Source organism: Hippocampus zosterae, chromosome 2 (assembly GCF_025434085.1).
Source record: "Hippocampus zosterae strain Florida chromosome 2, ASM2543408v3, whole genome shotgun sequence".
NCBI classification, from domain to species: domain Eukaryota; kingdom Metazoa; phylum Chordata; class Actinopteri; order Syngnathiformes; family Syngnathidae; genus Hippocampus; species Hippocampus zosterae.
The window spans coordinates 19283300-19351736 of NC_067452.1; the positions used below are offsets into that span (position 1 = coordinate 19283300).

General features: G+C 44.3%; 6 protein-coding genes and 1 non-coding gene across 25 annotated transcripts in view; 4 read left to right on the forward strand and 3 right to left on the reverse strand.

Moving 5' to 3' along the window:
• Nucleotides 1-344: 344 nt before the first annotated feature.
• Nucleotides 345-5595, forward strand: LOC127595728 (zinc finger protein 513-like). The gene is made up of 6 exons (XM_052057457.1): nt 345-908; nt 2110-2232; nt 2309-2443; nt 2700-3206; nt 3330-3520; nt 3761-5595. Exons 1-6 carry the CDS (start codon nt 869-871, stop codon nt 4355-4357), a joined length of 1593 nt encoding a protein of 530 aa, XP_051913417.1. The 5' UTR covers nt 345-868; the 3' UTR covers nt 4358-5595.
• A 1929-nt stretch (nt 5596-7524) lies between these two features.
• Nucleotides 7525-9242, forward strand: plaat1l (phospholipase A and acyltransferase 1-like). The gene is made up of 5 exons (XM_052057500.1): nt 7525-7719; nt 7788-7926; nt 8668-8756; nt 8824-8988; nt 9111-9242. Exons 1-5 carry the CDS (start codon nt 7711-7713, stop codon nt 9174-9176), a joined length of 468 nt encoding a protein of 155 aa, XP_051913460.1. The 5' UTR covers nt 7525-7710; the 3' UTR covers nt 9177-9242.
• A 2128-nt stretch (nt 9243-11370) lies between these two features.
• On the forward strand, nt 11371-21110 carry clcn4 (chloride channel, voltage-sensitive 4). 2 transcript variants are annotated; one of them, XM_052057440.1, is made up of 12 exons: nt 11393-11576; nt 14447-14601; nt 14693-14792; nt 15509-15696; nt 15866-15988; nt 16057-16263; nt 16345-16425; nt 17148-17693; nt 17997-18183; nt 18405-18803; nt 19409-19625; nt 19711-21110. In XM_052057440.1, the coding sequence occupies exons 1-12, from the start codon at nt 11561-11563 to the stop codon at nt 19799-19801; spliced, it is 2310 nt and encodes a 769-aa protein (XP_051913400.1). In that variant the 5' UTR covers nt 11393-11560; the 3' UTR covers nt 19802-21110. The 2 variants fall into 2 exon arrangements, with proteins under 2 accessions (XP_051913401.1, XP_051913400.1); XM_052057441.1 differs by lacking the exon at nt 18405-18803 and having other exon boundaries at nt 11371-11576.
• Nucleotides 20357-26706, reverse strand: LOC127595727 (high affinity cGMP-specific 3',5'-cyclic phosphodiesterase 9A-like). 7 transcript variants are annotated; one of them, XM_052057453.1, is made up of 14 exons: nt 26303-26669; nt 25757-25906; nt 25089-25128; nt 24905-25007; nt 24693-24835; nt 23831-23890; nt 23582-23759; nt 22751-22873; nt 22584-22676; nt 22444-22511; nt 22270-22372; nt 21982-22086; nt 21363-21509; nt 20357-21280 (listed from the first exon to the last, which is right to left on the reverse strand). In XM_052057453.1, the coding sequence occupies exons 1-14, from the start codon at nt 26451-26453 to the stop codon at nt 21188-21190; spliced, it is 1557 nt and encodes a 518-aa protein (XP_051913413.1). In that variant the 5' UTR covers nt 26454-26669; the 3' UTR covers nt 20357-21187. The 7 variants fall into 7 exon arrangements, with proteins under 7 accessions (XP_051913413.1, XP_051913412.1, XP_051913411.1 ...); XM_052057452.1 differs by having other exon boundaries at nt 23648-23759; nt 24905-25128; nt 26303-26695; XM_052057451.1 differs by having other exon boundaries at nt 24693-25007; nt 26303-26687.
• Nucleotides 26707-26856: 150 nt separating this feature from the next.
• On the forward strand, nt 26857-51393 carry LOC127595718 (CLIP-associating protein 1-B-like). Of its 12 annotated transcripts, none has more exons than XM_052057413.1 (40): nt 26857-27458; nt 28167-28581; nt 31997-32075; nt 32171-32274; nt 32362-32453; nt 32768-32843; nt 33105-33202; nt 33291-33361; nt 36364-36495; nt 36572-36648; nt 36728-36820; nt 36907-37052; nt 37177-37312; nt 37400-37470; nt 37632-37691; nt 38599-38676; nt 38756-38923; nt 39013-39059; nt 40466-40663; nt 41210-41308; nt 41378-41557; nt 41884-41988; nt 42713-42810; nt 42906-42929; nt 43200-43432; nt 43951-44014; nt 44144-44146; nt 44241-44404; nt 44486-44708; nt 44846-44962; nt 46006-46149; nt 46229-46335; nt 46657-46804; nt 46881-47064; nt 47494-47547; nt 47618-47826; nt 48838-48966; nt 49045-49251; nt 49331-49447; nt 49894-51393. In XM_052057413.1, the coding sequence occupies exons 2-40, from the start codon at nt 28372-28374 to the stop codon at nt 49975-49977; spliced, it is 4629 nt and encodes a 1542-aa protein (XP_051913373.1). In that variant the 5' UTR covers nt 26857-27458; nt 28167-28371; the 3' UTR covers nt 49978-51393. The 12 variants fall into 12 exon arrangements, with proteins under 12 accessions (XP_051913373.1, XP_051913383.1, XP_051913384.1 ...); XM_052057422.1 differs by having other exon boundaries at nt 26859-27458; nt 44873-44962; XM_052057423.1 differs by lacking the exons at nt 44144-44146; nt 44846-44962 and having other exon boundaries at nt 26858-27458.
• On the reverse strand, nt 30921-31048 carry LOC127596902 (U4atac minor spliceosomal RNA). Its single transcript, XR_007961591.1, has one exon. It is a non-coding gene; the product is annotated as a U4atac minor spliceosomal RNA (small nuclear RNA).
• Nucleotides 51394-60949: 9556 nt separating the features above from the next.
• LOC127595753 (zinc finger protein GLI2-like) overlaps nt 60950-68437 on the reverse strand; it is a 20667-nt gene continuing 13179 nt past the window's right edge. Inside the window, 12 exon segments of the mRNA XM_052057502.1 lie at nt 60950-61391; nt 61466-61650; nt 61653-61781; nt 63037-63288; nt 63514-63678; nt 63808-63957; nt 64717-64887; nt 65664-65759; nt 66483-66654; nt 66863-67049; nt 67661-67849; nt 68261-68437. The exon segment at nt 68261-68437 is cut by the window's right edge and continues 26 nt beyond it. Coding sequence (XP_051913462.1) covers nt 61307-61391; nt 61466-61650; nt 61653-61781; nt 63037-63288; nt 63514-63678; nt 63808-63957; nt 64717-64887; nt 65664-65759; nt 66483-66654; nt 66863-67049; nt 67661-67849; nt 68261-68437 — 1958 coding nt within the window. The 3' untranslated portion in view covers nt 60950-61306.

Sequence of the window (68437 nt, forward strand, 5' to 3'; positions counted from 1 at the left end):
AGTGTTCACTGTTCAAATAATTTTTTTTGTCTCTGTGTGCCCTGTGATTGGCTGGCAACCGGTTCAGGGTGTCCCCTGCCTACCGCCCGAAGACAGATGGGATGGGCTTAAGGATGGACCCCTCCCCCCCGCGAAAATGAATGGACTTACTGACGAGAAGAAGTACAAGTGTTTTCCAAACATTTCTCGGGGGCTGCAACAGATTCATGGCATTTCAATTCATTTAAGAGAGAAGAATATTTAGATTTGCGAGCGTGTTCACTGGACGATTTTAACTAGTATCTCGAGGTACTACTGCATTTGTTCACAGAACCACAATCCACTACGCAATTCTTCACTGACGTCATCTCAAGCGCACCCACTTAGCGGTCAGTCCGCCAACTGTGCGGCATGTGTGTGCGTATTTGGCAACTGAAGTGCTCTGACAGCAAAGGGTAGCTTTGTCTGTGACAACATGTCGCGGGAATAAAGTTCCAAGTGCGTACTCTGCTACAAACGCAATTTTCCACTCAGCGTTCACGTGTTGTGTCGAACTTGTGGTGCGTTTAGCAAGATGGCTCCGTGTGTGTTGGAGCAAGTGTCAGAGAACACGCCAAAGTGCGCTCAGTGATATTAAGGACCTTGTGTTAAGTGACAAGAAGATAGGTACGCCTGTGACGCTTCGTCGTTTCGTATTGATAATGACTTCTTGGTCGCTGCTTTGGAGGAAAAGGAAGTGGGTGACGACAACGATGACGATGTTGATGATGATGATGGCACGCAGTTAGCGGCAGCCAGGCAGGCGAACTGACGGTGCGACCCGACGGAGCCGGGACCGCTTACCGTGGGAGCTGTCAAGCCGAATTTACCGCACAGGATCCCCGCAAGAATGCCGCGGAGGAAACAGTCCAACCCGCAGCCCGTCAAATGTGAGTTTTTGTCCAGTTTTGTCATTTTTTTCTGTCAAGCAAGGCAACATTTGTATAACATTTTGGGGTACTTGTGTCATATTTTATTTTATTTTGTTGTTGTTCTGAAATGTGTGGTTTAGGAAAGAGGAATTGATCCGAGTGGTCCAAATGTATTTGTTGATTTTGCTCCCTCTTCCTCTTCTTTGTGTCTTATCGCATCCTGACCTGAACGTTGTCTGTCCTTCACAGTTCTTCCTGTTTCCACTTCCGTACCTGACCCCCTCCGGTCCCCTCCTCTTTATTTTTCTTCTTCACTTCCTACATGACTGTGGCTCATTCTGCTCACATGCCGTATGTAATGTTCCAACTTTTTCAGCAGCTTGGAAAAGAAGCATTTGTTGAATGTTTCTCTACAATGGAAAAGCAGCAATGTCTTTGATGCGCTTCACAGGCTCATTTAAGCGTTTCCTTGTTTGACATGTCTTTCGCTCCACTTATCTTATCCAGACTGGTTTCCTCTGTTGCCTTCTGTCATACTTCCTGTGCCATTTATATTCTCAAGTCAGGTCAATTTTATTTACATAGCACCAATTCACAACAGAACCTCTCTCAAGGCACTAAATATATTGAGCAGGTCAAGAAGCATACTACTCATACATTGAAGAAAATCATCCCAGCGCCGCATGTGTAAAAGATGCCGATTACCGTAAACCTGACACACACACACACACACACACACACACACACACACACACACACACACTTACTGTGAAATGGCTGAACCAGACCGAACTGTGACACAGTGTGGGCAGTTCAGGAGTGGCCGATGGCCGGCTCTCTGATTTGCTGCGATTCAAGCTGTGACAACATCCCAACATCGCAGATCCAACAGCCAATCAAAACACACCCTTGAGCTTTTACACACACGTAACAAATTCATTTAAATACATTTTCGGGTTATAAGATTAAAGTAAGACCAGCCGGCTGCTACCTCCCGACAAAGCTGAACAAACACAACATATCTAGATAAGTATACAAATATTGTGTTTTACAACAATACTCAACTTTAATATACCTATGAATTAAAGAGTGAAGTGTACAGGGCATAGTGGATGGACTTCTTGAGACTAGAGAGAGAGAGGTAGAGAGGAAAACACTACATGCTCCTTGGTTGCTTTCTTGACTCTTTCAAATGCGATTCACGTGTTTTTATTCACAGTGGAGTTGGAAGATGGTGGTTTGGCAGGCAACACGGGCTGTCTGGTTGTGGACGGTGACATGCTGCATCGGGGAGAGTTGGGCTTCGGCAATGCTGAAATAATGGGTTTCCACGCAGATTGTGGTCAGTATATGCACGCGCACACAAATACACATTGGTAAGGCCAAAATAGTAAAGCGTTCTTTCTGTTTACAATCAGATATGACTGTGTTTTCTCTCCGTGTGGAGGAGGATCCTTCAGGGCTAACAGACACTTCATTCCCACCATTCCTCTCATGTAAAGGTTGTGATCAAGTTCTCTGTGACATGCCACTGGGCGCAAGATTTGATCTTGGTAACATCACTTCCTGCCATGTTGCATTTCATAATCTTTTAAGACATTACACTACCTTTAGGTGGAAGCAGTCGTGCGCTGTTTTTTTAAACACATTTATGACATCCATACATTTTCCCTAGTTGAAGTAAATTGAAAAGAAAAAAAAAACTACAGGTAAACTTTTTTGTTACCTGTTGTATCCCGGTGCCTATTGTTGACAAACTTTCTGTTCACAAATGGTCTTTTTTCATCACAATTTTCTACCCCCCTGCAGGAGTGGGCCAAGATCTGAAGTCAAAGCTTTACTGTCTCACCTGTGAAGGGGGTAGCCAGAGTGCCGCCTCCATCGAGTGCAGGCAGGTGGCAGATGCCAAGAATGCTGACGGATCCCTCGGTAATGCATTGGACAGAAAGAAAAGCATCCAAAGTAAAATGGGTGCATGTGGCGACCTTCCTCATAAAATCTACTGCTGCTTACTGTGCACCTTCACTTCCCGTTACTCCAATCACCTGAAACGGCACATGCACATCCATGACGGACAGAAACCGTACCGCTGCCCCGCATGCCCCTACGCTTCCACCCAGCTTGTTAACCTGCAGCGCCACACGCGCACACACACGGGTGAAAAGCCATACCGCTGCCATCAGTGCAGTTACGCCTGCAGTTCACTTGGGAATCTGCACCGGCATCAGCGCATGCACACACTGGATTATCGGCCAAGGAGGGACAAGGACGGTAGAAGAGCCACGAGAAGAAAAGTGAACGACAAAAGCGAAAAAGGTAGAAAACTGTCAAATCAAATTCGCTTTGGATTCCCAATTAAAATGTGCAATGGGCACAATTAACATTAGTACAAAAAGTTGTTGAAATCCTCATCTCGTCTTTGTTCCCCTACTGTTCTAGCTGTCTCCAACCTGACACTGCAAGTTTCTCAGGACTCGGCTTACCTGCAGGCGCAGAGCAGTCTGAGCTCCACTGCTGGCCCGCTGCCTGTCCTGCTCTTTCCGCTGTGCTGCCAGCTGTGTGGCCTCACGCTGCAGGAGGGTGACCCGGATCCCATCAAGATGGAGGACAGTGACGATGCCGATAGACAGGTGTGTTCGCGTAAAAATACATTTTTGCTTCATGTGGAAAAAGAAATGTCTCCCACTCCAGCAACAGAGATGGCAAAAGTATTCACACTCTATAGAAATACTTGTGTTAAAAAAAAAAAAAAACACTGGTGAAAGTACTGCTTCAACCTCTTAAATGGGGACATGGCAATTAAAAACGTTTTTTTGTAATTTCATCAAAATCCTCCAATCCTTGTTTTTTTTTTGTTTGTTTGTTTTTAGTTGTGCCGCCGTTGCTCGTTGGACCTGTTTGTCAAAGATCGCCTTGATTGTTCAAGAAGTCAATTGGGGCCTCTGGAGTCCCACCAGCATGGCAACCAGCTGTACCGCTGCCCCCTGTGTCCCTTTCTGACCTCCTACCCCCACCACCTAGCCCGCCATGCCCACATCCACTCTGAGGATAAACCTCACCACTGTCCACAGTGCTCCTACACTACCTCCCACCTGGACAACCTCAAACGGCACCTGCGCGTGCACACGGGCGAGAAGCCATACCAGTGCCCATTATGTAGCTACGCCTGTGGTAACCTGGCCAACCTGCGGCGCCACGAGCGCATCCATTCGGGCGCCAAGCCATTCCACTGTGACATTTGCGGCTACTCGTGCAACCAAAGCATGAACTTGAAGAGACACATGCTGCGACACACTGGTGAGAAGCCATACGCCTGTGGCGAGTGTGACTACACCACGGGACACTTGGACAACTACAAACGCCACCAGAGGAAACACCGACATGGCGTGGACAACTGGGACCGGCCGGTGGCCCAACATGGCCTCGACTGGGCCAAACAGCATCATGAGAACCAGGGACACAGTTAGTCTGCCTTTGCGTGTGTGTGCTTTGACTGAGTGCTTGACTGACTTTGGATTTTTTGTGATTTGACAAAAACACTTCACACTCACCTTGGACTTGTGAGTGAAAAGACTTGTGACATGAGACATGAAAATGTGTTATACATAAAGTTGTATTCAACATAATAACTGGATAAATCCCTGTTTTAGTCAGAATTATATCACCGTGTTGTAATATCACCAATCACCACCAGATGGTGGACACAGATATCTCAGTTGTGCTTTACACTGGGCCTTATACTGCCCTACAATACAAATGAGAACGGCTAATATTTTTTTAAGAATTTGAAATGAAATGCAGGACAAACATAGTACCTCTTTAACAGTGGTGTCAAACATACCACGCGCGGGTACCAAGGAGGTTCAATCAGGCCCGCAGGATCATTTAAAAGTGGGGAAAAAATGCATAAAAGACATGGAATGGATATTTTTAAAAATGTGCAATTCATGGAGTATCCGCTAGGAGCACACTGTTTTGGTCAGAGTAGAAGACAACAGCATTCTCAGTCTGTCACTGTGCCAGACCCAACACAACAGATGCTATCAGGGACATGTGAATACTTTATTCTTTACACATTTAATAGCACACTTCTTAGTCTCTAAGGTGTAGGCAGAGATTACATTTTGATTTTATATGCACATGTGGAAATGGTTTAAAAATTCCTTTCTTTATAAATCTCGTTCAATCTTGAAGTGCATTACTATATTTTTCAATACCAATTACTTGTTCATGTTTTGTGCCTTTTACAATCAGTGGGATGAGTTGCAACGCATATATGTGAATGATAAAAATAAATTGCACATTTGTCTAAGGAAATATAAGGTGCTTCATGAAATGTTTTGTAGAAGACATGTTCATTCAATTTCAACATTTACCTAATGTTCTTGTGCTTCTTTAGACCAAAACAAAGGAAATACATATTATTTTGATTATTTATAGCCGAGTATGGTATAATTTTAATGGCCCGGCCCACTTGACATTGCTGGCTGTATGTGGCCCACATTGTGAAATGAGTTTGACAACCCTGCTCTACAATATTAACATTTTCTAGTGAGTTGATTTTTTTTTTTGTGGAAATATGTACAAAATAACCTTTTGCATTCAATGTTGGTTTCTTCTTTTGCAGTTTTGTGCTGTCCTTGAAAGGTAATTTTTATGCACAGCCCTTTAGACTGGGAAAAATACAGTAGGTGTTTGCCTCAAACACTTATATTAGTCCTGTCGACTTTTTATACATAGATTGAAAATGTGTTATCTAAAATGAAATTATATGAAGAGCTCATATTTTGCATGTGCGCACATTGTCCATATTTAAAAGTATTTTTGTCATACATCAGGTCATATTTCGAGCCCCTTCTCATTTTCCTCCAGATGGGGTTTTTGGAGTTTTTTCTTGCCCTCATGGGGGTGTAGATCAGGGGACGCTGTTAATATTTGTCAGCTGTGCACAGGGAATGCGAAGCCCTTTGAAACGTTTTGTGACTAAGGGCTATATAATTTGATTAGAAGTGTGTGGCCCTATGTCCCTCCCTAGTCACATGATGAAAAATGTTCTCCCCTCCAACTCATCCCTGCAATGGACCCAACATTCATGACCGACAAGTTGGTTATTTGTTTGCCGTTAAGACGTGAATAACATTTCAGGAAGTGTTTATCCAACTAAAAATTAGTTGTAGTCATTCACAATACTTCTAAATCCTGGAGACGTTCCAGTTCATACAGTAAATATTCAGGTTGTAAATTTTTTTTCTCCCATTTTTAAACAGCCCAATATTAGGTTTTCTTTATTTCCGGTAAAAAAATAGATCAATTTTTTTTCTACATTTTGATTTAGAATATAATGGTTCAGTGTTCCCAATGCATTGCCACAAAACAAAGGTTTTGAGCTGTGCTCACATTTGCAAACACAGCTATTATTTTGAACAAAAACTCAAATAATGTAATTATTTGACGTAATTCCTCTTCTATCTCCCTGAACACCAAAAACCATAAAGGCGACTTATCACATGACTTGACTTGCATACAGGTTTGAAAGTTGACTTATACGAACCTTGACCTCAACTCTGAGTTTTTTGCCTCCATCTCAGGTAACAGCTTTCTTGTAAACTCTGGTGCCTTCATACGGACCGACTGTAAAGCTGATGTGTCAATTTCATGTGATCATCACTGCTTATCAATTCAGTGTTTTTGGTGGGTCACGGTCAGCTTTGATTGTTCCTGGTGTGGAATTTTGCAGCATTGGTGTTGGAATCATTGTTCCCCTTTATTACATTTTGATGTCATTTCCCAACTAAAACGTGTTGCTTTTTTTTGGTGAGTAAAATAATTCAAACTTTCGGGGTCGCCGTGAGTGTGAATGGTGGTTTGTTTGTTTGCCCTGCAATGGTCAGGCAAAGCGGGTTGTACCCTGCCCACGGCCCAAAGTCAGCTGCGATTGGCTCAAGCATGCCTGAGACTCGTGAGCATAAAGCAGTTCAGATAATGGATGGGTAGATGAATAAAGATACTAAATTGGACTCTGTGTTGCGCTTTTAGTGCACATACTGCAGCCTGGATCATCACCTTTCCTTTCACGGCATCACTCCTGTCCTCCCAACAGCTCCGCTGGCTCCATGTCAAACTCAATAATATCAACTTCAAAATCATGTTTAAGGTCGTCCATAACCTCACCCCCCCCCCCCCACACCCCAAATCTGTCTGATCATCTTTGAATTTCCATTCCCTCTCGCTCCCTCAGATCCGTCTCCTTTCTTCACCTCTCCTTACCTTCTACCCGTCTCACTACGATGGGGGTACAGAGCTTTCAGCCGCTCTGCTCCCAAACTCTAGAACTCACTTCCACCCGACATCCGTAACATTGATTGTCTCCCTACATTCAAATCCCGTCTTAAAACCTACCTATTCCAGATTGCCTACTCCATTTGAATTCCATCTCTTCTTTTTTACTCCATATAGTTTTATCTGTGGTCTTATTGTTTTGTTATTGGTTTTACAGTGTCGTTGAGTGTTTTGAAAGGCTTGTAGATCAAATGTATTATTATTATTACTATTACAGACGTGTGTACTATGATTGAAAAAAAAAGTGACTTCCTCTTTCACCCTGTTTTCAGGAAACATCTGGTTTACAGGCTGTATGCAGTGAAGAAGACTCAGCCATGGATGTCCCCTACAAACGCCCACAACACGTCGGCTAAGATGCCATAAACAAATGCTGTCCCATGGCTTGGGTGGTGTTGCCATGTTGTGATTGACACAGCCTCACATTTCCACTTTAACCTGAAAGAGAACACGTGCAGAGTGACGCTGACGGCTTGAAATCATGGGCCAGGTGAGCAGTGAATTTGATGCTTTTTCTTCAGTGCATACAACAGCTTTTTGTGTCTCTTGTCCGTGCAGTCTTTACAGAAACGTGACCCAGCCAATCTGTTCCCTGGAGACATCGTAGAGTATCGGAGGAACAAATACTTCTCCCACTTTGCCATCTATTACGGGGAGAGGGATGGTGTTCGCTACGTGGCTCACCTGACATCTCGAGGTGCAGTATAGTACATATAAAAAGGCTGCACACCCACTGTTTCAATGCCAGAATGAACTGATCGCATACAAACTCTGATTAAAAGCAATAAGCTGCTGATGGGATTTTGTCACCCACGAAAAGTGAGCGAACACTGTGTTTCAATTTGCCAATGCAGAAAATTTAAAGCCACAAGTTTGCAAATGTGTTATTTGGACCCAACACAAAGCTAATCAGCCTGCTCTTGCAGAGGACTACAGAAATTGAATATTTACTGTTGAGAGGCTGAAATTTGTGAATTTGTACAATTTTAAGTCAAGCATGGTCTAAATGATTAATCAGTTGTCAAAATTAGTTGTTGATTAATTTGATTATCCATTCTTTTAATTAATCGTTTAATTGTCACACCTCGAAATGGCTGAACTTTCCAAGAGTTAGTTCTGCTGCAATTACAACAGCGCTCGTCACCTAAAGAACACCTTACCTGCAGCGAAGCATTTTGCTGACAGCAGCATGCTATTAGGCTGCTTTTCTTCAGGTGGGAATAATCTAAAATATATATATTTTTTACTCAGTTGTGTTTCATAAATTCTAGGTTGTATACTGGTAAATGCTGTAAAAAAAATTTCAATGATTTCCCTTAATCTCATTTTTTTAATACCACAAAAAACTGGCTTTTTTGAGCAGGGGAATGTAGACTTCCATCCACTCTTTGTTTATTTTACTTTCAAGTTAGCCTTTAAGAATTACGTGCCTTCACAGACTCTGACTCCAAGCTCCCACTCTTTGGGCGGGCCCTACGTTCCGAAGTCAAATTAGATCCCATGGAGCTGCTGGGGAATAAGTACAAGGTGATACACCACATGGTCAATGAGTGTAGCTTCAACATTCGAGTGAGAACATCTTTGTGCTATTTAGGTGAACAACATGCTGGATGACTCCTTCCCGGCAAGAGATTTCCACAGTGTCGTGAAACAGGCTATCGATGACATGATGGGACAGGAAGTGACCTTTGACATTTTGTTCCACAACAGCGAGCACCAGGCAACACTCTTTAGATATGGAGTGAAAAAGTCAGAGCAGGTCAAACACCTCAATACTTTCGCCACATCAATCAAAAATGTGATAGCTACCATTTGAGGCAGATCCTGGCTGCTCAACATAACATGGCGCAGAAGTCATAAAATTACATGTGTGTGTTACAGATTGAGAGAATCTACAAACACATCATGCCTGCGTGGGAGAAGCTGTTTAAGGAGAGGAAGCTGTGAAAATGCTTCAGCTGTACTTTGTAGTTCAGCAGCATCAATATTGATAAGATTAAAAATGAGCTCTCATTTTGTCTCTTTCATTTGAGCATCTTGATCATTCCTTTTTTAAGAAAAAATAAAATCCACGATAGTTTTTTTTTTGGTCAAATTATTTTGGGTTGTGGACACTGAATGGTTTTATTTGTCCATTTTTTAAAAATAGCATTATTGAACCTTGTATAAAGAGCATCTTTTCATCTGTCTTTTTTGTTTTGTTTTTGGATGGGAATAAATGGATCAGTCCTAAAATGATTCAGGCTATACTTACAGGAAAATTGTTATTTTTCTGACCATTTTGAATCTGATCTAATGGCCATGACATGTGGGGTTCCTCAAGGGTCAGTCCATGGACCCCTTCTGTTCAGTCCATATTTGTTACCTTTTTGTAAATTGCTTCAGAATGTTGGCTATCATTGCTGTGCAGATGTCCCCATATGACAGCTGTTCAATTAATGCAGCGGTGTCCAACCAAAGACCAAGTCTGAAATGTTGGGGCACCGATAGACTTCAGTAATCATACCAAATCCATCAGTAAAACACCCTTTTACCAGCAGAAAAAAACCAAAACAAGCGGTTAGGAAGATGAATGAATGAATGAATGAATGAATGAATGAATGAATGAATGAATGAATGAATGAATGAATGAATGAATGAATGAATGAATGAATGAATGAATGAATGAATGAACATCCAGGCTGAAGGGTTGCAACAAAACCATGCGGTCTATGATGATTTTTTTTTCTAGGATGTACCCGCTTACTTCCCAAAGACACCTGGGACTCCAGCATGCCCACGACCCTCGTGAGGATAATCGGTTCGGATAATGGATTGATGGATGGCTGGATATATGTATGTATTTTTTTTTTTAGCAGGATTGCCTCACAGTCATCTGTAGAATAGATTCTGCTATTCAGCAAGCCTCCTCGCTGCCCATCTTTAAAGCCCTCCTCAAAACTCACTTGTATTCTTTGGCGTTCGACTCAGCATGACTTAGATTTGTTCTTGATTTTACTGTTTGGTGCTTTCTACCGCCTTTATTACCGATGTGTCTTACTGTTACTGTTACTTACTAACATTGTGCATGTTAAATCGCTCCATGTACAGCACTTTGTATGCAGCGATAGCTGTTTGAAAGTGCTCTATAAATACTGTTGACTTGACTTGACTTGACTTGACTAGTCTACTAGTTACCTCTTGCCTGAGGTCTGCAGACTTCAGTAAATTAGCGGACCTGGGAGTTCAAAGTTAACATGGTGATGTAGCATTTAGCTGTAATGCTGTACACGTTGATGGAATATCCTCCTGACTACCAGGAAAAAAAATGTTGTCCAATCACATTTATTTTGAAATTCCCCAATCTATGTGAAGTAATTGGACTACTCCAAAATAATTTTTTCCACTACATTTTTTAAACACTTGAATACTAGGCTCACACACACTTAAAACGACTCAAACAACACTTATTCGTGTTCATAAGAGTATTATAATTAAAATGCCAACAGCATTTCAAGACAAAATGTGTTTGATAAAAAGTATTAGTTTTCCTCTTCCCATAAAAAGTGCTTGCACTGAGGGAAGCCATTTTCTTACTTTTTCTAACCCCTACACATTTGGTATCATTGGAAAGCACTAAATGTCCTCTTTAGAGTAACAGGAGGAGTTAATGCAATTGGATGCAATGCAATTGGATGTCCTCTACAGAGGACAAATTTGAACTACTGGTAGTCAGGAGGATATGCTGCCAACACAAGTGAAGGCCCAGGTGTAAATGCTTTTATGTCCAGGTTTAAATCCAGGTGAAAGACTGCGTTTTTTCTAATGTCTATGATCAATGTCTTATAAACATTTAAAATGCTTTTCTTCGTTTAATTATTTTAGAAACCTACTTGTAATTGTTTCATTTTAAATGTTAAAGGTTAATGGTCGTTTTAATTGAGTTTAGTTGTGTTTGTTGTTTTTAGTAATTTTGGTAAACGCTATTTTTTTCCTCTGCTTTGCTTGTGATTGTTGTTGACTCTTTGGTTTGCAAATGCTTTTAGATGTTGTGCTTTACCTGTCTGAAGCACGTTGAGTTGCCTTATACTGTAGTACTGTATATGAAATGTGCTCTATAAATAAAGCGGCGTGATTCATCATTGTATTGAGTTTAGCGTAAGGGATCTTTGAATGATCTCGCGATACTAGCGCAGCTGATGGCCGCAGAAGGAGGAGGAAGACTGTTGCATTTTTTGGTTTGACGGTTTTTATGTCTTCGAAAGGATACCAAATGGCAGCGGCGGTTCCTATCCAATCGAATACAACCGAATTGTAAGATTCTCTTCCCGAGCGCACGGACGGACCCTAAAATGGAGGCTGCCGAAGGTAATTTAAGTCACCATGCTAAAGAGCTAGCTGACGAGTGTGACTAATGTTCAAAACGTATTTGCAAGTAGCTTGAAAAATTATGAGGGCATTTATTGTTGGAACATCTTATCTCCTCTAACGATGTCGTAGGAACCGATTTAGAAATCGAATCATAAACTGCTGACGCTTGCAAGACTGGTCCAAACTACAATTGGTATCCGTATGCTGCGAGTCAGAGTACCGTGCTGTATCCCAGCTCTCAGTGTCTGTAGGAGTGAATATGAATTGTTCACACCGATTTGTGAAATAACTGTGCGTTATGTTCGATTGAAAGGACATATATGATTGAAGGTGATGCATAATAACTGAGACGGGTATAATTTACTCATTATGCACAGTGTGCGAATCTGTTGATAGGCAGTTTTGTCGTACAACTACAGTAGCGATGTGTCGTTCGCGAACGAGCCGGCTCCCAGAGCCGGCTCTTTGAAGTGAACGATGGGAGCCGGCTCCTCATTGGGAGCCGGAAGGGGAGGGTTACACACACACACGCACACGCGCTGCAGTTTAGAGAAGGGCGAGGGGTTAGAGAAGAGACACACAGCAGCACAATGAGCAGCACGTGAACAAGTGGAAAGGTGAGAAAATGGATAGGAAACGCAGTGAAATATGGACTCATTTCAATTTAATTGATGGTTCAAAGGCAGCGTGTAGACTGCGCAAGGTTAAAATATCCCATAGATCAGGCTCCACAAATAACCTGCACAGGCACATCAGAAATGTCTACCCATCAGTACAATTTGAAGAGAAAAGACAAGCAAGGGAACCAGCTATTAATGAAGGTGCTAGTGTATCAGCAACTGTTGCCGCTGCTGCAATGTCACAACTGCCTAAATGTACAACCCAGAGCTCTATGAGCCACTTTAAGCAAAAAGCTATAAAACCAGCAAAACAGAACACAATTGATGCGGAACTGGGTAAAATGATTGCAAGGGATTTTCATCCATTTTGTGTTGGCTGTGTGTTGTCGCAACATCTGTCCCCTCAGAGAGAATCTTCTCCAAAACAGGGCAAATATTAACAGAGAGGAGAAACAGGATCAGCCCCTCAAAGCTGAGGCACTTGGTTTTTCTTCATGCCAATCTTCGCTAACGACAAGCTAAAACCTTTATCTGGATGCTGCTTTTTTTCTTTTTGTTTTACAAATTTTAATTTATAATTTGTTGTGTGGTATTCAAAGCTTACTTATATTTTACTGTAAATAGTTAAAAGCTTATAAATATACACATTCAGAGATTGGAACTTTTTGACGACCTTGTTTTGAGATGGGTCTTTGTACTTTGTTTTTATTTTTGTAGCACTCCATGTTGAGTATGTTCAGAAGAATGTAAATAAAGCCATATAAATAATAAATATTTGATATAATGTCTTTTTTGCATTAGTACTTCGTTTTACACATAATATTACGTTATTTTTGGTATTAAATTAATTTAATCAACAAAAAAACTGAGGAGCCATTTGGGAGCCGAAAGAGCCAGCTCTTTTTAGGGAGCCGATCCAAAAGAGCCGGCTGTCTAAAAGGAGCCGGAATTCCCATCACTAAACTACAGTCAGTGTCATGGACTACAGTCAGTGAATTTTTTTAGTATTTTTCCCTCCTTCGATTAAAGCCGCACGTGATTGGTTAAGATCCGTGGTAGAAGAGGGAGGAGAGGGTTACGCACACGCTGCAATGAAGAGAAGGGGGAGGAGTTAGAGACACAACAGCAGCACACTGAGCCGCACACGAACAGAAGAGACAGGGAGACGAGGGAGAGCTCGACAGCGCTACAGAGAAAAAACAACACGGTGAAAAGTGGAAAAGCGAGAAAATAGATAGGAAACGCAGTGAAATGTGGACTTATTTCAAATTAATTGCTAGTTCGAAGGCAGCGTGTAGACTGTGCAAGGTTAAAATATCCAATATCAAATTTTAATTCATAATTTGTTGTGTGGTAATCAAAGCTTATGTTGTTTTACTGTAAATAGTTAAAAGCTTATAAATATACACAATCAGAGATTGGAACTCTTTGTTGACCTTGTTTTGAGATTGGTCTTTTTTCTTGTACTTTGTAATTTATTTTTTGTAGCACTCCATGTTGTACTCCATGTTGAGTATGTTCAGAATATAAATCAAGCCATATAAATAATAAATATTTGATATACTGTATATTTTTTTACATTAGTAATTCATTTTACACATAATTTTATATTATTTTGGTAGTAAATTAATTTAAGCAACAAAAAAATTGAGGAGCCTTTGGGAGCTCTCTAAAAAGAGCCGGAATTCCCATCACTATTAGAAATGCACACTGCTCAAGCTCGCCAATTAGAGGGAGTTATCACTCGGTGATTATGAACAATAACATCATGCAGAAAATGAATTTAGTATACCGGTAATTTAAAGACTCATTGCACGCTGAAGTAGCAGAGCAGTGGGTTAGACTTGCCAAAGTCACATGGAACCTGTTTAAAAAAAATTGTGAACTAAGGAAATCCATTTTAAAACTTTTTGCATACTGGTTTGTGTGAAAATATCTGGACACATATTAAGTGTATAGCGTTTCTGCTGTATTTTCACGGTTAACTGAATGATTATGATTAGGCCCAAAATCCACTTTACAGAATTTTTGACCCTAAAGATGTCCCGCTCAGGGTTGGCATTAGGAATTTGAGGTACATTTAAAAAAGTATCACTTCATATTTATAACTACTTCAATACTGGAAATTTAAAATTGCATTTTTGTGAGGCCCTTGTGAGTAATGAGTCTTTAGGATGAACTTTTCTCCCGCTTACGCCCTGCTCCTCCTGTTGCACTAAGAGTCACATGCTATGTTGCCATCTACAGGTGTGAGTAGCGCCACGCCCACTGATGAGCTGAATGGAGCTGGCAACTTGATGGACTTCCTGGAGGAGCCTTTCCCTGACGTGGCCACTTATGAAGACTTCCACACCATTGACTGGCTAAGGGAGAAGTCAAGAGATACTGACCGCCACCGCAAGGTTGCAGAAGATGTTTGGTTGTTGTGCCACTACCTTTCATTTCCCCTAAGACTGTGCATGGAGTTATTTATTGATTTTATTTATGTTAAAGATTACAAGCAAGAGTAAGGAGTCCATTTGGGACCTGACCAAGAGCCTCCTAGATGCCTGGTCAGGATGGGTGGTGATGCTGCTCATTGGACTTCTCTCAGGTTTGTGAGGAGGATATCACACAGTCTTCCATTTGATTAGTTCATTATACCATAATAATTTTGGGGAGGCCAGCAAGCGTATAAGAGGTAAGTAAGGCAAGGCAGCTTTACTTATAGAATGCATTTCGTACAAAAGATAACTTGATGTACCTCACATAATTAAAAGTACAACAATTGGATGCATCGGCTCATCCTGTGTTACATTATGTTTAAAAATTTGGACGGTACTCCTGAAAAAATGCTCTTAGGGAGGCACCAATTGCCACAGTGCACTGAAATGAGCCATGCAGACACAAGGAAATGGAGAGCTGATATGAGTAGTCATTGTTAACTCCATGATTCCTTCTTGTGACTGGGCCAGCCCTCTGATCACTCAAAAGCTCCAATATTACATTGCTGAATAAATAATTTGTCCCCACAATTTCTGTTTCTTGCATTTGAAAATCATTTACACATTCGCTCCATCGCCTCTCATTTGGCCTTTGCCTCCTTGCCATCGAGTCATGGCAACGAACTACAATGTGAATTTCCACCTCTTTCAGACGCACAATTTAAGAATGCAAAATCAGCCACCATAGTTTGTCACAGCTTTGAGAAATCACATTGCGCATGCTAAATTAGTCTATTGACATTGACTTCTCAGAGTATTTTTCGCTTCGGGGTAGTGAGCAAAATAAAATTGGCATGACTCGGGTGTGCTGTTACGCCTCATCCAGGTACGTTGGCCGGAGTCATTGACCTGGCGGTGGACTGGATGACGGACCTGAAGGAGGGTGTGTGTCTGTCCGCCTTCTGGTACAGCCACGAGCAGTGCTGCTGGACATCCAACGAGACAACTTTTGACGACCGTGACAAATGTCCGCAGTGGCAGAAGTGGGCCGAGTTGATGACAGGCCATTCTGAGGTCAGAGGAAGATGACACGTCTCCATGATGTCATCAGTACAGTGGTGCCTTGAAATACCAGTTAATTTTTTTTCCTGGACCATACTCAAAACATTTGTATCCGAAGTCATCATTCCCTATTAAAATGAACCAAAATGCCATAATCCACTTTTTTAAAATACTTTTCTAGGGAGCGGGAGCATATGTGTTAAACTACTTGCTCTACGTCCTGTGGGCGCTTTCGTTCTCCTTCCTGGCTGTGTCACTGGTGCGAGTCTTTGCGCCGTACGCTTGCGGCTCAGGAATCCCGGAGGTGAGCTTGTGATGAGGAATCACGCTTGCGCGACCACTCGAGGGAAAACTGATCTGATGCGTTTTCAGATCAAGACCATCCTCAGTGGCTTCATCATCCGTGGTTACCTGGGAAAATGGACGCTGCTCATTAAGACGGTCACGCTGGTTCTGGCCGTTTCGTCGGGCCTCAGCCTGGGGAAGGAGGGTCCTCTGGTCCATGTTGCGTGCTGCTGCGGGAACCTCTTCTGCAGCCTCTTCTCTAAGTACAGCAAGAATGAAGGCAAACGGCGAGAGGTACAGTACTTGCCGTTTTGTTGTCTCTCAGGTGATGTGCTGGGAAATGCCGGCTCACCTCATGATTTGTTGGGCGTGCAGGTGTTATCAGCTGCAGCGGCGGCCGGCGTGTCGGTGGCTTTTGGTGCACCCATCGGAGGGGTTCTTTTCAGCCTGGAAGAGGTGGGTTCTGTTATCACCATGCAGCATCAATTTTCCTCTATCAACAAGCTTGAGATATGTTTCAGTAATGTATGTGTGCTTCTCAAACTGGGATTGCCTCGCCATAACTTCTTGGTCCTCCTCATTTAAAACAAGCAAACACATCAACTAAACCAATTACCCGCCCCTACTTGAAGCTTTGGGTGTTTAAAAGCTCGGATAGGATTTTGACATTTCACACAAAATTTACAACCGTAGCATTCCTAGCTCTCTCAGGCTCTTCTCTAAAATTGTCTAGAATGGGGCGAGTCAACCTGGGCGAAGCATTTGCAGCTTGTCAGCACCACATCTGATGTTTAGAGCCAGTGATGTCATTGTTGCTTTCCACTGGGCTCCTTTCTTGTCATCTGCAAAACAATGTAAAGACGATTCATCTTATGTTGTCTGTTTAAGTTGCTAGTCATACAAAAATAGTCACTGAGGGGTCAGAAAAGGTGCAGAATATGTAACAGCCATGCTAGTTGCGCATAAGTTAGGCTAAGTTAATTCAGGTTATGAATCATTAGGTTCAAATGTTCAAAAATTGTCCATGGCATTTAGTGGTACCTAATGGTAGCTTTGTTTAATTAGCATTTGAATTCATGAGCGGATCTTAAGAATGATTAATTTTAAGGAATCCGCAAACTGAAATTGTTTTGAGAACCCCTGCCTGGACCAAGCACCTTCCTCCCTGTCCCCTGCAGGTCAGCTACTACTTCCCCCTCAAGACTTTATGGCGTTCCTTCTTTGCCGCATTAGTTGCAGCTTTCACGCTGCGCTCAATCAACCCGTTTGGCAACAGCCGCCTGGTGCTGTTTTACGTGGAGTACCACACGCCGTGGTACATGGCCGAGCTGGTGCCCTTCATCCTGTTAGGCGTCTTTGGCGGCCTTTGGGGGACCCTCTTCATTCGTGCCAACATCGCCTGGTGTCGACGGAGGAAGACGACACAGCTGGGGAAGTATCCGGTTCTAGAGGTCATCGCAGTGACGGCTATCACTGCTGTGCTGGCCTATCCCAACCCCTACACCCGGCGCAGCACCAGCGAGCTCATCTCTGAGCTCTTCAACGATTGTGGAGCACTGGAGTCGTCACAGCTCTGCGACTACATCAACAACCCCAATATGAGTCGACCTGTGGACGATATACCAGACCGCCCAGCTGGCCCTGGCGTTTACAACGCTCTGTGGCAGCTGGCGCTCGCTCTCGTCTTCAAAATTGTCATCACCATCTTCACCTTCGGCATGAAGGTCAGTCCAATTCAGATTGCTTTTGCTTTGTAAACAGAGCTACATCTTTTGTTGATGCTATTAATGTTGTCTCTTTGTTACAGTACTTTTCTTAAAATGAGGTTGTCCTTGCCTCCACTGTAAAATTCTTGCTCACGTGGGGTTGGTTTTCTTAAATGTATGAGGAGTGAGCTTCTTGTCGTGATCAATGTGTAAACTGTCTTGAGATAACCTCTGTTGTAAACCTGCACTCTATAGGAATAAAAATGTAATTGACTTGCCACGTGAACTGGCGTGATGACGTGACAATCCTAATGTCACCAGATCCCGTCAGGCCTCTTCATTCCCAGCATGGCAGTGGGCGCCATCGCAGGGCGAATTGTGGGCATCGCAGTGGAGCAGATGGCATACCACCATCACGACTGGATCATCTTCAAAAACTGGTGCCGGCCTGGTGCTGACTGCGTCACACCTGGACTCTACGCCATGGTGGGAGCTGCCGCCTGTCTAGGTAAGGGGGTTTCTCTTTTTCAATTCCAGGCTTCGGCCTTTCTGTGTGGAGTTTGCCTACTTCTTGGGGAACCGTGATTGCGTGGTTTTTCTCAGAGTATTATGGCATCCTATGACAACATGCATGTCAGCATCTTTGAACTCATTTAGTGGTGTATGAGTGAAAAAAATGGCTGGAGCTTCCTTATTTATTCAATATTCTTCATTCTTGCATTATTTCAGGCGGTGTGACCAGGATGACTGTGTCTTTGGTGGTCATCATGTTTGAGCTGACCGGTGGTCTCGAATATATCGTTCCGCTAATGGCGGCCGCTGTCACCAGTAAGTGGGTGGCGGACGCCTTCGGGAAAGAAGGCATCTACGAGTCGCACATCCAGCTCAACGGTTACCCGTACCTGGATGTCAGGGATGAGTTCACGCACCGCACACTGGCCGCCGACGTGATGCGGCCGCGTCGGAATGACCCACCTCTGGCCGTCCTCACGCAGGACACCACCACTGTGGAGGACGTGGAAATGTTGATCAAAGACACTGATTATAACGGGTTCCCGGTGGTTGTGTCCCGAGATTCTGAGAGGCTCATTGGCTTTGTGCAGCGCAGAGACCTCACGCTTGCCATCAGTGAGTCACCTCGGTTCTTCTTTGGCAGGAAGCACATGGTAACGCTGGACATTGTTCCACTGTTAATAACCTTCAGGCCTTTTGGAGTTTGGCCATATTAACAATTAGTATGTAACTTTTTTCCCACATCACTTTTTGTCATTACTATAAACTATCCATTCATTTTCATTTGAGATTCCGAGTACATGTACTAATATTTTATATTTGATTTTATTTATTTTTTTATAATCCTTCAATGCACAGGTTTTAAACATCCTCAAAAATATATTTTTGTAAATCAGTCAATCATTAATTTTCTCTATTGAAGTGCAGAAGCCATTAAACCCCTATCTGAAACTTAATATTACATGTAACAAATTGATAAATGTTGTAATCTGGTCAAGAACATTCGCAGAAGTAACATTTTCAACTGCTGAGTCTAGAATAAATCCCATTTCTGTCAGTCTGATGGAATCCAGGAAAAAGCAGTGATCGACCAGAGATGGCCATATGAGCCAAAATGTTGGAAATGACTAAATCAGTGTTCGTTACAATTGCATTAATACAGCTAAAATGCAGGGGGGCAAGATGAACACAAATGTTTAATCTCCGTTGTCTCTCCACAGAAAATGCCCGTCAAAAACAAGATGGAGTGGTGAGCAGCTCAGTGGTGTACTTTACCGAGGATGTGCCGCAGCTGCCGGCCAGCACACCGCAACCCTTGAAGCTGCGCCGTATCCTTAACCTGAGCCCCTTCACCGTCACTGACCACACGCCCATGGAAACGGTAGTGGACATATTCCGCAAGCTGGGCCTCCGCCAGTGTCTGGTCACACGCAGCGGGTAAGGCAAGACGGGACGTCACAAGAGCCGTCACAAAGCTCATTCTGTCATTGGCTGCTTATTTATCCGATTGTCATCCCGCCAGGCGTCTACTCGGCATCATCACCAAGAAGGACGTTCTGCGTCACATAGCGCAAATGATGAACCAGGATCCTGAGTCCATCATGTTCAATTAGCCTCTTTACATTCTGAGAAAGCCATTTGTGGACAGGCCAGCCTCAAATTGTGCGCTAATCCATGTACGCGTTTTGACTGTCCACCCTCGACACTCAACATGGTCCACGTGGCGTGAGTCATTTTTGGGACAAGCTTGTACTGTGAATGCTGTCGTACCTTGACTTACAAGTGCACCAACTTGTGAGTTTTGTTCACTGCTATCTGTCACTGTTTTGGGGCTTGTATTATTTTCACCTTTGTTTTTCTTATTTTAGTGTACGGTACGTATAAACTTCAGATAGGCCACCACTAGATGGCGGCAGCAAATGCCACAACATCCACCCAGCCAAGCATGATTTGATATCCTGCGATGCCTTGAGATATGAGTGACATGACTTGTGAGTTTTGTTTTCAGTTCTATTCTAGAGCAACAGTTTGGCAGATAGAAAAACATCTTCAGCATTTTAACGCTACTTCCAGTTGAAATGTAATGACAAATTAAACAAAACTAAAATAATTTTTTGTATTTAAAATTAATGGTAGATTAATGCGAACACATAATGAAAAACGCCATAGACGGGCTCACAAATAACATTTATGTTGTTGCGTTATAACGCTTCAAGCAACGGTTGTTTGAACACAAACAGTGCAGCAACACATAAAAAGACAATAGAAGACAGGCATATCTTCTTAATTCTTTGCGACACATACCCGAACGAGTCGCAGTGAATTACTAAACTCGTATGTAAAGGCACCAGTGTACAAGTAAACTGAGTTACGAGCTCAATCACGAATCACTCGTAAGTTAGGGTACCACTTTATCTGTGCACGTGTCTTTTTAAGGCTCAAAGGAATTGTTGGTTAGAGAGACTCTTAACTGATCATTATACTTGTTTTAACTGATTATTTTAATACTTGTCACAAAGTACACTGGACACCCAAAAACTGCACGCGTGCCGCTTTCCTAAGCTATCAACTGTAGGATTTCATTGGTGTGAAGGTTAAAAACAAAGGGAACAGAACAGTTTGCCAGGAGTTAACAGAGGGCATTTTTAAAGTCCTGTGTCATGCTTTTGTTGTGGTGAGAAAGAACCTAACATGAGTCAGCTGCTCCCTTCTGGCACACTGAATTCCTCATTTGTAAATGTTGATTGAAACATCTGGTTTTGAAATGACAAAAGAATTTATGTAATGTATGTGTATTTATATGATTTCATGTGTTTAGTTGGAGACACCTGAATTAATTTAAACGGTTTATCAGACATTTGCACTTTGGTTCGAACATGTAATGCAGTTCCAGAAAATAAAATGTTGAGTTGAATATGCTAAGCACTTGGGTTGTGTGATTATGTAAACATGAGCTACGGTCACACGTTTGCTAAAACATAATTGTGATGTCTTGCTCATCAGGGTTTGCTGGCCGCCGCCTCCTTCTGGGTGGCTCTCTCCAAGTCCGAGTAGTACTCCAAGGCTCGCCTCACTGGCTCCAGAATATGTTTCTACAGGGCAGTACAAAAAAAACGCTTAACATGGCAACAGATTGTCATTGGAATGTATGATTTCATAAAATAATATTTGTACCTCCAGACAGGGGAAGAGCTTAGTGAGCTCTGTGAAGAGCGGCAACAGGAGAAAACGAATGAAACTGGTCTGTGAGGACGGCTTGGATACTTTGTCGCGGTCCATAAATGGAGTCACTGGAAGCCCTTTGAGTTTTTCTGTGTCGCCCTGCAGTCCAGACATAACCACGACACAAACCGGTCCTTTCACACTACTTTCACTCCCAGTAATTATCAGATGTTGATAAGCAGTGTTTGTATCACATACTCGCAGAGTAGAGAAAATCTCATCTTTTCACTGCTTTTGTGCTCCGTTTTGTTTCGAAGGAACTTTGCTGAAGGCGGCTGAGGAGCTTTGTTTCGACAAAGGTGCTGTTTTGTTGGTATCCTGATGCCAAAGAACTATGTTGAAGTGAATCGAGGAGCTTCATTTAGACAAAAGCAGTGCTTTTCTGCTCTCTGATGTCATCTTGGCGCCAAGGAATTACAAATCATCTCGTGCCATTGAGAACAAATTATCTTTAGGGGGCATTAAAATTATAAACACATTTTGTTTCAGGCTCTGTCCTTTTCTCCTGCCAATAACAATGAACGCTTTTTGCTGTCACATCATCGCACCACTTCCGGTTTGTGCTTCAAACCTGGTTGAAGAACTCCTGCAGGAGACAGACCAGCCAGGGCTCGGCCACCGCCATTGGCCTGGCCTCGTTGGAAATGTCGCTCACCTTCAGCATGATCTTCATCAGCTGCACGCGTAAGAAAAAAAATGTTTATTTCCAAGTAAAAGCAAGACTTCCAGCATGTAAATGTGAATATAGCCAAACTGTAGTTTATATGACACTGACTTATTTCACTGTGTCACTTGATGACCGCAGTAGAAATGCTCCATGAGAAAGAAGAGGTTCTTGTGTCAAGGTTCAGTGCTTTACCACTTCCGTGTGATCCCTGTTTCTGAAGTCAAACACGGACTGGATGCTCTTGAAGTTGTTGAGGATTTCATTGTGTCTCGCCATGTCGGTGGCCAGAATGCACCTGGAAAAACACATCCTGACGTCAAATCGAGATTTAAACGGTTGTAACAGAAAACGTGGGTCAACACTTACTTGATCATTCCTGCTCGAATGTGTTTGTACTGTTCTGTGGTCACATGTTTGAGGATGTTGGATTCCTCCTGCACAGTTGTGGCAAAGGAGATTTGAGCAAGCTGTGAAAGTTGTAGATTCTGAAAAGAGGCTGCAATTACCTTGGCCAGGATGCCAAAGGCGACTGCACAGTGGTGGTTCTCCAACGGGGAGATGTCATTGTAACGAAGGGCCAGTTTGGTCTGGGCGTTGATCTGTCACATTCAGACACAGATGTCGAAAACTATCTCACAGGAGAAGGAAAGCAAGCCAAGAGGAGCAAGGCAACCTGATAGACGTTGCTATAGCCGGGATGGTCGAGGTCATGGCACAGAGCAGAGGTCAGCATGATCAGAAGGTCCATCGGATCCAGCTTGTTCCTGAGGTCTGTTAGCCAAATGAGCCCGTACATCTGAGCAACAGCACAACACGTTTTTCAGTCAGGGGACGAATTTTGAAGTCCTGGTTCTTGCCTGAGTTATGCTTCCGCTGGCCTGGACTATCAGGGGAAGCTTTCCTTCCTCTTTGTCTTCTATACTGTACTATTTACCTCACCTATCTCAACTTGAGTAGAATAATGGATACAAATCACCATCCATGTAGTATGTTACGACCTTGCTTGCGGGGGGTGGGGGGGGGGGGGCGTTTGGCACCAAAACAATGCTGACAATATCTGTCTTATTACATATGAGAATTTGAAATTTGACAATATCTGTCTTATTACATATGAGAATTTGAAATTTTGCTTCATATTTTGGCAAGCATAATGGAAGTTGCCATCTTTGATTTGCCTTGGGTGAGACAGCTGTGCCTTAACCCCCCTGTCCTGATTTTGTCTCTCTAGCTACCCTCTGTCCCTCAACTCTGTCTCCCCACCTCAAACCAACCGTCCGTGGCAGACTGTCACCCCATATGGACTGGGTTCACTTTGAGGTTTCTCCTTTTGAAGGAGCTTTTCCAATAGCCTCCGTCACCAATTGCTTGCTCATGTTGGTTTTCTAACATACAACCAGTATAGCATGTATCATAGGTTTTTCTTGAACTGCTCACTGTGTACTGTAAAGTGGCTTGAGAAAACAAATGTGAATTGGTGCTGTATAAATGAAATTGATGGTCATACCATCTGCGTGACGCAGAAGCAGTGCTGGAAGTTATGGAAGGGAATGTTGTTGTAGTGGCAGTAGACCTCAAACAGGAAGTTCTGGAGGATGTCCACCTCAAAGTGGAACACCGTCAGGAGGTCCAGGTCGGTGAACATCACTTGGAGGAGGACCAGCATCTCTGGCTCCTCCCACTGCCTGTCAACGGTGTATCAAATGGGTGTGGTCGGAAGCCAGTGCAGACGCTCAGAGCGTGTGTTAGCACTCACCAATTGTCAAAAGTGGGAGTTTTCAGATGCTCTCTCACTTCTTCTATCACCTGCAGCGAGCTGCAACCGATACTTTCTGTAACTAATCTAGATGGGGCGTTCTTAGCGGCGTTTGGGTCATGATCCTGTTGGATCCAGGACCCATGAGTTGCATCTGAGACTGAGCTTTCTGACATAGGCAGCACATTTCGCTCCAGGATGGCTTGAGATAGTCTTGAGATTTGATCCTACCCTTCAAAGATTCAAGACAGCCTGGTTTTGAGGTAGCAATTTTTTTTGGTTAATGCGTCCCTTTTTTTATGTGTGTCTTTAAACAAAGCTGATGTGACTTACCAAAACGTTAGTTTTGTCTATCTGTACAAGCTACTCATAGAAGTTTGTGATTGGCTTTTCAAATGCACTTTGGAAAATGTACATTCGAATTGGTTGTTTCAGGTTATTTCCAAAACCGAATGGAAACTTAAATCGTGCTGTTGCCCCTTGTACAAATACATAAGTGGAGTTACTGTGAGACATGGAGGCAGCTCAGCTAGGCTCTCTGGTTGCTTTTCTACACCAGGCGCAGCAAGTCTTTTCAGGGTACAATGGTCTTGCAAGACTCTCGTGGGGCATTCTAGAACCAAATGTGCTTGTGAAAAAGGAGTGGAGTTACTGAAATTGTGTCAAGAAGTTGCACAATTCTTTTTTGTCCAGATGTATTTTTTTATTACAAATAAATTAATTTTCATTAGTTAGGATTTTTTTTTCGGTTTCAAGTTATTTCAGTGTGCTCTGTGGGGTTTTCATTTTTTAACAAATCACCAACATTTTCTTCCATGTGCGTTGTTCACTGTGATTTACAAACTGCAACCCAATCTGTCACCTCATGTTGAGGAACCTCCTGCGAACCTCCCGGTGCTCCTCGTCCTTGTTCACCTGAGGCACTTTGGCTTTCAGTGGGAACTTGGAAAACTGTTGGGGGCACTCATCCCTGAAGAGACCCATCCAGCTCAGGTGCTTGATGCTCTGACAAGGGGCAAACATTTCAGCTCTGATGCATACATGCAGACGCAGACTCTGAGCAGGATTACAAACCTCAAGCTTTCGCTTGAAAGAGTCCACCTGACTCTTGAGGTCGCTGATGATTTCTGGAGTTTTGCCTGCCTCTTCCTGGACTTTGGTCTCCAGGTGACACAGCCTGAGGCCACACACACCAAATGAAATGAGACTCTCGCTGACTTTCATGCTTGGGTTCATTAACCGCTGAGAACGGACTAACCTCTGCTCCATGTTGCCCACATCAGTCGTTATAGCAATGCCTGCATTTGGACACCCAGTTGACTGTACACTTCAATACACATCGCCATATAACATTCACTCCTCATAAACCGATGAGGATATTGGGCTTACAGAGGAAATTCAACATATCCCAACAACGCACTCTCAACATTTACCATCCATTCCACTAATCCGAGGTCGGGTCATGTGGGGCAACATTTTAAGCAGGCAGGCCTTGAATTCCCTCTCCCCAGCCACTCCATCCAGCTTCATCCTAGTGGGATGTGTGCAGAACATCCCATCTCGCTATTACGGGTGAACTCAATTTGAACTTATGTTAACTTTTCAATGCCAATGTCCAATGTTCAGTCATTTTTGCAACACGAGTTGCAACGCAGCATTCATATCTGATGTTTTTGAACAGTTGGACATGTACTTTCAAAAGTTTCAAATTAAAAAGTTCACCTATGAAGGTTATAGTGCATGGCTGGGTTATCCTGAATTTCTGCCTCATAGCCTAATATCCCTAAATTTTTGTGAGGCGTCTATCTGAAAGATGTACAGCCGAATGCTCAGTTTGAAGATCGTAGAGATGATAAAAGCTGTATCGAACGGAAGGTTGCTGAAGACAGAATGGATGTTGGTCCCACTGCAGAAGTTGCCACTCACTCTGAAGCTCAGATGCCACCACCTCCAGCTGGTAGTATGAGTCCTGGCTGTTGGACTCCAGCATGGGCGAGATATTCACCACGCTGCCATTTGATTTGTAGAGCTTCAGGATGTGATGAGGAGAGGCCTCTGCTGCTGCACAGAACAGGTCTGCCACATTTCAGCAGTAATTACAGATGTCAGGCGAGTACGAGCAGTTTCATATCTGCAACCATGCTAAATTTCAAGTTAGTACGATACAAAATTCTGTATCACATTTTTCGTTTTAACATTAAATCTGCCAATTCTGTGGTTGGTTAAAGTTAGTTGGAAGGGCTGGTAGGTGCATGATTGGTTTCTGTGTCACGAAGAATGACACTCTTTCTTCTGAGGACCTGTCACCACCACATGGAGTTCAAGTCCTTCCATAATTACTGATGTTTATCTCACTTGTGGTTCATACATAACGTTCCTGTCTTTCTTGACACTTTCATTCAAACACATTTATTTTGAAGCAAATGAGACGTCATTGTATGAATGGACTTTAACTAAACTCCTCCCTCTTACCTTTAACATCTTCAGCCGTGCAGTCTGCTCCAAACTCTGCTCGCTCCACTTTCCCGTTAACGATAAAATGAATAATTTTTGTGGCCATTTTCGGGCCAGATGGGACATGACAGGCTTCAGGAATGAAAATGAGATCTCTTAACTGTGACATGTAACAGCCCAATTTGTGCAGGAGCACCTGAATCTGACAGAAAACCCACCCACTGAGTCACATATACATATTCATCTTTCCATCAGCCCACTGATTTGCACATGCTCGCATACATCATCCAACAATTCACCAATCAATTCTTTCACTTTCAGTAACCACACGTCCACCTTCTAATCAGTTTGTCTCTGCATCAAGTCATTGGTGGTGTATTGGTTCACATTGCTAACTTGGTGTGGAATCAACCCTCACTCAATGGCCCATTCACTATTTACCTGGAATGGTCTGGCAATAGCTCTGGGAGGAAAAAGTCCACTTTCTCACTCAATGGCCCATTCACTATTTACCTGGAATGGTCTGGCAATAGCTCTGGGAGGAAAAAGTCCACTTTTCACCCTAAATCGGGTGGGATAAGTGCCCGTCCCTGCCATGACATTGAGCAAGCTATGATCGATCTATCATGTCTCTGAAGTTGAATCTCATTAATGTCACGAGTTAGCTGGAGCCAATCCTAACTAACTTTGGGAGAGACCACCTACACGTATGGCTTGCCAAACACAGGACACATATAGATAACAACAATTCATATTCAACTACTGCACCATTTAGCATTTAGTGAGCTGAACTGTTTTTATTTATGGAAAAAAAAGCCAATATACGCGGAAGTGCGTCCGACGTCAGTGTGAAAGGTCCCTTCCCTCAAATAGGTCCGACAGATGGCCAGCCGACATCGCTGGCCAAATCTTGCCAGCAGATGTCGCCCTTCTGCAGCCTTGCGAGCTTCTTTCCCTACGGCACACGATGCAGGCCAAACTTTTTTTTGCCATGCAAATGCAAATTGTGTTGCTTTTGAATTTCGTTAACTACCAAATAATAAGGATCAAGGAGACATCACAGAGTTCGATTTCTTTCGGGGGGGTTTAATTAGATGATGTGTCGGGCTGCGATTTGAATGAACGGAAGCGGTATCGTTAAGCGGCGTCGCCAGTTCGAATTTTGGTCCATCCGGTGAGTGAGTGAATTTCCAGAGTGTTGCTGTATTCATTTAAAATTCATGTACATCCTACAGCATATTTACGAGACGTGACGGCTCATGCAGTTGACTCGCCTAAAATGTAACTAAGCTCACGCAAGCTTGCGCCACTTAAGCTCCAAGGCTGCTTACAGTGTTTAGCTGCTGTGCTAGCGGGGAAGCTAGTAGCTAAACAAACTGTCCGAGACATCTAACGGCGGCGCAAGTAGTTTACGAAGTTAACCCCGAAAATAATTAATGTATTAACCCCGAAAGTTAGAAACAGTCAAGCGTAGACAAGTGAAGTTTATATATGTGTATATATATAATTTGAAGTATTCACATACAAAGCATATTCATAACACGTTACAAAGCCAAATAAATAAACAAGATTACAGTACATTTACATATTAAATTTTTAAAAACTAAAAGGAGGAATGAAAACAGAAATGGACAAAATACATTTAAAATCTCACACAGACATACAACCGCACACACACATACACACTAAAACAATATATAAAAACACCATTTGATTTATGAAAAACAACTGTGAAATTTATGGATATTCTGAACAGATGTCAATTGTCCATGTATTTATTTTATTGTCAACAATCATCTTTGAAAGAACATATTACTTAAAACATCAACTTACATTTGGTAAATTTACCTAGTTGATGCCGTTTTTTTCTCTGCTCAAGCAGGTTCACACAAGAGAAGTAATTGGACCGTCAAGTGGGGGATTATGGCGCTCACGGGGACTCTGCCAGGAACGCCAGCTGCCTCCTTAAAACCGTAACGGGCTTAAAAACACAACCAAGAGACTTGTCAACTATCAGGCCTTTGTTGGACTGAACGGGGGAAGAGGAGCTTGGTGGAAGTTTGTGTGCGCTCATCTATTCCCCTCCAATGGCTGACGAGGAGGAGGAGGTGATGGCCACAGAGTATTTGCTTGAGCAGGTGATGCTCAAGGACCTGAGCAAGAGGCTACAGGCAGGCCAGGAGATGGTGGAACTTATCCTGCAGGACAAATGTCCACAGCTTGAGCAAGACCAGGGGACCCTGGACAGGATGGTGGAAGCGTTGGCCAGCTCCTGGGTCAACTCCAGTCACTTTAAGGTCAGTTTTTCACACTTGGTGTCATTTGAATTTACTCGCATGCTCACACACACTTCCAGATTCCGCATTTCTTTACGTTTCCCAACCTTTATCGAGCAATGGCACTTATTTGAAATGAGCAATATCTCATGACTTACACCCCACAAAAATGCCCTAACAAGTGGATGCTCTGCAGAATTGTATCCCTTGTGCCTTGTAGCGCGAGAGTATTTCATTGATCAGCCTGTCATTGTACATGGCTGGCAAGAAAGATCCATTATTTGTAGTGAGTAAATAATCCTTTTCAGATCAGTAAAGTAAAATAGGATCATCCGCTGTGGCACACTTGTTTGGAATCACTGATCTATAATATTCACGAATAGAACGATGAACCACAAGTCACACACTGAGGCTCTGAATTTGGGCTAATGGTGGTGATAAATTAAGCTCACAACCACCAGAGCCTTGTCCCATTTCCAGCTCCACACAAGCAAAATTAGGAACTCATCGCATGCACGTGTGTTTATCTAGTTCTGATAGCTGTTAAGAACTTCTTACACTTTCTAAGACGTGTCAGAGTGCTTAGTTCCATCATTCTTGCATGCTAAGGGTGTGGAAAATAATCGATATTAATCGATACATCGTTGCGCACGTGCGCGATGCGAGTGCATCGGCTCATTCACTGGGTACGACGCGATTGACGGGTGAAATTGAGATTCATCACGATGCATTGGTGGGTATCGGTAAAATCCGATTCAAGCACCGTTTTATTCATGTTAAACGTCACCTATCTGCCCTTTCCTAGGCGCAATGAATGCTGCACCATCATTACTTTGCGTTTTGTGTTGAATACGGACGGAAGCCGTGAGTGTACATACAGTCCAGTACACTACTCGCGAAACACTATGGAAGTTCGCGCAAGCAGCAGCGAGGAAACTACTTTATTTAATGCACCCGCAACATTCAAATTCAAATTATGTTTGGAAATACTACGGCTTCGAAAAGAAAGATGGAAAGCTTGATAAAACCTCGGTAATTTGCAAAGAATGTCGCACTACGAAGCCATACAACGGCAGCGCCACAAATATGCAGACCACTTAAAACGATGGCACACCGGAGAAACTTGGCAAACCAGGTCAGGATCAGAAAAAAAATCGCCTCTTATTTTGGGGGTCCCCTTGCAGCTCACTGTGACCGCGCAAGGAAAAACTATATATGGATGACTCTTTTGGACATTTCATTTTGACACTCATTGAGAGTGGTCTGTGTACGCTACAATACACACAGCAGCTTTGAGGCTGTGACTGCCACATTGTTTCAATTGTATTTTTTTCTGTCCTATGGAGATGGATATTTCATATAAGACACTCAGTGAGTAGTCTGTTTGTGTTTACACTACAGCAACAGCTGTGAGTCTCAGGTGCCAAATTGTTTACGTTTTCTTTGCACAAAACCCAATTGTGAAAGGCCTTAAATAAGTTGCTTTACACGTTCTACTGTTTATAAGGAATAAAGTGGTCTACTTTTTGCAATACCATACTGAATTCCATCTTTTTTAAAACTTATTTTCTTTGCGTATTTGCATCATGTTTAATTGCACACACAATATCACAACAAATTGCACTGTATCGTATCGGATTGATTTGAACTAAATGTGTATCGCATCGCATCACATCGTGAAGACGGTGAAACGTATCGCATCGTGTCGCCAGAAAATTCCATGTATCGTTTAAGTATCGCATCGCTGGTAGTGCATCGAATTGTCCTCAGTGCTGAGATTCACATCCCTATTGCATGCCTTGTCACACTTTTCACACTTCTTAGAAAGTGTCTCTCCCTTTCCTTCGTTCCCATAGAATCAACACAGTTGCAAGTTACATTTTTTTTTCATAATGGTCACTACAGGCAAGCTAATTTTATTTATATATTTATACAGAATGCAAATCCAAAGTGCTTCACAGGGGCAAAAGAATTAACAGATTCAATAAAAAACAAATCAAGACACTCCTATCATAAAGTGGTATCTGACAAGTGAATGCAAATTAAAATTTGCAAACTGAATTTAAAATGCTGAACTGTGATCAACGTTTTTAAACAGGATTTAAATGTGGCGACAGCCAAGTTCAGGGAGTTTGTTCCACATTTGAGGAGCATGGAAACACAATCGCGCTTCATTTTGTTTCAGTGTGTTTCTGCAAAGATTGCGCTCAACTAACCCGTGGTTTTGGATGGTCTTTAGACTTTAACGAGTTGTTCAAAGATCTACAGTGCCCTCACAGTTTCGTTCATCGTGTCCTTAGCTGAACGTAGCACATCGTTGATAATTTGTTGTTGTCATTTTTGTGTATATTCGGAGAAAGAGTTCCAAAAATTGCACCAGTTACCGAGTTCAAGACTCGGGTGGTGCGAATGTGTTGTTATGGTGTCAGCAGGGACGCTCTCGCTATACGCTCATTGAACATCCCAGTCACCCCATGACGAGGATGGATGTGTGCTCAGTGGCAGTGCAGGAAACTAATGCAATGTGGATAGAGAAGTGACTCACGGTTTTGTAGGACGTCAAGTTCAGCCTTTTTTTTTCTTTACTAGACTTTTTTGCTTGCAAGCCCAACGACGAGCAATGATGTTGTGCTTTTAAGAAAGAAAAAAAAAACAATTTTTGTGCTTTCCTCCGGTACAAAACTCCAGGTTTTAAAAAATTACCCACAATGCTGTGCAGGTTTCATCTGCTTTGTTCTTCCGCCCTCTAGTGGTAGTACAGTCGGTTCATTTTATGCAATGGGATTACGATGTCAAAAAGTTAAAAAAAAAGACTGAACACGAGAATAATATACAATAAAATAGTTGAAAATAGCTGTACAAACAAAGATATGTTAAAAATATAGTGAATTTTCCCTATAGATGGATAATGTAATAATAACCAAAGTGGACAAAAGTTCATAATGTCTATCTTTTCAGGTTATATGTAGCATGCAAGAAGTTTTGTTCAATGTTTTACAACACCACCAATAATAATGATAATAATAATAAAACTAATAATAATAATGTAATTGTTAATCACCATTGTTATTATGGGCACTAGGTGGAATAGTCGTTCCTGAGATCTTTTTTTGGAGTTTGCATGGTCTCCTCGTGCTTCCTTCCTTCCTCCTAAATCCCCAAAACAATCTCGGAAGGACTCAAAATTGTCCAATGGTGTTTTATGAATGTGAATAATCGTTTTTCTATACCTGCGATTGAGTGGTGACCAGTCGAGGGTGGACTGTGATGTATACCTCGACCAATTAATTGTCTGACCGATTATGGCCCTTCAAACATCGGCCAAAATAATCGGATAAACGGTAGATATTTTTTACCTTTATGTAGTCTAACCATTTACAGCAGTTGTACACACTCTAATTGTTTGATTTGATTTTTTTCAATTTGTGTGTTTTAGGTGGTGCTGTTGGGGATGGACCTTCTGTCCGCATTAGTTAGCAGACTGCAGGAAAAATTCAGGACGCAGGTTGGAACAGGTGAGCCTTTTGACAGTGAAGCTTAAGGCTTCTTTTACATTTTACGTTTTAGATTTCAAAATACAAATCCCGGGGGAATATTTTTCTTTTTTCAGTTCTTCCTAGTTTAATCGATCGTCTGGGAGACGCCAAGGATCAAGTGCGCGACCAGGACCAAGCACTTCTACTTAAGATCATGGACCAGGCTGCCAACCCACAGGTGAGAAAAAAAACATTTGCGTGCACATAGTACAATGTCAACTGTGATTCTATTGCAAGATGAACTCATTTATTTCTGCCTGATCAGTATGTTTGGGAGCGCATGATGGGAGGCTTCAAACATAAGAACAACCGCACGCGAGAAGGACTCTGCCTTTGTCTCATCTCGACCTTAAATGTGTAAGCTCACATCATGATGCACTTGAAAGAAATCATTTGTGAACAAAGATGTTCTCGCTATCCTAACCGTTTCTGATTAATTCAGTTTACAAAATTACACAATTTGAAAAATCGGTTCCAAATTCAATGGCGTTAAAAAAAGTTTTAATTCTATCAGTAATGTTAATGCTTCTATTTTTATATTGCATTTGTATTGTTATACCTTTTACCATTGGATTACGTGGGTGCCTGAGTCAACATTTAAAATTAAATTAAATAAAAAAAGATCAATGCCTTTCATTTCTCTTGTATCAAATGTATACGGTCATTTTCAGGTTTGGCTCGCAGAGCCTGACTCTCAGCAAAATAGTTCCTCACATTTGTAACCTCCTGGGAGATCCCACAAGTCAGGTACCACATTCCGTTCCTCTGAAAGCATTACATCTGTGATTTATTGTCCTCTAAAAAAGTTATTTTATTTATTGCAGATTCTTATTATTTATATTATATAAACCTGCCCTGTTTGGCTACTCTGTATGTTTCCTTTCCTGAAGAGTTTTTCTGTGCAACGGGGGAAGTTTATTGCAGATTAGCAGAAGCTTCCCATTGCTCTCATCAACAAAGCAGTGTGACATCATTTTGTGAATAATAATTTGTGAAATTATTTGGAAGGTGCGTGATGGTGCCATGAGCTGTCTGGTTGAGATCTACCGCCACGTCGGTGAGCGAGTACGGATTGACCTTGGAAAGAAGGGCCTACCTCAGTCAAGGTGCGTTGAGCTACGTACACCAAAGACCAATAATTCACTCAGTGGATTCACACGTTGGCCAGTTAACATGTACATCACCTTTTTCTAGGTTGAATGTCATCTTCAGTAAATTTGATGAGGTCCAGAGGTCGGGGAACATGGTCCTGTCACCTGTGACAGGTAGGATTAAATAATCATTTTGTTTGTTTGTTTGTTTGTTTTTTTGCTCGTTGGGTCTGATAACGTGTCATCGTGCTGTTGTTGTTGTTGTTGTCGACCCCACCCGTGCCCCGACATTGGGGGACCGGGCCCTCACTCCGTCTCCCGGATCCCCAGACCCCCCTCCGCCGCCCAGGGAGCGGAACAAACAGCCAAACAGGGCAGGTTTATAATCCTCCAAACTCCTTGTCATCGTGCTCCTCATGTTATTCATCCTCTTGATTCCGTTGCAACGCAGTGTAGTTTTTTGAGTACAATTTGTTCATTTGAAGTTCCGTTTTAGAAATGTGAACCGACATTTACAGGTTGGGTTTAATTCACCACATAGTCTACACCCATGACAGTGTTTCCATGTTGTAGTGAAGTCAGCAGCATTGTTTGTTCTCTCCATTTTGTCACACTTCTGTGTGAAGTACCATTTTTTTCCTCTAAATTACAACGCTAGCTTCTGGCTCGTTGGTGCTTCAAGCCAATAATTGCTATCACGCCAGCATGTTCAGGGACACCTCACTGGTCTTAAATGTGCATTGTTAATCTATTCGTCTATTACTTTTGTCATTCTTTGATTATTTCACTTTTGCTGTGCGTATTTTGCTCAGTCTTTTTTTATTTTGAGCTGTATTTGATACTGAAATTACTTAATTGCAATGGCTCAATACAAATATGCCCTGTGACGCTTTTAGCGATAGCTGTGTTGGGGTAGGTAGTAAGGGGCTGGGCATTCACACTTACATTTGGAGTTGTGAACAGTGTTGTTTATATTTGAGTTTATTTTCATTTCACGGGAAAACATAAAGTGGACATGTGTGCTGGCCTTAATAATTCAACTATGGAGATGATGGATTTTGTGACACACGTCGGTGACATGAGAAAACTTTTAAATCAGGGGTGCCCAAACTTTTTGGACCGAAGATTTACTTTTCGATCAACTAACCTCCCAGGATCTGCCCTTACCGGCGCACACACACACACACACACACACACACACACACACACACACACACACACACACACACACACACACACACACACACACACACACACACACACGCACACACGCGCTATGATGAGAAACAGCCTGAAACTGCGCGCACGCGATGCACTTTTGCAGCCTGTTAACTATCGTAGCTCACACTAGATTCCTATTCTTTGCCTGTGCCCTCGGTGAATTGTACAGTGAGAATAATGACGATAAAAGAGCTCTGATCACAAGCTGCAATTGCAGACTGCTGAGCGCTAACAACTTCCAGTGACATAGTCACGCGCCACCATATATTCAAGATTTACCAGCTTTATTTTATTTTTTATTTTTTATTTTTTTGTGAAAATGAGACTGATTGGATGATTAGGGTGCAGCGTACATTAACACAAAAAATATAGTACAAACATGTATAAAGATACACAAATGTTTTTTTGTTTTTTTTCTCCTCGACACTCCTGGGATATACTTGGGACCTGTCTTAGATCTACCAGTAGATCAGGATCGACGTAATGGGCACCCCTGTTTTAAATGATGTGCCTGTGAAATGATGGCACTGAAGAGCGACGTCTCTTCTGTTGTTCTCATGATTTGTCGATAGGGCCACATGGAGGTGCTAAGATGAAGAGAGAAATGATAATTGAGGACTGAGGAGGTGGCAAAAAAAGAAATGACATTTAGCCAACATTTTTGGCCAAACCATGTTGGCGATGATGCTCCTTACTACTTGTTTAGTGGTGGGGGTTCAACAGGAAAGAGTGACTTGTTGCTATTTGCTAACTGTTGAAACAGCTTGGTGACAGCCCCCCTTGCTGGCTCTCTGTGTGAAATTGAGGGCGTTGGTGTTTACCCTCTTTCACGAGAGAGAGACAGAGAGAGTGAGAGAGAGAGAGAGAGAGAGAGAGAGACACACACTGTAACACTTCTGGGATTTTATTTTCTTTGTCACCACAATAGCATTTTGCAGTGTATGATGAGAGCTGCTTGATGGCTTGCTCTTCTGACACACTCTCTCTCTCTCTCCATCCTCCTCCTTCTTGCCTGAGGTTCAAACACAATGGCTGTCCCTCATTTCGGCTCCACCCACAAGTGATTCTAGCATTCATGCAGCTCCCATTGTCCCCACCCACACTTCCTGCTCTCTCCATCCTGATGGTGCTGGTGCTGTGTGTGTTTGCTGAAGTCGGCAAGAGGGCAGCGTGTGGTCTGCTCTTTTACCTCAATATGAGAGGGGGGAGCATGCTAGCTGGTTGACTCCAGTTCCCACCCAGAGATGAGAGGATCACGGAGGACTGCCAGACCACCTGACTGTCGGCATGCTGAGGAAATTGGTCTGCAGGCGGATCTGTTCCTGTGAGCTCTTCCTCTTGATTCAGGGCGGGAGCCAACAGAGGCACATTTTCAATGATGGAGAGTGGAGGGTGTGATAGACTAGAAAGGGTGAACGCATAGGAAGCCTCACAGCCTGGCTCTTATAGATAAAGTACTGTGGTTGATTTTTCTTTCACATTATGTACTGTATTGTGTGGCTTCACACACCAGGGGAGGAGCCTCCCCCACTTGTGCTCTGACTGACATTACAAGGAGGAATGTAATCACAGCAGCGGTGTGCTTGTGTGTGAACTTTGAACAATGTAAAGATATTTGTTGCATGCGGGGCGGGGTTCCATGCTGAAGATCACATGGGGATGTCCAGACGCAACAAAAATAGCTTGTCTTTGCTGACTTTTGTTGCCTTTTTTAGTCCGTCCTCCAAAAGTGTTGATGTCATCACAGTCAGACTAGAGTGATTGTCGTGATGCGGGCGTGTTGTGTTGTAGCTGCAAGAATGTGTTTGTCCTCTGCCATGTGCCCGTTTTTAATTTGAAATGAATGCAGATATGGCAGCGCGCCTGCCCACGCCGTAGTTCTGTCTCTCAGCTCACTGATCCCCTGTTGTTTCCCCATTTGACTTTTCAAAACCCCCCCCACCCCCCCGCCCCAGATAAAAACTCAGAGGATGGCGATTCAGTGGATGGTGGCTGCTCTTCATCCTCATCCAAAGCAGAGTTGTTGGTTGGGAGGAAGACTGTTGTGGGTTCATTCCGACGCCCCGTCTCCAGCGCCAAGTCAGCAGGTCAGAGCCATCAAGCCAGCCACTGAGACAAAAATCTTTAAGGTTACCGTGTCAACTGTCATTTTGTGGTCCGCAGGGAGAGATGGGTCCGCTGCCGGCGCGGTGGATGAGGGTGACTTCTTGCAGGCCTTCGAGGATGTTCCCACTATGCAGGTTCATTCATTTGAGTCGAGACTCACTGTGGCTGTCTGTTACATGGTCAGCTGACCTCATGTCCTTCTTCCTCCATCAGATCTACTCCAACAGGGAGGTGGAGGAGGCCATGGCCAAGATTCGTGACGTTCTCTCAGATGACAAACGTGACTGGGAACTCCGAGTTGCAGCGGTAAGATGTCATCTCTGGAATTGATGTCACTGACTGTCCTTTGGCTGTGCTTCATTGCCTTGTCCTTGCTAACTGGGCCCTTTCAGCTGAAGAAGGTGCGCTCGCTGCTGTTGGCTGGAGCGGCAGAGTTTGACGGCTTCCTGCAGCAGCTGCGGCTCCTGGAGTCAGCATTCAGATTGTCAGCCAAAGACCTGCGTTCTCAGGTGGTTCGGGAAGCCTGTATCACTCTGGGGTAAGGCCAGTCTCTGTATTGGTCACGTACTTGACAAAAATGTCACCATGTCACATCTTCAGACAAGTCAAAGTTGTTTATGTTGTTGTTGAATGACATGTTTGATTGGATCTGTCATCTGCAGACACCTGTCTTCAGTGCTCGGAACCCGTTTTGATCATGCCGCGGAGGCAGTCATGCCGAGCCTCCTGAACCTGGTCCCCAATAGTGCCAAAGTCATGGCCACCTCCGGTGTGGCTGCCATCCGCCTCATCCTACGAGTACGTCACCACTTGTTGACAATGTCATTGTTTTTCTCAGAATGAGTGCACCAATGCACCGTGTATGTGTCTGTGTGCGTTTTGCAGCATACACACTACCCGCGCTTGATCCCGATCATCACCAGCAACTGCATTTCTAAGTCTGTGGCTGTCAGAAGGTTAGCAATAACTATGACTGACTTTTTTATCGGACCTATTCGGGTGAGAAAGGCTGTCTTTGTCAATTTTAACGTTTTTTTTATATATTATTTTTTAAATGACAGAATAGAATCAATTGTACCGAAAAATTTTTCAATGTTTGTTGCTCCGTGACCTACAGGCGATGCTACGAGTTCTTGGACCTGCAACTGAAGGAGTGGCACACCAACTCCCTGGAAAGGTCAGAAAACATGGCAAATGCCTGATGAGAAAAGAGCGCAGATGATGTGAAGCTGGCTTAGTGGTCGAAATGCCGGAGTAACAATTAATGGGAGACTAATTGATTCTCAAATTATATTCTGTATATAACTATATTGATAGTTGATTAATCATTTATACTCCTGTTTAAGTTATCAATCATACAGCCAACTATCCAAATCTTTGGAATGTCAGCCTGTCAAGAGTAAATATTCAGACTTCTGTTGTTTCACATTAAAGCAGTCTGATTGTCTTTAAGAAAAATCTGACATTTGCAAAACATCTGCTTTTACTGTACGATGGTGAAACATTTGTGCCCATTTGCTCACATGTTACGGACTAAACCAGAAACTGAATCATAATCACTTTGATCGCAAGTCTTCTGTTAACTTGAATTCGTGTCCTGTTTTTTAATAAAGGAATGGCAATTTTAATATTTCCTAATATATTTTTTGGGGGGCGGGGCGGGGGGTACATTTAGTGAAGAATAAGAAATCTACAGACTAATCCAGTCTTAATAATCATTAGTTACATTCCTGCAGTAATACCAGCTGTAGAACAAGCAGTAGGACTGACAATTCTACCCGGTGAAAATGGTGACATTGGCTGGGGATTATTCTATCAAGGTAACATGACACGAGCATGGCAGGCTTCATGGGGTGATGGTGGGGGAGGGTAGCTGCCTCTGTAAAAGACACATTGTGTTTCTGCATGGCTGCTGCCATCACTGCCGCTAAGGGAAACACGAGCTAGCTAAACCTAGATACCAGGGGAGCTCTCGGGTTATCAAGTCCGTGTGTGTGTCTGTGTGTGTGTGTGTGTGAGAGAGAGAGAGAGAGAGAGAAATAGACACATTGACACAGTTAATGTCTTAATATGCTCCCTGGCAGGCATGTAGCTGTTTTAATGGAAACTATAAAGAAAGGCATTCATGATGCAGATGCTGAGGTGCGGTCTGTGACCAGGAAGTAAGTGTGGAAAGCTGCTTGTTGTCTTCGACAATGTTGAACGGGAGTCCCAATATGAGAATCGGTGGTGTCCCCGCAGGTGTTACTGGAACTTCCACAGCCACTTCAGTCAGGAGGCGGAGCAGCTGTTCCAGTGCTTGGAGTCGTCCTATCAAAAAGCTCTCCAGGCTCACCTGCGAAGCGGGGATACCTTGATGTCACTTCCGCCATCTGATCATTCATCGTCCTCTTCACAGGAGAGCTTGAAGTAAGACGCTTGAAAGTTCAATTCAATGCAACACTTTCCTTTTGTCCCATTCCACAATGTTCATTTTCCTTTGCTGTTGCTGTTTACAGTCGAACTTTGTCGACAAGAGGCACCACTGGAAGAAGCGTGACCATATGTAAGAACACATACATTTGTTGTTGTTTGTTGTTTTACAAACTAGTTTACCGGTACTTCAAATTGCTAGCTACAGAGACTGAGCCATGCAAAAGTCTTCATGTTTCCTTAAAACGGCTTGAGGATCAGGTCAACGCGTGATGTCAGAGTCGAAAGGTTTTGCAAACGGTGCTGGACAGCTTGAGTTTAGGGGGCAGCCTGATTATATCAGCCCTCTCAGTGAGAACTGTAACCATTTAAATATTTAATTGGATCTTCTCCTCGTTATAATTGTCCAAAGCCTGTTAGTTGTTGATTTGAGTAACAAATCAATGAAAGAAAAAAACTTTTAAAGTGGTGGAAAATCATTAAATAAATGTCTAAAGTTTAATTTGGTTGCCAAAACTTGCTTTTGAATAGGTCGATTCACTCTCATTTATTTTTCTATGGCAAATGGAATTTTTCATCTTCAGAAATCCTCCTCAAGACACCGTCAAGATAGTCGATGACCAGCTTTTGTTGGTTGTGGTTGGCAAACTTTGCTTTGTGTTTAGTTTTGTAGTACTGGCATGGATTAAAGTCACCATCACTTTGCAAAGATTAGTTTACACAATCCTCCTTGAAACACCAACTTACTTGATTATATCAAACCCACATAAATTGCATTTACCTTGACCAGAACTTTTCTTTGATCGTTTCAAAGTAAATACAGTCTTGCTTGAAAACCCACTCATAAGTAAGTCATGGTTGTTAAAGCATGTCCCTTAGTGGCTACATCATGGCGCACCACCCAATAAAAGATTTCGAAAAAGGAGTCTTGAAGTACTGATGATTTTGTCTCAATTTACCCATAAATGGACGCAGTCACTGTGAAATCTGGGCTGGTGTTGTGTCGTGTTATTTTTGTTATTTTGACTTCACAATGGCGCAGCGAGAGTGGCTGCCTTTCCAGCAGCTCCTATATTTTGTTGTTCTACTTCTTCCTTTCATAACTTTGCTGCTGTGAATTGGGAATTTCTCCATTGCAAGACTAATAAAGGTTTTCGTATTAATTGAGCACAAAGCTGAGATACTCACAGGAGGCGGCCATCATTTATTCTGTAGTGTGAAGGAGTGCAGGTGGATACACCTTCTGCCATCTCTTGCAAGATAATGTCATTATTCTGCCCATCTCTGTCTGTGTCTGGCATAGAAAGATGGGCAAAAAACATTTTCAGACAAATTAAGGCAAATAAGGGATTTTCCCTCTGCACCTCGAGATGATCCTGTCAGTGTGCCGTGACATTGTGGTTGAGAATCACTGCATTAATGAATATGTTTTTTCATGGATATGAATCCGTTAAGTGGTTCAAAATATACAATTTGCATCTTTTGCAGCCCACATAAAGTAGTTTGGCATTTTTTTCTTTCCCGATAACCTTTTCTTAGACAAAGCGGCCCAAACCTCCAGACCCCCCACTGGCACCTCCTCTCCCGGCACCCTTCAGCGTTCTTGCAGCGACGTGGATGTAAATGCGGCAGCCACCGCCCGCACTCGGATGCCCACCGTGGCCTCGGCAGTGCAAACTTCGACTTCGTCCTTTAGCTCCGCCTCGGCTCTGCCTCCTGGATCGTATGCTTCACTCGGTGAGTGGCACCACGTGTTTATGATCTAATAAGGTGACGCAAATGAATCCCAGCCGCTCTTCCAGTCTGCCTGCCGAGTCATGACCTTTAACCTCTTGCGTCTCTCCTGGAATCTCTTAACGGTCAGGCGGCTTTTGGTGTGTTAAAGCAGATGGTAAAATATATGCGTCTGGAGGGTGATGCTCGTCCATCTGTCTCCCCCACGGTGTCTTTTACCCTCATCAGTACAGTGAAGGTGTCAGTAGTCACCAGTGTGTGATGCGTACACACACTTTAGGATGAGATTTTTCATATTGTTTGTGCACGACACCAATGTTGATATGTACGCATTCGTTGCAGGGGCCATCACATGTACCATACATTGCACAGATGACCTTCAATCTGTACAGTGTTTGTCCTCCAGGAGAGAAATGATGAGATTATTTGAGAAAGTTTAGCAGCTTGGCTTTCAAGCTTCCGATTATGTGTACAGAAAATAGCAGAGTGTGGCAAGGAAAAAAAATCAGTTTTCCAGGTCTCAATATTCTTCTCTTAATGGCTTTCTAGGTCGTGTTCGAACGCAGAGGACGAGCACAGGAAAGCGTCCATCAGTGCCTGACGGTCGGGGCCGCAGCAAAGCAAAGGTCGTCGTTTCGCAGTCTCAACGTAAGGAAGCTTGAATGAGACAACCACACTGTTCGCTTGTCTTTTATCGGAACTTTGTGTGCGTTTCAGCCAGTAGCAGGTCAGGTTCCCCGGGCCGAATGCTTGGCTCTCCCCACGGCAGGATGATCAGGTTACCTGTGGGCAATGCCACCACTGCCGCCAGCAGCAGTCTGAGCAACAGTCGGCGCCCGCGAGGCCACCGCAGCCAGGGCTGTAGCCGAGAAACCAGCCCCACCAGATCAGGCCCCGGTAAGGACTGCTGACCAACAGGACCCTCTGGAAATGGAGTCTGTTATCTCAGTCCAAAATCCATAATCCACGAAAATTCCTTGGACTCTTTGACTCATCAGATGCTAGTGTAGTTCGATTGTTTCTTGTTAAGGGCAATAGACATGCAGAAACTTGAACACAATGTTGTTGTTTCTTTCCCTCCAGTTACCGGTAACCCTCTCTTTCTTGTCTTGCATGACTAATGCTCCTGCATAGCTGATCCTGCTAAGAGCTGAAGCTTGCGGCTAAACTATTGCCCCGCGCTGCTGTCTGTCTGTCCGTCTGTCTGTTTTTCACCACTCCAGCACGGAGCCGCATCCCCCGACCCAGTATGAGTCAGGGCTGCAGCCGCGAAACCAGTCGCGAGAGCAGCCGTGACACCAGTCCCTCCAGGGGTTTCTCCCCCCTGGGTGAGTATGGTATCAAGGCCCTCACAGTGGTGACCCAGGCCATCGGCTTGACTTGAAGTCATCAACAAATCAAATATTCACGTTCTTCCGACTCTTTCCGGAACACCCTCTTGTTTTTCCCCTGTTGATTTCTTTCCTGCATTCTCTGGTTCTGATCTCATCTTCTGCTTCAGTGTGTGCAATATTGAAACGACGACAAATTGTTTCAAAAAATCAAAAGAAAAGGGTCAGATAATTGTCGGCTAACCATGGTGATAATCCCCAATCCTCACTTGAGATTTGTTGGCACTGCGGGACCCCAGCGCCTTGTCGCATGTCATCTCTGCCAGCCGGATGCACTTCCTGTACATGCCATTTGGTTTATTCCAACTGGCTGATTTATTCCATCAAGGATGACTTGTTAATTAGAACACAATATCATTTGGTTTGCTGGTGTACCGGTAAATAGCAACATCGCCCTTGATGCAGGACTTCTCACCTTGAATGTCATCATATTTGTTCAGTTTCACATTTACTTGTAAAAGATGCAATGAAAGAGCCAACTGCCTGAAAACCTTTTGCATTCATTCACATGATTAATCAGCATGTTTAATTGATTGAACATGAGTCCAATGAAAAAAAAAAAGTTGAAACCAGTGATGCTCTGAAAGACAAATTTGTCCTCATGAACTGTGTCGGCATGCCCTGGCTTGCACTTAGTGACATTTTACTTTCTCTGTGTCAGACCGTCTGTCTCACCAGGCTCGAATTTCGGCCTCCGTCAATGCCATGAGGATCCTCAACACAGGCACTGAGGTGGAGGCGGCTGTTGCTGATGCTCTGGTGAGAAGGAGGCGCAAAAATGTCCTGCATCCTGAAATTGATGTGTTGTAAATCATAGCATTTATTTTCTTCCTCCTGGACTTTGCACATTTCAGCTCTTAGGAGACTCGAGGAGTAAGGTACTGATGCTGATGTGTTTTGTGCCAGCATGAGCATGAAATGTTATCATCGATCATATCATATTTATCATATTATATACATGTGAGTGACTGACTTAATGTTTTTACACACAGTCGTCATCTGATGGTGTATGATGATTAAGCATGTTTACTTTTGATGCTAACATCTTATCATAATCCTATTGCCGCCAATATGTCTTGATTCAACGCATGTTGCCGTGAGAGTAGTAAGACGACGTCGGTACCAAACTGCGACTCTTCTTTCTCCAGCAGCGTTCGGTGCGGCGGCACTTTGAATCGCCGGGTATGTTCTCTGATGATGACGCAAACAGCGATGCCTCTAGTGCCTGTTCGGAACGCTCGCACAGCTCGCGCAATGGCGCTGTGCGGCACACGGAGGATGTGGCTGAAATTCTCAACCACTGTGCCAGCACCAACTGGTCAGAGAGAAAGGAGGGGCTGCTGGGGCTGCAGAACGTGCTGAGGAGCCACAGAATGCTTAGGTTAGTATCATCATCTGTCTCCTGAGCACACCTTCAAACCACTTTATGCCAGTGTTTTCCAACCTTTCGTGAACCGAGGCTTTGATCTATTGATTCTTTTTATTTCCGAAAAATCTCATCGCACACCACCCAAAAATGTCATTAAAAGTATAAATACTGAAAAAGTGATGATCTTGTCAAAATTTAGTCACAAATACTTACTCGGGGTAAAATCGGGCCGTGTTTAATTGAAGGCAATGCTGTTATTCTGTTATATGAATCGTAACAGTTGATGGACGATATCATGCAAGTTCCTACTGCCATCTAGTTGAAGAGCATTTCGTTGTTCTGCTAGTCGCTGTACATTGCTGGCATTGATGGATGACCAAAGACATACCGTTTTGTCATAAATAAATCATTCTTGGAGCATCTGAGTGAAATTGGATCATTTCCCGTTGCAACCCTGACCATCTCACGGCACATTAACGAGTTAGTATTTTATACGATGCAACCCAAACCTGTTTCTGTTTGTGTCTCAGCCGCGTAGAGTTGAAGAGACTCTGTGAGATCTTCACCAGGATGTTTGCAGATCCCCACAGCAAGGTAACACACATTCAACACAGCCTCCATGCCAATGACGGTAGCATCACGTTTAACAACTAAATGAAGGGCAACTAACTGTCATTTTATGTTGCACGGCTCCTCGCTTGTGTGGACTCTAACACACACCAGAGAGTAAGTGTTTGCTGGTCTTCACCAAACAGTCACTGTCAGTGACTGCACGCATGATGTCAAATGCTGCTCTTGTCTTGTAACATGTTGCTCTCAGGTCTTCAGCATGTTCCTGGAGACTCTGGTGGACTTCATAGTTCTGCACCGGGAAGACCTGCTCGACTGGCTTTTCAAGCTCCTCACCCAGCTGCTGAAGAAAATGGGTGCTGACCTCCTGGGCTCCGTCCAGGCCAAAGTTCAAAAGGCGCTGGACGTCACTTGGTGTGGATAGACACTTGGGTTTGGAATATCTGGATGTAATACGTTGGTGCAGCTGGATGAAACGCCATCTGTTGTCTCCAGTGATTCGTTCCCATACGAACAGCAGTTCAACATCCTGATGCGCTTCATCGTGGACCAGACGCAGACGCCCAACCTGAAGGTGAAGGTGGCCATTCTGCGTTACATCGAGGCGCTAGCGCGGCGGATGGACCCTGCCGACTTTGTCAACACCAGCGAGACACGCTTGGCTGTCTCACGCATCATCACGTGGACCTCTGAACCCAAAAGCTCTGATGTCCGCAAGGTAGGCCTTTTTCAATGTCATCTTTCGTTTTTGTCACATTTTCTGTTGTCACTTCTGCATTCTCCATATTGTCCATATATGTTTTGGTTTGATGCTTTTCTTTTGGTTTTCACATCTTGATTTGTTTCCGCAATCAGCCTTTTTTTCATTCACCAAACTCCCAGACCCTTCATAACTGGGAAGATTTGTCAGGTCGCGCCAGCACTGTGGCCTCTCTACCTGGAGAGGGCAACCTGGAGGAGAGTTGCAAGCAGGTAGAATTATCAAGCAAATAGCCGTGACATGTTTACAACTGTAGCTCTGCTCCTAGTTAGGGTTGCAAAAGTTTCTGATTAATGGGAAAATTTTAATGGGAATTTTATTCAAGTATAAATATCAACGTGTTGTGTCAAGTTGACTTCTATCGCTCTTAATTCCAAAAGAGGGCCATCACAGATGCATAGTTCACCAAAACCAACATCTTCTGGTTTCGATCTCCGATCTGGGCAAGGAAGAACACAGAGAAATCCCTTTTAGGGGGATCCAAGAAGCAACCTTAAAAAGGAATCACAGATACTCACGGGTATTCCCCCTTCCAGGCTAATCAGGCTGGAATGGATGCCGAGTGGGCAAGAATCATAACATAAGACGCTGTCCAATGTTACGAGAGCCCATTGAATGTAATGAAGCACTGCAGGTCAGTGGTTCTCCTCGGATCTTGCCTTGTTTACGTTTTCAAATAATCAGTACTACAATATTTCCAGAAAATCACAAAACCGCATCACTGGTGACCTATTTTTAGAACAGGCCGGCGGGTGCTTGGGGCTTACATTGGTGACGTCTGGTTTAGTTTGAAGACATTTTCTATGCGTTTAATGGAGGAAAGTATAGTGCATGTAGGAAGTGTATTCTCAATTGCGATGCAATGCTATTTCTCAATCAACTCCACATAATTTGATTGAGAAATAGCATTGTATCGCTATTCAACTGTTCTTGCATGTAATATGCTTCTTTTAGACTGCATTATGCTCAAATGTGTTTCCCCAAATATATTTAATTTACCTATGAAAATCCAACCTTCTATTCTGTAAATTCTTGGTCAATTCCTTTCCATCCGCATAAATTCATGTTAATTCCCATGAAATGTTTGCAACTTCGAAAATGTTGAGAATTTTTGCAACTCGGCTCCTAGCTCTGTTTCAGCAAATATTTTCATCAACGACTTTGAATTTTGTGTAATTATCCATCACCGAGACCCCACAAGTGGCATAAAATAGTGAGACGGGTATTTTCAACAAATATGTGTACTTGCATGCAGGCGGCCCAGGTGGTGCTCATTGCACTGTTTGAGCTCAACACACCAGAGTTCACCATGCTACTTGGTGCTTTGCCCAAAACCTTCCAAGATGGGACCAGCAAGCTGTTGCACAACCACCTGAGGAGCAGCGGTGGCATCAGCATGGTAACGCACTTCAACGCGCACATGCCAACCCCCACACAAATGCACGCTTCAGCTTTCTTGGAACGTGTGTGTTGCGCAGGCATCTCCCAGTAGCTCGGCGGGTCGAACAACTCCGCGCCACTCCAGCAGTCGCAGTAGCCCACTGACATCTCCCACCGCCTACTCACATGGGGGGCTCTCTCCCAGGTACATTTTTCCCATTGTATATCCTTGTCGGGATTTTATTGCCTCTCACACAAATCTTATTTGGGATTTGGACTTGATCCACACGTGGACAAAATAATTGGAAAGAAAAATCCACAGTGGTCACAGAAATAACCTGAGTGACAAAAGTAAAAACAAATGTAATGAAAATTAACCAACGAGACCAATGAGGCATTGCTTTTGAATTGCAGTTTGACTGAATTATATTTTTTAAAAACTAACTTGAACCATAACTCTAGAAAAGATTGAATGCTCACCCTACATAGCATTACATTATTGTCTTTAAATTTGCACCCTCTGCAGCATGCTGGAGTATGACAGTGAGAACCTGAACTCTGAAGAGATCTACAGCTCTCTGCGAGGCGTCACTGAGGCAATCCAAAACTTCAGCTTCCGTAGCCAAGAAGAGCCGATGGAGCCATACAAGCGAGATGGAGCACGGGAGACCATGGTGACTGGAGCTGACCATTCATGGAGTTCACCTTCACTGATGGCAAGCCCCCCCAATGCTATTCTGTATTTTACAGGTTGAAGGTGGTTCTCCTTCACCCTCTGACCTTAGGCTTTACAGTGATGTGGTGGAGGCCGGGCGAACAGCCCTGGACAACAAGACTTCATTACTGAACACACCTTCGCCACGCTCATTCACGCTGCAGCGTTGCAGAGACTACAACCCGCACAACTATGATGTCATGGAGCTGCGGCTCAATGGTGCGTCACTCATAAGTGTGATAGTGAGAGGCGCTCTTCATCACCGTTTGCTACATATGGTATTTTACATGAGGGAAAAACCTCACGGTACACCACCAATCTCGAATGTCACAAAATACTGTACGTGTACTGAGAATATGATGATCTCATCTCAATATACTCATAAATAACACTAAGTGTGAAAAGTGGGACCATTTAGTTCAACCTATATCTATTCGATAGCATTGCTACAGGTAAATTCCGATCAATTGACCCTTCTGCTCTAGTGGAAGAGTGTTTCGTTGTTCCACGTCGCTATCTTAAATAAATGCACAAGGATACATTATTTGTCGTAAAGAAATAATTTTTGGACCACTTGACAATCTTCTCCATCATTTAGTGGGTCGGAAGTCATTGCTTGACTGATTCATTTTATGATGTCACCTGCAGGACGCCAGCACGAATGTGTGGAAAACAAGATCCAGAACCCCAGAAATGTCCCAGGTAAATGCACATCGTAAACTCATTGCTTGGTCACGTACAGAATTGGGCTGAATTGCATAATTTCTTGGAGGAGTGACCGAGCACCTGGTGGGGGAGCTGCTGAAGGGGTTGTCCCAAGGCCCAGCAGGCGAAAGTGCCACTGAGGAGCGGCCCGCTGAGGAGCGACGAGCCACCCTGCTGGAGCTGCTCAAGGTGGCACGAGAGGATACGCACGTGGTGTGGGACGAGCACTTCAAGACCATGTTGCTGCTTCTCCTGGAGATGCTGGGCGACAAAGACGTAAGAAGTCTGTGATTAGGGTTACCAGATTCCGCCAATTTTTAAATTCAGAAACTTTCCACCGGGATTTTGGGGATTAGATCACCAATAATTAAAAAAACAAAACTAAATCCAAGGTGAACTCTTAAAAGCGAATTTGAATGTAGTTGTTTGATCATAATCATGACAAAAGCAACTGGATTTGAAACAATACAGTGGTCCCTTAAATGCCCTGATTTCACATTTTTGCTGTAAAACGCAGTGTTGAAAACAACACGCAGGGTCCAACACTAAGATGTTTTGGGTGGTGGCCCTTATGGACCCTGCCAGAACCGGACTGGACCTGATTTAATACAATACTTAACAAAATTCTGAATTATATATGCTCCAGCACCCCCCGCGACCCTAGTGAGGATCAAGCGGTTCGGAAGATGAATGAATGAATGTGCTCCAAAATGCTCTTGGGTTGCCGCATTCTATTACTTCACCACTAGACGGCAGTAAACCATCACACTGTTTCTATAAAGTGGTCTAAAATAAAGTGGAGTGGAACCGACAGGTTTCCGTTCAACTCAAGTTTCCGATTTGGAACATTTCTGGCATTCAATGGAGATTTTCTGAAAAGTTCAAGATAAGATAAGATATCCTTTATTTGTCCCACACTGGGGAAATTTACAGCCTCCAGCAGCAAGAATGTAGGTAGAAAGAAGACATAAGAAAAAAAAACAAAAAACACTGTTCAATTAAGTGCAATATAAACACAAAATGGATAAATCGCAGTGCTATTTACAATTGTCTTTCACATCATTTAATTATTATTATTATTATTATTATTATTATTATTATTATTATTGTTATTTTTATTCAGCAGCCTGACAGCAGTCGGTAGGAACGAACGTCGGTATCTCCTTCTTGCAGCGCGGGTGTAACGGTCTCTGGCTGAAGGAGCTTGCACCCCTCTGCAACTGTAGGCATAATGCACGCCCAGTTGAACCTTTATTTTAGGTCCATTTACTTTCGGACTCTCCTCAGTACATGATCCGAGCACTGGCCTTGAGAGTCCTGAAGGAGATCCTGAGAAACCAACCGACTCGCTTCAAGAACTATGCCGAACTCACCATAATGAAGACACTGGAAGCTCATAAAGACTCCCACAAGGAGGTGAGCGCCGTGTGTGGCGGATATGTTGAAATAGCTCCTGATTTGAGTCGAACTAACAATCACATCCACCCGTCGAAGGTGGTGCGTGCGGCAGAGGAGGCTGCTTCCACATTGGCGAGCTCAATCCACCCTGAGCAGTGCATCAAGGTCCTTTGTCCCATTGTGCAGACGGCCGACTATCCAATCAACTTGGCCGCCATCAAAATGCAGACGAGGGCCATCGAACGCGTCACAAAGGAGCCACTGCTTCAGCTGCTGCATGACATCATTCCGGGTTTACTGCAGGTGAAGCAGAAATTCGTCATTGGGTTGCAGGTTTTTGCCCATATTCGTTCCGTCAACTGGGTGTGTTTGGCTGGCGCAGGGCTACGACGACACGGAAAGCGGCGTGAGGAAGGCCAGCGTCTTCTGCCTCGTGGCCGTCTATGCTGTGATTGGCGAGGAGCTCAAGCCCTTCCTGTCTCAGCTCACTGGCAGCAAGGTACTTACGTCCACCGCCGCTGTCAGGCTTTTACAGTCCCGTGTGCCTTCAGATACGAGTTGAATTTGTTCCTTGACCATACTGGTAACTGAATCACTCTAAATGGGTAAAGATGTGTCATGCTGACAATTGGGTCATGTGAAAAATGCTGCCAGAATACAGTTTGCAAAGATTTGTCAATGCTCAAAAGCATGGGATGGCACCGCAGCTCATGTTCGGATGGGGCCTCAGACAGTGGTCGTATCGAATGGACAAACAGCTTCGACCATAAACAGAAAAAGGTGAGGTGGATCAGAATGCAAGCTTCCCCTCCAACCTCCAACTGAGACACAGTTAACAACCAACACAAACTGGGCCACTGCTTGGCTTATATGAAAGAAGGCCGATGGCAGCAAATGAGCGGCTCTCGTTCATGTTCCTAAATATGCCTACGTTTCCTTTGACAGATGAAGCTGCTCAACCTGTACATCAAGAGGGCCCAAACTTCCACCAGCAATAGCAGCAGCTCTTCCGACATCTCTTCCTACTAACCTGCTTTTCACTTTTAACACGTTCACTCTGTCAGCACCATTTTGATACACTTCCTGGCATTTTTATATTTTTTTGCATCCTGCTAATTTACAGCAAAAAGTCAGTGAGCTTTTTTTCATGCTATACAATGGAAGCAGAAGATGAATGGCCACGGGCCGCGCGACAAAGTCCCGAAAAGCAGAAGATGAAAGGCCACGGGCCGCGCGACAAAGTCCCGAAAAGCTGAAACCATCCACTGACTTCCTGGACGCTAGGAGGAAGGCGTGTCTTCTCAAAGCTGATTCGCCACATTGCAGCAGAGGATCACTTGGCTGGCCAATGATTTGAAGCTTAACGGACTTTTGAGACCAACAGTACACATCTTGGTTTAAATGAAGCGAAGCACAATATTTTGAAGGAGATTCATTCTGTTCTTCTGCATATAACTAAACGGGACACTTGACTGTCTTCTAGATTTTCCAGTGAGGAATCTATACGCACATGACATGTCATTTTAATTTTGCTTTCTGGAAGAGAAAATTAGACAACGCACCTAAAAATGTGTTTGTGTTTATCATAAATGACGTCGTTCTATTTCACTATTTAGAATTAGACGATCTCTTGGCGCTCCATACTGATCTTGGTCCTTAACAAAACAGAACAGTCCAGTTCCTGTTGAACCACGAAATTAAGACTACTCTAGATGTTTTCCATATTTCCAAAAATATAAACTCAATGCTCTAAATTCTACTAAAGGCTGAACATATTGCAGACATTCTTTAGATGCTTTTCAAAGATGTTCTAAATGGAACTTTGACTTTGAAAAACGCAAGGTAGACAATCGGCAGCTTTAGTGGAAAAGCTTGCTGATGGTGACAATGACCTTGAGCCAGCCTGTGAAGGTCATTGTGGTACCCATGACCAATCACCTCCTGTAATTCCTCACAAAGATTGTATTCCTGTTTGGCGGAAAAGAAATGTGAAACTGAACCACTCATCCTGAGAATGAAGACCGAAACTGCTGTTTTGAATGATATTTTGGTGTTAATGTTTAGTGAGAAATAGTCCCACGGCAATCGTTTTGTACAAATGTGCCTCCGATATGCCTCTGTCGTCACACCCTTTTAAGAGACGGGCCTCCCCATTTTCCATGGCCTTGTCAGAAGCAGGGCAGTTAAGTTGAATGTTCACTGTTGTCTTATACGCGTGCCTTTAGTTAGACACCTCTTTTACTTCAGTCGAACTAAGACCGTCTTGGAGCAAGTGAATTTGCCAGTGAAGAGAGGTTGTTAGTATGTCGCCGATCAATTCCTTTGAATGCACCTACACGCATGCATCTGCCCGTCACGCAATACTATATTTATATTCCGCAGACTGACTGCAAGTATTTATGTTACATCGCAATTGAGACTTAAATAAACGATCAGACATTGTCACTGTTGTACATTGACTTGTTCTTTTGAAAACAGTCATCAGTGGTTGACGGCTAACTATTGACTCTGTTTCATCAGCAGATGGCGCTCTGAACTCAGTGGTGCACCAAATATTAACGCACATCTAAATCAGGGCATATTACGGTATTGACATTGAAGTTCACGTTAAATGAAACATCAAACTTAGCCACTCCCGTCTTGTTAACTCTAAAACTCCGGAGCGGCATATCGTAACCTGAGGGTTTAGAGTTAGGGCAAACAATTTCGAGCTGATTGAGTGAGGTTGTACGTTGTCGTCCGTAATGCTCAACACTCCTAAAAAAATGAAAGAAAAAGAAACGTTGCTTATCCTTTCCATTTTTCAACAAAGGAAAGTAGTTAACGTGTAATTCATTTTTATGGAGTGCAGAATATCAGTGTAAATGGTTAGATGGCTTATTAGAAACGAAGCCCAGGCCACCGCACCCACGAAAACTTCAAGTCCCGTGATGCACTGCAACAGCTGGAACCAGGTGGTGGTTGCAAACTCATTCTGAACTCTGGTGCCTCATTTGCAATCAAACCAACATAGACGGACTCGAGGTCATATTTGTGTCCAGTTCACGTCTACGGTGTATGGAGCTCACGTAAGTCAGTCATCCTGTTACTGAATAATAATCACTCATCATAACACGACATCCTTCAATGCGATATGTTAGTTGTGGAGGTATGTTTATTCCACATTTATGAGGAATGTTGATTGTTGAAGGGAGGATAATAATATCAATAACGTCGACCACGGGTGGACAAAATCTAGGTCCAAGACAACACATGGGGTCGACTCCTTTCCGTAATCTGGTCCACCGCGCATTTACCATTTACAATTTCAAGAATAATATTTGTTGCGTTATTGTAGCCGTTTCCCACCCGAATGTTCAATTAAAACGTATTTCATCTCTTCGTTGCTTATATTCAGTTTTTTTTATAAATTAGGACAAGCAGTTCAGAGAATGAATTCGTTTTTTAATTTTAATGATGAATTCATGCCCCAAACTGAATATGTATGACATGCCCCACCTAACCGAATCGATTTGTTTCAATAAATGAACCACCAACATTTTCCCACCCTTGATGTACATCATGACTTCTTGGGTCCCTGAATAGGTTGACTGTGATGGGACAAAATGCAATAGATTATTCATGGACGTGGTGATGAGCTTCACATGCTTTCTATGATCTATCTATCTTCTATTTCTATGATTCTATGATCATGAAATGTTCTCTGGATCTTGTGTGTTTTGTTACATTTAAGATGACCAAGACTTGTTTAAGAGATGTTTCATTGTTGGAATGGGTGATTGTTTCTGTTCAAGATACCCGAGAGAGAGAGACAGCGTCTAATCTATGCTCATACAGGACATGGTGGTTGTCGTGATCAAGGTCCGATTGGCAATTGGACAGAGTCATCTTAAAACCTGTGCGTTCGCGCGTTTTCTAGGTGGCTCGAGGCCTGTTTGTGTGCTGGATACATCCTCGGTCTGTCTTTCATCAGCATGTGCACGCCGTTAAAAATTAATTTCATTAAAGGGTCTATTGGCAGCCCCCCTCCCTCCCTCCCCAGCTTGTTTAAAAGCCCTCATAGTGCATGATTAGCGTGCCGTTCCCCAACCTGGCAGCGAGTGGCGCGTAGGTCGGCAGGTCACGCAAATGAAAGAGAACAACTTCATTGTGAGATGACTGGCCCATAAATCATCGGCCCTTTTCTATAAATCACGGCAGATGGCAGGGAGTGAGGCGAGGCTCATGGGAGCTGCGTGCGGCCCTGGTGCATGATGGGAGAAACGTTGGCGAGGCTGGCAGAGGCGCAGGGTCACTTCCAGTTTGCGGCTGGGAAGACGTGAAGTGAAGAGGCCCAAACACTTCCGTACCCCCTGTCGCCGCCACTTGCCCCGGGCCGAGCTGATGAGATGCAGACCCTGCAGGTTCTCGCACCGTGCCCGTTTAAGAGGCCCCAACTGTCTGCTTAATATGGAGATGACTTCATTGACTGTCATCCCCGAGCTACACTGACACCTGTCTGCTTGACACGCTGCGTCCACCTGGGAGGGCAGACGCCTTCATTATTCATTACCGTGGCTCTGATGCTGTGGAGCTAAGTTCTGTTCCAACATCCACTCCTACTTTCACGCCATCTGATCCATGTTGTCTGACTTGACTTTATTACTCCTGCTTTGTTTACCTTTGAGGCTGACTACGCACACTGATGTTTTCTTTGTAAACAACCCCACATGTATCTTACTAATTTTTTTCCCCATTGTAGAAGTTTTCAAACTTGCCTTTAAATACGATATATGAAAGTCCCTGTAAAGTGCAAAGAAATGTTTTTGAGAGTGTTGTAAGCAACCATACCAAACCGACTGCTGTCAGGCTACTGAATAGACACACCTGAAAACCTGGACTCACCACTCATTTTAAATGGCACAGCCACCTTATGCAGCATATACGCATTTGCATATACGCCTATATCTTATATTTTATATTGCATTATGTCCTGTGGACTGTTGATTTTTACATTTTATTTTGTGCATGCAAAATCTTTCTTCCCTCTGAATTTTGCTGCTGTAAATTGCAAATTTCTCCATTGTGAGACAGACAAAGATTTTCTGATCTTATCTTAAATGTGAGTGATTTGAAAAATTGGCACATATATAAAATGAGGCTTCAAAATCATGAAAAGTCAATGCATTGACTTTGCTCTCAAATACAGCGGGAGTATTAGTTTCCAGTAGAATATGTCCCACCCGGTCGTCGCGATGAGAGGTGCACGCTTACAAGCCAACAGACCTCCAAGGCTCCTCTTGGCAGGCTCGTCCACGGTGTCATCTGCTCACTTGGGAATTTAAGTTAACAACAACTGATTTTTTTCCCCCCGTTTTACTGTTGGAAAGAGAAGACAGTCTCCATCAATTGAGGTGAAGGACTAACTCGATTCTGTGTGCACATCTCATGGTCCAAGCGAAGCGGGTCTTCCTCCTCAAACAAAAATGGGATTAGCGACACGCTCGTTGTGGGGAAAAAAAAAAAAATCAGTGAGTAGTCTGTGCAACTTGACTCGCCACTCCTTCACATCTCCGAAACCTCATTCCAGTTTCTCCATCTTATAGCCGTCATTCACGGTGTAGAGAAGATTGTGGGGGGCCAAGGACAGCGGGAGATGTCCAAGGTGGACCAGCCTCTGTCACCCGCCTCCCCCCACGAGCCACGTCTAAGCTGCCATCAATGCAAATGATGGTTTGATAATTTCATAACCCAGTCGGCGTGATCTGTCCTTTTTCTTCCAATTTTCATCAGGCGAGGGTTGCGTTCCATCATCAGAAAATAAACACCATCCATCATCCTTGTCATGATTAGCCTCTGACAGGCCGAGCTGTGCTGAGCATAAATATTCTGTAATGTGGCAACCAGGGCGCCTCGCATGGTTCTGCTCATTTTGTTGGACCAGCCAAGAGAAACGTCGGTTGAAGTCTTACATCAGAGGAGCACGCGGCATTGACTGACTCTTAAGTCCAAACACAAGAAGCCTGTGAGGGGTCTGAAACACCCCCATTCACACCACCCCTAATTGCAGGGGGGAAACTATACTCCACACAGACAACGGAATTTTCTGTGTGTGTCAAAGAGGAGGAAGAAGAATCCAACTTTGAGCAACATCAGCCTTGCATCAGGTGCTGAATATTTGATGTCCCTGTGATCTCCGCATTCTTGTCGCAAAACTGAAAAAGTGTTTCAACAAGCTTCTAAACATGATTCATATTACTCACTGCTATTGACTGAGGGAATTTGGTGATTGAGGCTTGTCCTGTCTTAGTTTTAGGAACCAGAATGGGGCCAGCTCAGTTTTTATTGGGTTGCCAATTGAGTAAAATGCTCTAAGCTGTTTTATTGGTCATTGAGCAAGCACACAATGTCTTGGCATAGGGTTTGTTGTCAATGAATTCATGCCCATTATGTCCCTTTTCAATCATATATATATATATTCATGTTATGGCAGTATAGAATGTATTTTATCACGTTTGGGTCCTGAGCTGAAAAGGGTTTAAAAAAAAACCCAAGTGGGTGTGTACTTTCAAGCAGTAATAAAACATCTTAAATTGTATGAAAAGTGTCATTTGGCAGTCGCTCTCATCAGAACCCAGCACCCGTCGGTCCCAGCACACCTTTGTCGGTTTAAAACCTCCAGAAGGTGGACTGGCTGATAAGGATGAGAGTTCACAGCCGTGGAAGGTTTTAATGAGGACCTCCATCCTCTGAGCCCCGAGAGGAGAGACCTCAAGGTGGTAAGAGGGAAGGCGGCGGCGCTGACCTCCCTCAGCTGCAGCCTGAAATGCAGACAAGTTGTCCCCAGAAAACATCCGAGTCGGCACCGCACCGAAGGTGTGAGGAGCCACAATTTTGGTGTTGACTTTTTGGATGCACGCACCATTTGGTGTCGAATCCATGCTACCGTCCAGCCCCAGTGTCACCATGCTTGAGCTTAGCTTCACATCTTCGCAAGTGTCTTTCCTCAGCTTGTTACCATTCTAATTTATACTGATATTAAACAGCAGATGGGTACAGTAAGCGCTGTTAAAGTCACCGGCTTGAGTTTTTTTTTTGGGGGGGGGGGCTGTTGTTTTTTTTGCATTTGTGTGCCTCTCGGAGTTGAAACCTCGCTGTTCGGTTGTTTTGGCCGTGATGAGCCGCTAATACGACAAAGTTGGCCAAACATATGGCCTGCTTTTGTAAAGCAGATGTTATTTTGCATCGCGACACATCATGAATATGCAAGCGGTCTTAGCTGGTGACACCGGGGTGCCAGCACTCGCCATGCAGCGCTCCTTTCCTCCTCATCCGAGTTCAAAAGCGCTGCTGTTTGGTAAACTGTCTTAGTTGTCAGGTTCAGATGCTAGAAGTTAAACATGTTACTAATAGCGGAGGCTGCGGGTCCATCCAGAGCCATACGGGTGTTTTTATCCCTTCAGGCTTATCTGCACCGACCCCGGTTTCCGAGGATGACATTATTCCGAGGTCCTTCGTTAATATTGAGTAGGCGCTGACATGGGGAGGTGGCCCTCTTGCAATGAGAGCGGCTTCAATAATTCATGGTGGCCCCCGGGGGCCACCATGCAAAGAGTGCAAGGTGATTTAGATAATCTCTGACAGACGTCGTTTAGCCACTGGCTCTGATTTATCAGACGCTGACCCGCCTACGAGCATCTGCCTCACATTTTGCATTCTGATCAATAATTCGCTGGTGGAAGTTAGATCCGGAACTGCTTTCTGATGCGCTCATCATGCGATCGAGTGAGATGGATCAGTAACCGAACCCGTGAGGTCATTTCCATATTGCTCTAATAGAAACGAATGAGGCGTCTGTGTGTGCCGAAAACTATCCATCATCCGCGCCGACACGGGTGGCTGGAGCGCACTGCCGCCATCCAGCATTGTTACCCCAACGCGTTTGTAATGTGGTCATGATTGCGAGCCGGGTGACACGTGATGGTGTTGTCCATCCTGTGAGTGGTCAGAGAATCTCCTTCATGTTGCAGTGCCTCTACTGGCTTTGCTGGCACTGCCCCACTTCAGCCAATTTGAGATCAATGGAAGATGAGAAACTTGAAAGAAAGAAAAAAAAAACGGTCCCAAGTGCCTCATTTCCATAACCACCTCTCAACGACAAAGAATTTTACACCTTCATGCCCACTGCCTAATTATGATGCACAGTCTATTCACTCTTCTTTCGTCTCACAGAATGAAATTTGGATTGAGTAATGTTAACAAAATGCTTCTGCTTGCCACTTAACTGGAACACGTAAGAGGGAGCACATGGCTCCTTTTTTTTCGCCACCCTTTGCTGGCTGCCTGTGCACTTCCAAGTTCATTATATCCATTGTCATAAGACACTTGTGAGGCCGGTCATGATGTATGGAATCGAATGGAGACAGTGGCACCGAAGAGCAGGCGCACAACCAGGTTGGATAGGATCAGAAATGATCTGATCAGAGAGACAACCAAGATTAGACATTTTGGGGAGAATGTTGGAGAGGGCAGACATCGACGTTTTGGGCACAACGATAGGAGCGGTACGACGTATATTGGTTGAAAGTTGATGAGGATGGAGATGCGAGGCAAGAGACCTAGAGGGAGACCGAGAGAAGATTTCAAAAGACCGACTCACTGAAGATGGATACGGATGATGCGCTGTGGCGACTCCTAATGGGACAAGCTAAAAGGAAAATATTTCAACCCTTTCATGCACCCTGTAATCTGACAACATGATAAGATGGCCACTGTAGTAACCACTGTCCATGAAAGGGTGAAATCACTCCATGGTCTCCAGACCTACATCACTGTTTGGCACCTCAGGGCAGCTGCTCCTGCAGGTCCAGAAGCTGAGAAGAGATGGACTATGCAATGATATCCAAGTGCACTTTAGACAAGTAAAACCCATTGTAAGTGTTCCTAAACTACAAATGATCTGTGTTAATGTACAGGGCTTTGTTTCAAATATGGTTATTTTTAAAGTGCTCTTTAAATCCAATTGAGTCAAGTTATCTGGATCTCCAGTGGCCTCGAGTTGTACCTCTCTCCTCAAGAAATCTATCTCATAAAAATAGTAAGGTTGTGTGTGTGTGTGCTCTTCATGAATAGCCCCAGTGGAGAGCCGAGAGACGGGAGAGAATTGAAGCAGGCTGGCTCTCTCTGGCCACCGTGAGTTTGCGCTTGCCAAAAATTCTGATTGAAATTCTTTTAATACAGCTCATCTCGTCAAAACTCACTTTTGTCATCTTATGAATTATTCGGGTCAGATGAGTCGCGGCGCGGGCCTTCGGGAGCAGGTTGCATATTGGAACAACAATAATTGGAATTTCCTGAACGTTCCGAGAGATGGGAAAGCGTTGATGAAGCTTTTAGATCAGGCAGCGGTGAGTTTTTCTTAACAAGTAAGTTCGGTCATCAATAAACGGCAGCGCCATTAGTGAGATCTTAGTGCGTCGCCACCTCTGCTTGGACTTGCGCCTGCGGCTATTTTCCCTCCCACTTCCCATCTCAAAAAGAAGAAGGAAGTTGAGATCAAACGTGTCCTCGGCTGAGTTCCCTGACAGACTCCAATCATTTGTTCCTGCTGCGAGCACCGAGCGCGGGCCTCCCCGCAAGTGCTCAGCCTCTTTGTTGTGTGCGTTTGAGCACGCCGTCCTCTGGGCCGCGCTGTCACTGCTCATATTCAAGTACAGCCCGGCTAACTGCTCCCCCACACCCGCCGCCCCCTCGGTTAGCATCCTTTTTCATCACTTTCCCAACCACAATTGACATGTTGTCCGCCTCTTGCTGGGGAGGTAGGATGAGGTCAAAAGAAATTGTTTCAAAGCCTTCTTGGAAAATGTTGTGCGCACACGCAACAAGGAAGCTGCGAGGAAGGAGAGGGCCAATGATATTTCTGGACACTCGGCAGGGCCTCCGCATTCCAGATCTGGCAGGGAGGCAGTCAAGTGTTTTCGGTCCTCTTCCCGGGTGCTGTGCCTTCTGTTGGCCACAGCTATACTTTGTTGGAACCAGTTTGGGGGATTGACTTTTCCACACCACTTGCTCCTGAGAAACAGCTCTGATTTCATGATTGTGAATATGTTAAAAAAAGAAAAAAACCCACAAACAACTATTCAGTCAGAGAGATCCTAACTAGTGTCAACAATGGAAGCAATGAACGCTTTTTTCATACTTTAACTGCACGTTTTAAATATGACTTCTGATTGACTATCATTTCGAATCTAAATCCTAAATGACTATGAAGCAACTTAGACATTTTGGTGGACATTTTTATGGATGGTAAAACACATGAGCGACTGCTACTGATGAAAATAAGAACCGTCAATAATTTGCAAGTTGGATTCGAAACCACAACTCAAATGAAAAACGTGTAGCGTGCACCTAAACTACGACGGACTATCCGGTCGGACTCAAGCAACTGGGGTACTGCTTTTATATATCACCCTATCTGTATTAACATCTCCACTTTCATTCGTATTTTCAAATAAAACGTTTTGGCACAAGCTCATTGACCACAATGAAAAAGCATTTTATTTGAACCAAGACTAAGAGCAGCAATTGAACACATTGCTGTTGCAAAGTGGAGACGGTGGATTTAACAAAGCATGTCCAGGACTGAAGTGGGCAAGTGAACGATCGCTATGATCGTTTGACGTTTGAAGTTGTATTCAATTCAATGTGTGTTAATTCTCTAATCTAATGTGTTGCACCAACACCCTCCTTGTTTTTTGCTGCCTTTCTAAAGAATGTTGTGTATGTCTTTGGGATTTTAGTCCAGAAGAACATTTGGGAGGTCAGAGATCACTGATGATGGCTCACGATCTGCGTTCTGTTTCATGGGGTTGAGATCAGAGATCTTGAGTTGTTCCAGACCAAACTCATCCAATCATGTGGAGCTGACTTTATGCACCGGGGTTGCATCGGCTGTAAACGAAACAAACTCTTCTCGTAAAGAATTCTCCAGAATTAAGATTTAGGGAAATCCGAGGGCAAGAGAGGTTGATTATAATTTGTCTCAAGGCTTTTGGCTGTGGCTTCTGTTGTCAGAACATCTGCATGAAGGATGACATCAGAAGAGTTTGTTACTATTGTGGGTTTAAAAAAAAAACTAAAACAGATATATAAGCAGTTCGGTCAGATCACTGTTCATATTTATGTTGTCACAGTCAAAAGAAGATATGAGGGCTGGAGAAATTGTAACTCCGGTGCATGTTGGTGTCGAAGCCAAGTTATATATACTTAATATAATCACCTGTGTATGCTCCAGGCACTTGAACAACTGCTGAAAAAATTCTGTTGTTTACATGCTACTTACAAATATGGCTTGTCAAAAAAGGACATTGTACAAGAGGACAGTAGATTGCAGCAGCAGCATCAGTAACATCGGCCTCTTCACATCACTTAGCGACTTTAATGGATGCCAGGGAATACTTTGATGTCACACATCAGTTTCAGGAACGTCTCATCTCAAGGACTCCAAAAAGAGCCATGTTTCCCTTCCCTGGTGGTACCAAGGGTTAAGCGAGTTCTGGAACAGACCTGGAAAGATTGGTGCACTTCTCATCATTCAGCATTCTGTCAATCAAGTTCATCTGTTCCTCTAAACCGCGAAGCAGCACTAGCCTAATTCCAAGACAAAGGATCTGGCCCATTTCGCACAAAGTATTGTCCACCGGGGTGGTGGCAACTTCATTGCTTGCATAACCTGGCAGTCTTGAAATGTCGCTGCCTAATGATTTAGGTTGTTTTGATGGTACTGGCTGATTTGGTTTCTGCAAAGTCTCAAGTGAGGAAGTCGTACAGTTCCATCCTTCAAGTTGAACTTACGCATGCTGAGGTGATGGGCGCATCTGTGTTCGGGGCTCAGTGCGCGGCCTCTAAAACCTCCGTTGAAATCAAACGGTGGAGATGTGTTGTTGCCTTTGCTTGAATGTCCTTTAGGCTGCGAGTGTGGTGGAGGCTACCATCTGATTGCATGCAGCCCTTCTGTGTAAAATGTTCCCACTCTCTTCTCTCCACTCCACTGACTGCATTTGTGGCAGGTAAAGAGAAACCACAAACAGCTGCCTTGAGTAGGATTCGTCGCAATCCCTAAACAATGCTGAACAGGTTTGGAGATGAATTTTTTCCCAATGAATGGCAGAGGTGTTGGTTGTAAACGAACAGGGGGTGTAGCATAGTTGCCCAGAGGGAGTCGTGTGAGGTCAGGTTCCGAGGATCGGTCAGACTGGAGCACGGTGAGATTATTGTTTGAGACGGGCTTGTAGGAGTCGTAGTGCAAGTGTGCGGTCTGACTGGAGCAGCCAGGTGGAGAGTTGCGAGAGGAGCGGAGGCTGGAGGGCATCAGGTGAGTTCAGCGTACAGGAAGCGCTGTCATGGCACTCTGAGCGACTTCCCAACAGACCAAGGACCACAGCCTACACTCCGCATGAGGAACACTGCAACCGAGGACAACATCGGGTGAAGACGCGAGTCGCTGGACGAGTGCTATATTCGGCTAGTGTCCACTCACCGCCTGCTGGTGCTGGTGGCAGCGGAAAATACGGGGTGGGCAGTCCATTGACAGAAGTCCCTCACCTTCTTCTTCTTGATAGACTCCAGATGTGGATGAAAGCCGAGCCGCTGCTGGACGCTGAAACTAGCTGCTGCTGCCGCCTCTCCGCCACTGGAATCACCAATACCCAAAGACTCCAGAGCATGTCGAAGTCCCCCAGGCTTCCACCGCCCAACCCTTCCATTTCTACTCCACTGTCATTGTCGGTGGCCTCACTAAGCGGTGATGGTTCGCTGTTGCACAGTGACTGACTACCAGGGCTGGACTGCTGCATCTACAAATAAGCGAAGGGATGTGAGAATATCAACATTCGTCCCAGTTGCAAGCACAGAGGAGGTCACAGTGATCCGGGGTGGTGATGAGTCATTGTCACGCTCAATAAGGACAACTCTGGCTAATCAGCTAGTCAAACACTGCGCTCCATCACCGGCAATAACATGGCACGGAGAGCAGCTTGTCTTTTATCCTCGCCCATCGTAATTGTAAATAATGAGTGTTTTCTTAGGAAGGGGCTAAAGAGGCGGGGGCGCTTCACAGATTACAACCTATCTTAGTCTGTGTGTGAATAGGAAATGGGCAGGATGAAAGGAGATTTGAGCCCGAGCCAGAGCAACGGGCCAATCATCACAAGAAGCGACCGTGTTTTCGCTGCCCAATCTTGGCACTGCTTCCCTTCAACCTTAAGGAACGTTAAGACACCAACTTTGGATTTGTTCTGCAAAATGAATGGATTTAAAAAAAAAAGAAATAAAGCCCTCTGATACTTCACATGGCATTGAAGTGTTTGTTCTTTTGAATGAAACGTCATCAGTGTTGTTGCCTTTTCGAGAAGCTAAGAGCAGCATCGCTGTGAACCCTGTTGCCTCTCAGCCTGTAATGTATTCAGTGCTAAAAAGCTGTCTTGATCACAGCTTGATGGTTGACTCTGTTTGCAGAGAGCAGCAAAACCAATTCCCACTCTGTGCATATTAATCCTGCAGTGGCTTTTATCATGTTCAGACCGCGTGACGGCTCTCCACTGTAGGTTTCAACTGCAGTCTGCCATGGATGTGGAGTATTTGAATACAGCTAATAATTACATGTTCCTTCAATATTAATTACGGGCAAGCCACAAAGAGGCTCTTCTCCCTTCAACACAGATTTAAAGCAGGCCAGCAAAGTCCGCTGGTGCACATTAGAATCTCCCTTGATGGCAAAATATGATAGCAGTGTAGTCAACAAGATGGCATAGAATGGCAAATGAAGACTTGGAAGAGTAAAAGGCAAAATCGAGCTCACCTTAACAAGGTCTGGCCGGAAGGAAAGAGAGATTCATGGAGAGGGTTAGAATAAAGTAGCAAGCTTTGCGGAACCAAGCAAAGATTGAGCAAATTACCATGCACGACTCTCATGGAAAACACTTCACGCCAGTGAAATTGTAATCAACATTTTTGTCCAGCTACTCCCATAACATTGATGTATTTCCTGGCAAATATTCTTTCTAGGCCTATCGTGTTCCATCATGCTCTGGGAAGGGATCAGTGTCTTACCACAGAATTTTCTGTCTTGATGGATTTGATATGCACGGAGTCCTCCCCGCCTGCAATTTTCTCACGAACCGTCTCTCTGGCGAGACTCTGGTTCTCGTTGTTGTCCCTCGGCATTAGCCTGGGCAGCAGGTCGCTGCGCTGCCTCTTGGTGACGTGGGCCTCTGGGCCGTGGACTGTTTTGACATGCTTCCTTAGTGAGCTGGGATCCGTGTAGCGCTTCGTGCACCCCGGGAGCTTGCACACGTACGGTTTCTGTCGAGACATGCGGTGTCGCAAATAAACATCTGCTTCAATCAAAAAGAGAGTCCCGATATAATCGAGGGTAAAATCAGCAATACAAACAAACAACATTTAGAGAAGACGGGGAAGCCAAAGTGAGGGCCTAGCAGCTTCCAGAGAGCAAGAAGGGCCTGAGTCCCAAAATCCATGCATTGTTGAAGAAGGTGTCATGCAGATAAAGCCCCAACTGACTTTTACCTCACTGGAGTGCGTGCGGTTCTGGTGTTTGGCTCGGTCTGAGGCGTTCGAAAAAGCCTTGTTGCATCCCTCGTGCTCGCACACGTAAGGTTTCTCCCCGGTGTGAGAGCGCAGATGGGTTTTGAGATTTTCCAGACGAGAGTAGGCCTTGGCGCAGCCCTCAAACTACGGCCGACAGATGAGACGCAAACAAAATGTCAGGGGTGCTCTCTTGGAAAAAGCCGCGTTCGGGTTAGTGTGTCCGTCCTCCCCTCGGGGGGGCGCGGGCCATTTCTCGGGCTATCGGTTACCCACCGTGCACTTGTGCGGTTTCTCTCCTGTGTGCCGGCGCATGTGAACCACCAGCATGTACTGAGCCTTGAAGGGCTTCTGGGCCCGAGAACACTCCTCCCAGCGGCACACAAACTCTTTCTTCTCCCCGTGGATGTGCTCGTTATTGATGTGCTGTGGGACGTACACGCACACAATTGAAATTCATCTTGTCGCAGTTTATCATACAATTTCTATATTGAAATCATCACTCTCATTTCTATACAGTGAATCATTCTCATGGTCACGGGGTGCTGCAGCTTATCCCAGCTGACTTCGACTCGTCCCTGGACCGGTCACAATCAATCACAGCGATTGAAACCCTGATTTTTTTTCGAGTGTATTTGCTGAAACCTGAAATATTCTCAGGGCGGCCCGGTGGTCCAGTGGTTAGCACGTCGACTTCACAATGCAGAGGTACCGGGTTCAATTCCAGCTCCGGCCTCCCTGTGTGGAGTTTGCATGTTCTCCCCGGGCCTGCGTGGGTTTTCTCCGGGTGCTCTGGTTTCCAAAAACATGCATGGCAGGCTGATTGAACACTCAAAATTGTCCCTAGGTGTGAGTGTGAGCGCGCATGGTTGTTGGTCTCTGTGTGCCCTGCGATTGGCTGGCAACCGGTTCAGGGTGTCCCCCGCCTACTGCCCGAAGACAGCTGAGATAGGCTCCAGTACACCCCGCGACCCTAGTGAGGATTAAGTGGTTCGGAAAATGGATGGATGGATGAAATATCCTTGCGCATTCTCTCTTCTCATGTGTGAGAAACGCTTACTGTGTCTTATACATGTGGCTACCTCCAACACTCACAACTGAATTAGGACGGTTTCTAAAAGCATGTGAGCGGCTTCCTTAATGCAACAAACCGTGAGCCCTGGATGCCGTGACTGAAACGCTTACGTGCACAAGCTGGTCTTGTGATTCGTACTCAGTGCTGCAGCCCTCCCAGTGGCAGTTGGACTCATACGACGCGGCTTCCAGCTCTGCTTTGCACTCGTCGCGTTCCACGTCTACCTCAAGCTCCAATGAGACACCTTGATGGTTCTGTGACGGTCCACCCGTTTTGTTCATCTGTGGGTCCAGAACATCAACAACCAACACTGAGTGGGCTGCTTGTGTTACTTTTAGCAGCGCGCTTGCGTGTGACATCTGCTTGCTTTACGGTGGGCGAGAAGCAGTGGCGTCCACTGATGGCCTTGAAAGCTATATTCCACGACCACGAACGGCTTTCCTCTTTTGAGCACGTGATATATTTCATACAACACATTCAATTTATAAAACACACGAGCCTTCACACTTTTAAAAGAACGTTGGCTTCCTTGACATGCACTTTCTATGAGATTTGTTCTTTGTCTACCTCAAATATTTCAAGAAGACAATAGATGGAATAATAAAATGTCCCTTTTTCTACAAATATTTGAAGTTTTGTCAAGTCTCTCGTACATTTTGCAATCGTGCACGTGAACATGCTGACTGCGGCGTGTTTGTGTCTAGCCCAGGCACCCGATCTTCATCAATTGTGCCGGCCCCAAGACGCCTGCGCATGGTGCCGCGCTCATGAATCACGTACAAACTTGCCTTGCCGTCCACGAGCAGGCAGAAATTTGTCATGGAAACAGGAAAAAAAAATCCTCACATGACGGCGAAGCCACTGGCCAATATTTCATGAAAATGAAGTACACTGGCACAGTTTACACCATCCCGGGAGAGCGGGGCTGTTGGAGGGGTGTGATGAGAGTGCGGGGAGAAGCAAAGCTCTTATGGTGCATGTGGACTTTTTCTAAATCTGAAATGTGTTTCACAAGGAGGTTGTAGGAAGGCCACGTAGGTGTTGGATATATACTCACCAGGGAACTTGGCGCCTTGGATTCGGGCTTCACCTTTGACCGCTTGGTGATGACAGGCTCAACTGTGCAGTTAGTGACGGATTCTCCACATGGGTTCTGAAAAGAGCAACACATTAACCATAGTCAAGGTTAAAATGCTTTGGAAAGAAGTTGCCAAATCATATTGCGCATCCAACTCCTGCTTGAGATTAGGCACTCTGCTCAATATTTCAGTGGAACCTCAATTTTCCTGATTGAATCGATTCGGAAAAGTCACGCTACTATCGAATCATACGAAAACTGAAGCAATATTCTCCCATAGGGAATAATGTAAATCCAATTGTGTTCTGTTCCAGACAGCACATTATATAGGGACTAACTACGATGTAGCATACACAAAACAATGTGAAAGGAATAGAAATGGATATATTCAAGTTTAACATCAATTTGACCTTTATTGAAGACTTGATGGCATACGAAATATGACGGAGAGGAAGGAGAAAAGTTTAGTTTTGGGTTTTTTTACGCGGAATCCGTCGTTTTCATGCTTTGCTATGACTTTTTTTTAATGTTGTGGCATCATCCTCGTCACTTTCAAACTTTCTTTGGCCCCATGGTGAATTATTGAACAGTCATATTTAATACAAAAAACTTTCCCAAGTGCTCTTGATGACCATGTGAGATGACACTGATTAAAACAAAAAACAAAAAAAAAAGGGCTAAGGTACTTCCCTCTGAGCAACCCAAACCCTACATGACGACCCCCATGGGACCCCCCACCCCTCACCACCACCAATAGCCAAATAAGACAACACAAAGGGTTTGAGTAAAAGCATTTACTTGGGGTGCCAAGTCGGTGCCGTGGCCGGGAGTGGACAACGCGGAGAGGCCGAGGGCCGGGTGGCAGCTGGGGTAGGCGGCCGCCGGCTGGATGAATGGTGGAGTGTGGCCCAAAGTCAGAAGCTGCTGGTAGGCCACAGGGCTGATGGGATGAGGGAAGGCCAAGGATGGGCTGCGGTTCCAAAAATACCGGAATCACATGTTCATTCATCCTAACTCAAGGCGGCATACAGCGTTCCTCCGAAATATCGCAGTTCAATAAATCGCCTCGAGGCTGTGGGTTTTCAGCTATCCGAGGTCGGTCTGGGAGCAATCTTCAGCAATAAATAACAGTTCATCATAACACAACGCAAATTTTGCTTTCAGTTGACCCTCATTACCTAATTCCTCCAACCGACAGGTGTCCGTACGAGTTGCTGGCAACGGAGCCCGACCGGGAGTTGTTGATGTACGCCACCAGCGAGCTCGGCGATGTGCGGATCATGGTCTGAACATCCACGCTGGCGTCGGACAGCGGTGAGATGGACAGCGTCCTTTTCCTGCTCAGCCTGGGAGTCAGTCGGGAGACTGCGGACACACAGGTCAGTAGTCTTGAAATCACCTTGGCGTGTTCTTTGGGCTCCTCTCAAGCACGTTGAATGCCAGTTTTCATTAGCCAGAAGGCAGAACATGCGCATGAAATACTTCATTTGTCGGTGGCATGTGTGGCATATGACCTCCAAAGCTGCACCATCTAACTTTGTGTTGCCGCTGCAACTAAAGTGCAACATTATCCTCATTAGGATTCAGGGGTAGCTAATTGATAATTCCACATAATCACCTCAGATAAGATATGCCGGGAAAGGCTCACGGCACCGTGTTTAATGAGGCCAATTTACTGAGAATTGATTCCGATTCTCAGCAAACGAGAGCGATCAGATTGATATGAAGTGTGAAAAACACGGGATCTACTGTTTCCCGTTTATTCTCTGCATGTTGTGTTGCTGTGACATGAATCCTCTGTAACGTTCGGAATTCGAAATCATCACGTTGACCAAAATAACAACAAACAGAATGCTTGCCCTTGAAACGGGCCGCGCACTGCAGACTCGCGAGCGTGCTCGACCTGATGAACAATCTTTAGTTTTTTTGTGTCAATGACGATGAAGAAGATGATGATGACGAAGTTTGTGACTCACCATCAATGGGGGTCATGTAGTCTGAGAGGTGGGCCCCTGCGGCTAACCCTCCCCCATGCATGAGCAGCTCCCCATAGGAGCTGTGGTGGCTCGCCATCAACTGGTAATACTCTCTGGTCAGACTCACCCCAGTCGGAGAAGGTGGAGGGAGCCCAAAGAGGCCACCATCTTTGAAATGGTCGTGAGCCACTGAGGAAACAAATTCACGTGGTACCATGAGCCGGATTTCATCGCGCAGTCTTTCCCAAAGTGCTGCAGGCGCATCGGTGCCAGCACTGCGGTCCAAGATGATCCGCATACCTCTCAGACAGGCAGCTTCATATTTGTTCTCTCTCACCTAGCATGCTTCCATGTGCCTTGCTTTTAGCAGCTTTATTTCACGTTGAATCTTTCCACCATTAGCCATGACAGAATGCAGAAGAAGATTTACGTCCAGTGCTGCTTTCCAATCTTGTACTCTAATTCAGGGCTGCTTGCAAATCACCTTTCTTTGATTGAAATGGCAGCAGGTTATATGTGGACGCCGTTTCAGCTCGGGGCCTTTCTTACCTCCGCTAAAACACGCTTGCTGAGTAAAAGTTCAACTTTGGTGAGACTTACAGTGAGTGGGGCTCAGGCCTCTGGCTGCCGAGATCATTGACAGCGTTGGGCCACCGTGCACCGGGCGCAGGTAGTGCTCCATGTGAGGGTTGACGTACACGTGAGGGGAGCTGAAGGGGGAGTCGCCGGTCGCCATGGATGCAGGGGAGAGGCGGATCAGGGAGACGTCAGATATGA

What these genes read in the sequence shown, in the direction of transcription:
- LOC127595727 (XM_052057449.1), bottom strand. Translation starts at nt 26,453, where the DNA reads ATGTCACAGTTAAGAGATCTCATTTTCATTCCTGAAGCCTGTCATGTC. An exon ending in GCTTCTGCGTCACGCAGATG is followed by an intron (nt 22,874 to 23,581) that starts GTATGACCATCA and finishes GCTGTTGCTCAG; the next exon opens with ATGTACGGGCTCATTTGGCT. An exon ending in ACAGGGATCACACGGAAGTG is followed by an intron (nt 22,087 to 22,269) that starts GTAAAGCACTGA and finishes TTACGCGTGCAG; the next exon opens with CTGATGAAGATCATGCTGAA.
- LOC127595718 (XM_052057413.1), top strand. Translation starts at nt 28,372, where the DNA reads ATGGCTGACGAGGAGGAGGAGGTGATGGCCACAGAGTATTTGCTTGAG. An exon ending in GAACCCCAGAAATGTCCCAG is followed by an intron (nt 47,548 to 47,617) that starts GTAAATGCACAT and finishes AATTTCTTGGAG; the next exon opens with GAGTGACCGAGCACCTGGTG. An exon ending in CTCAGCTCACTGGCAGCAAG is followed by an intron (nt 49,448 to 49,893) that starts GTACTTACGTCC and finishes TTCCTTTGACAG; the next exon opens with ATGAAGCTGCTCAACCTGTA.
- plaat1l (XM_052057500.1), top strand. An exon ending in TGCTGGGGAATAAGTACAAG is followed by an intron (nt 8,757 to 8,823) that starts GTGATACACCAC and finishes TGTGCTATTTAG; the next exon opens with GTGAACAACATGCTGGATGA. An exon ending in GAGTGAAAAAGTCAGAGCAG is followed by an intron (nt 8,989 to 9,110) that starts GTCAAACACCTC and finishes TGTGTGTTACAG; the next exon opens with ATTGAGAGAATCTACAAACA.
- clcn4 (XM_052057440.1), top strand. An exon ending in TTCTTTTCAGCCTGGAAGAG is followed by an intron (nt 16,426 to 17,147) that starts GTGGGTTCTGTT and finishes TGTCCCCTGCAG; the next exon opens with GTCAGCTACTACTTCCCCCT. An exon ending in GGGAGCTGCCGCCTGTCTAG is followed by an intron (nt 18,184 to 18,404) that starts GTAAGGGGGTTT and finishes GCATTATTTCAG; the next exon opens with GCGGTGTGACCAGGATGACT.
- LOC127595728 (XM_052057457.1), top strand. Translation starts at nt 869, where the DNA reads ATGCCGCGGAGGAAACAGTCCAACCCGCAGCCCGTCAAAT. An exon ending in CAACCCGCAGCCCGTCAAAT is followed by an intron (nt 909 to 2,109) that starts GTGAGTTTTTGT and finishes TTTTATTCACAG; the next exon opens with TGGAGTTGGAAGATGGTGGT. An exon ending in GGGCGCAAGATTTGATCTTG is followed by an intron (nt 2,444 to 2,699) that starts GTAACATCACTT and finishes ACCCCCCTGCAG; the next exon opens with GAGTGGGCCAAGATCTGAAG.